At 44.5% G+C, this 72,089-nt stretch overlaps 1 protein-coding gene across 4 annotated transcripts; it reads right to left on the bottom strand.

The window, feature by feature from the left end:
- Positions 1-13,649: 13,649 nt before the first annotated feature.
- On the bottom strand, positions 13,650-52,168 carry LOC147902236 (pentatricopeptide repeat-containing protein At5g27110-like). 4 transcript variants are annotated; one of them, XM_087374917.1, is made up of 4 exons: positions 49,397-52,168; positions 20,804-20,908; positions 20,576-20,650; positions 13,650-13,753 (listed from the first exon to the last, which is right to left on the bottom strand). In XM_087374917.1, the coding sequence occupies exon 1, from the start codon at positions 51,918-51,920 to the stop codon at positions 49,503-49,505; it is 2,418 nt and encodes an 805-aa protein (XP_087231043.1). In that variant the 5' UTR covers positions 51,921-52,168; the 3' UTR covers positions 13,650-13,753; positions 20,576-20,650; positions 20,804-20,908; positions 49,397-49,502. The 4 variants fall into 4 exon arrangements, with proteins under 4 accessions (XP_087231043.1, XP_087231042.1, XP_087231044.1 ...); XM_087374916.1 differs by lacking the exon at positions 13,650-13,753 and adding an exon at positions 19,732-20,250; XM_087374918.1 differs by lacking the exons at positions 13,650-13,753; positions 20,804-20,908 and adding an exon at positions 19,732-20,250.
- Between the last annotated feature and the right edge of the window lie 19,921 nt (positions 52,169-72,089).

Here is a 72,089-nt window from a genome sequence, read left to right as displayed (position 1 = left end):
TGATTGGGCATATGGTTGACATAATTATTATATTCCCATAGTCACACATTCAATATCTCTAAAGAATCAAATTCAATATTAGTGATGAATGAAAGATTTGGAATTAAGTTATTAGGGATATGGTTCACATAATTAGTATATTCCCATCATCACAAATTCAATATATCTAAAGAATCACATTCATTAAAATAAGACTCCATTTCATGCTTGGCTTGGGAGAATGAGATGGCGAGATGGGGCGAGGAAGATTGGATGGGGTGTGGAATTCTTTCAAAGCAGACAGAGGCAAGACATTGGAAGCAACTGTTATGATGAGGCTATTATTCTTTTTGCAATCATTTCAATCCATTCAATGCAATATAATATATGCACATTATTCTAGTATGTTTAGATGGTTATGAAACTCTTTGAAAGGAAAGTCAACCTACAAGCTATGTGCTTCTCATGCAACAGTGCCACATGCTATAGCTTTGTTTTCATAAAGAGGTTTGCAAGCAATACTACAATATTTGGGTGGAGTGCAAGGACAAGTGTTTAAGGATGCTGAACTTTTAAGTAATTCTTCTGGCATGTCAAACCCAATTACTTTAGAACTACAATACTTGCATAATTTTTGGTGCTTCGTGTGCATACATCTTTGAAAGGAAACTCGAACTTCTATTGGATGCTTGGTTTTTTCTTCGCTAAAAAAATCTCACTCGGCTCACTATAAACTATAATCATAAGTTAGTATAATTTATATATAAATTATCATAAATCAACTATAAACTCTAGTATCCATATATTAGTAAAATCACAAACTAAAAAATTTAATATACATAAACTATAATCATAAAAAATAATTGATTAGAATATTCCTTCTTATTTCAACCAAAATGTTTAATTATTAATAACTTATATCCTCAAATCGAAACACCTATACCCTATACCCTCTAGCTAAAAACCTTCTTATGTAGACCAAACTGCTTAGTCATATACCATACATCCTCAAACTAAAACTTAAGCTCCCCTAAAACCCTATACCCTATATTTTAAACCCTAAACCCTATACCACAAACCTTATGTCCTAAACCTTATATTACTCTAATATTTCCTATACCTTAAACCCTAAATCATATTATACATTATAAAGGGCACAAGCACAATAAAGGGCACTAGTAACTATAAAGTTATTGGACCAAGACTTAGTACATCATCTAGTTGTTGCTGTAGGAATGTGCAATTATAGCACGTAGCATTGAATCTTCATATAATTGTTCAATTCCTTATTATAATCTCTGGCCTTGCCTTGTCTTGAGTTTCATCTCTGAAGCTCTGCAACACATCCTTGTCTTGGCTGAGAGAGAGAGAGAGAGAGAGAGAGAGAGAGAGCTAAGAGGGGTCAATCCAAAGAAAAGATTAGCTATTTCAAAACATGACAGTATTATTATGTACATTGGTTCAATCATTCATACAAATGATTACAGTATGCTCCTAAAAAATGTTTAAGGGATCATTGAAGTTTATGAAGGTGTAATGCTATGTGCTTTAATGCTCAGCCTAGATGGTGTACTAAGTCATAGTCCAATGACTTATAATATCTTTTATGATGCTTGTCCCCAAGGTGTGGACTATATTGCATCATGTTTATGCATCAAGGTAGACTACAACAAAGAAATAGTTTGCAATAGAGTGACACATTGAAGCAATTATAGTACAACTTGAATGTAGATGATAAATCTACTTGTATTATTAGGGATTAGGGCAAACTTTGAAATGTTTAGCTAATATATACATCTTAGTTTACGATCACTATTGTGTTATAATTACCAATGAAACAATAATAAATTTACTACTATGCTCTTGTATAGTTACACCTAATTACTGATTCAAGCTTTCAGCATTAGGTTCGTAAGTGTAAAGGTATTTTGAATCAAGTGTATGAGAATATAATCCTCTCTTAATTTCCAATCAAACTACAACTACTCCACTTGCAGACTACAATGTCATCACAAAACCTGATTTTGAAAATCATGATCAAAGATGATAATGTCATGGCATTTTAGATTGATGAACAAAGATCGACAAAAAATGTAATATAATTGTTTAAGCATGAGCCTAGTACAGATGATTATAGACATGCACACAGTCACAATTGCCAAACTTTAATAGAGCCATTCTAATTTTGATACCTCTAACCAATCTGAGTAGTCGTGGGATTGAAGAAGACTGTCCTTATATCTATGCAAGCATTATAGCATGAGAGCTGAAACTTGAAGCTAGCTAAGTGCAATTACAACATAATTATGTGTGATAAGGAATAATACATGGTTGCACAACATTATGTGTTAATAGAATCGATCAACAAAACATTGAACATTTGTTGTCTGATATTTGATTGACACATTACTATAGAATGTTCAATGTATGATCGAATACAGGAACTATTGTTGATGCTTGATTTAGTAGAACACACAAGAGAAGATAGAAAGCAAGAGAAAAGTGCTAAAATAAGGAAGTTTTACATGTGATCTGGCAAAATTCCATCGAGTCTAATGAAGGCCTTACCATCCATGTTACATACGAACATCGAAAAGCCCAATAGAAAATAGGACCATGGCAGTGGAGCTCAAAATTTAGAATTGGACCTGATGTAAATATTGATCAGTCAAACCTTCAAGTCATGACTTGTGAGTGATGGCTTGACTCTAATATATAAGCATTGCCAATGAAGGTATGCTAGTTATGCCATAGTACTAAACGTAGTGTAGATTTGTAAGAAAAATGGTGTCACCTTTAATACAATTCTAGTGCAAGGCACTGAGTTAATATGTAAGTCTCTTATTAAACTGATCATGGAAAGGAAGAATCGTGCATTCAAAAGCTAGGGACATGCAAAAGACTAGTTTCAACAGACAAAACTATAGACATCTGAGGCAGTATGTGCAAGAATTGTGATATTCGAAGTACTTGTAACACAACAGCTTCAAATGGATTAAATAACTTTAACTCAATTGCCAAGTTCCATCAAAAGTGTCTCTGAATCTAGGTTTCAAGCTCTTGGACTCTGCACTTATCATCATTTTTAGTAACTCGAGCATGGCTTTTGGTTATCCTTTGCATCAAACGTCGCAAGCTTTGCTATTCTCCTACCATCTTTTTGGTTCTTAATTGTCATGGGTAATCTTCCTCCCCATACGATTGTATCTATCTCAACACGCTATAGAAACCTTATCCTTCTCCTACTTTTAATTGTTTTCTGCAAACAGTTGTATTCTCCTCACCAATGTAGTCGAAATAGAGAAATTTGAGACATTTGAAAGAATGTTAGGGCCTTTCACCTACTCAACTGACAAGCCTTAAACAAAAGAAGTGATGGAGGTGCAAGAGTATGAACACGTGTGAAGTGCATACATGATAAGGAGAAGAGAGGGAGCGATCAAGGAGAGTGACAGGCTGAGGAAAAGAAGACAAGTATATATTGATAAACACTACTAGTATATATTGATAATCAACCCACACATCAGAAAAATTCTAAACTCCCAACTATCCTAGAGAACTCTATATAGCAGGCGAATACCAGATCGAATGGCCAATCTATTGCACTGTCGCATATCGTATTACACACTCTGCTCACCAACTACTTACACTCTTCTACCACCTTATGCTCCCACAACAACTCCTCCTTGCACTCCTCACTTTCCTCATCCTTCCCTTCTACCTCAATACACCTTCTAGCATCTGCCATCTCTGGAATAAAAACTTATTTCATAAGCATAAATTAAATACTAGCTACATGATTCATGAAGCCGAGAAAAGGGACAGGAATATAAACCCTTTTTGCGCTATTTATATCAAACAACCAGCAGCGTAACATGTCCTCGTAGGATTTTTCCTCCCTCTTCCTGGGTTCAAGTTCTTGACTGAGCTCATCCATGAGGCATTGTATGTACATAGCAATAAAGTTCCCTGAAGGTTCGTGGATAGTAGGCCATCTAGACTAGGAAGGAGAGTTTGCAACAAAAGAGAATAGTGAGGAAAGGTTCTACGCATTGGGGAGGTAGCAATTTAAAGAGGATTATAGCGAGGAAGGTTTGCCAAGTAGAGAGGTAGTAAAAGAGGATAGCAAAGCAAGAGAGTATCTAAATTGTACAGTTTCTAATTTGACTCCTCTTTTTAAATTAAAAAAGAGTTCAAGGAATCCAACCTTTAGAGTGTGTGCATTCATGCATGCATGCATGGATGTATATAATAGCTATAATATATATATATAACTAATGTCCAAGAAAAAATATCCAACTTTTCTCCCTCAAGAAAGGTTTGACATGTAATATTATGAAGAAGAACCTTTGGAATGGCTTTCTCCCAATTCCAAAGCATTCTTTGTGCTTGTATGTCGATAATTTGACATTGTAATAAATCAACAACTTGTGTTTCAAAGTCTCATTGTGAATACTTTAAATATACTTCAAGACAATTCACCTTGGTGATTGTTACCACATACTTCTCTCACCACAACATTAAAAGTGGCATATTAAGCTTGACATGGGTTCAAGGCAACAAAGAGCAAGTGTGCATGAATGAATCTCAAATTCCTTGCTTGTCTTGTGTAGTTGTGAGTATATTCAATATGAAGAGATGTATGAAGTAGAGGATTGGGTTGTTGCTAAGATAGATAGAATAATATGCATGTCTTCCGTTATTATTTCCCTGAATTTTAAAGGCTCAATCATTGAGTCTAGACAGAGAGAGAGAGAGAGAGAGAGAGGTCCATATATTCATGTAAATTTTATCTAATCCGTTTCAATGCTCTTTCATATTATTATTATCAAAATATACACATCATGATTATCTTCTATGTTAACCTTGACACACCTACAAAAGGTAAAATAAATTAATAGAATGCTCAATGTATGATCAACTTATACAGGAAATGTTGTTGTTGATGCCTAGATAATTGTATAATTTTTAGGAACTTGTAACATTCAATCCCTTAATATTCCCTTGAATTTTAAAGGCTAAATCATTGAGAGAGAGAGAGAGAGAGAGAGAGAGAGATCCATCTGTGTGTATGTGCACAATTGAGAGAGAAAGAGAGAGATCCATGTGTGTATATGTGCACAATTGAGAGAGTGAATGTGTTTGTGTGTGTGTGTGTGTGTGTGTGTGTGTGTGTGTGAGAGAGAGAGAGAGAGATGTGTGTCTATGTGCGTTCATAACATCACAATTTTGTAAGAAATCCATGTGTGTGTGTGTGTACATTCATCGTGCATGCATGCATCCACGGATGTATGTAATATGCTATATACTTATTTATTTACTTGATCCATTTTTCTCTTTTATATATGAAAATAATGCCATGGTCTCTTCTATGTCAACGTCACACATATGAAAGGTAAAATCAATCTTGGTCATCATTGGCTTGAAAATCCTAATCCATACATGTGTAAATATTATGATCATGATCTCTAACTTGTGTGTGTGTGTGTGTGTGTGTGTGTGTGTGTGTGTGTGTGTGAAACGTTAATGCCCAAGACGAAATATCCAACTTTTTCTCCCTCAAGAAAGCTTTTTTTGGAACCAAGCCGTGGTTGGTCATGAGGGGGGATGGTTAGTTTGCCACGTGGAGTTCTTCATGCATGGACACCTGCATGCAGAGATTAGGGCAGCTTCAAGAGGTTGGTGGCGATGTTTTCTCATGGCAGTTCTCACCAAGATTCATGATCAATCTATACGGTTTTAGTGTTACGTCCTAGCTCTCTACTTCATATGGCTCGTGTGCTTGAGCACTCTCACTCTCTCGAGATGTAGCTTTCTTTCATTCACAGAGTTCATGAATAAAGCTTGTTTTGGTGCTGTGTATTGTTTTAGTAGGTTTTAGTTACGATTAAATAAGTGTTTAACTGTTGGTATCAGATCATCCGTTTGGGATCTATGGAGAGAAAGTCGACTGCATGCATGCGTGTGTTTTCTACCTGGATCTAATTATTTGCTCGATATCCATGCAGAGGTCATGAAATGGAATCAAAAGGAGAAGCTATAAAGTTAATACCTTCACTAGAGCCAACGAGCTCACAGTATGCCTCTACCTCATGGAGAAGGGGCTTTAGCCTATTGTCTTTGGAGCAGAAAAAGATGATGACAGTAGTAGCTCATTACTGTAGGAGAGCCAAAATTTGTATGCTCTTGGAATCATAGGAAGGGTGCTAGGTGCTCGATATCACCACCATCTCAATTTGACAACCAGTGCAACTATGAATTGGATCACCATCGAAACCTTGTTTGGTGCGCGTCTCAGAAATTCAAAAGTATTATTAAAGCAAGAATTCTTTGTTCTCAAGATGGAGGAGAATATAACTCTTTGAGAGCACATGAGCCAAATGCCTTCCATCTTAAGGCAGTTACTAGATCTCTATGTTAAAGTAGAAGACGATAATATCAACTATTACACGTGCTTTTTGTTGAGCCGAAACCCTTTTTAGTCCTTGCCCTTTTATCTGGAAGAGACGTATGTGGTATCTCAACTCATTTTTATGCTTCTGACTAGTTTTGGTTCATGATCCTTTTGTTTTGAATCCTCCGAGAATTTGTTTTTGTGCATTGCCAATTGGTAATTTGCTCAACCTCAGCTTCAGGGCGAGAGAGAGAGAGAGAGAGAGAGAGAGATCCGTGTGACATGTGTATGTGCATTCATGACAACACACTTTAAGATTCCTCACACATGCAAAATATAAAATCAATCTTGGTCATCAAGATCTTTAATAAAATCTTGATCCCTAAAATGTCATGATGCTTAAGTGTCTAGATACTATGATATATAATTGTGTGTGTGTGTATATATATATATAATATAATGCATATATATACATACATATATATATATATATATATATATATATATATATATATTAATGTCCAAGACAAAATATCCAACTTTTCTTCCTCAAGAAAGGTTTGACATGTACTATTATGAAGAAGAGCCTTTGGAATGATTTTGTCCCAATCCTAAAGGATTCTTTATGCTTGTACTATGTCAATAATTTGACATGATTGTAATAAATCAACAACTTGTGTTTCAAAGTCTCCTTGTGAATACTTTAAATCTACTTCAAGGCAATTCACCTTGGTGATTATTACCTCAAACCTTCTCTCACCACAACATTGAAAGTGGCATATTAAGCTTGACATGGGATCAAGGCAAGAAAGAGCAAGTTTGTAGGAATGAATCTTGAATTCCTTGCTTGTCTTGTGTAGTTGTGAGTATATTACATATGAAGAGATGCATGAAGCAGAGGATTGGGTTGCTGTTGAGATAGACAGAACTAATATGCATGTCTTCCCTTATTATCCCCTTGAATTAAAGGCTGAATCATTGAGTCTAGAGAGAGAGAGAGAGACACAGAGAGAGACATATATTAATGTAAATTTTATTTAATCCATTTCCATGCTCTTTCATATTGTTATTATTATCAAAATATACAATTCATAAGTCTCTTCTATGTTAACCTCACACATGCGAAAGGTTTCAAAAATTAACAGAATGTTCAATGTATGATCAAATTGTACAAGAAAATGGTATTGTAGATGCCTAGATAATTGTATAATTTTTAGAGACTTGTATAATTCAATCCTTTAATGTTACCTTGAATTTTAAAGGCTAAATAAGAGAGAGAGAGAGAGAGAGAGAGAGAGAGAGAGAGATTCGTGTGTGTGTGTGTGCGCGCGTGCGCGTGTGTGTGCGTGTGCGTGTGTTCATAATGTCTGTGTGTGTGTGCATTCGTCGTGCATGCATGGATGTATGTAATATGCTATATATATAGATAGATAGATAGATTTATTTGATCCATTTTTCTCTCTGATATATGAAAATCATGTCATGGTTTCTTCTGTGTCAACGTCACACATATGAAAGGTAAAATCAATCTTGGTCATCATTGGCTTTAAAATCATGATCCATATATGTGTAGATATTACAATCAAAATCTCTAATTTGTGTATAAATATATATTATATGTACATATATAAATATATCAATCAATCTTTTAGTACTTAGATATCATGATTCTCAGAGTCCTCACACATATGAAAGATAAAATCAATCTTGGTCATCTAGTGTAGCTTTAATAAAATCCTGATCCCTATAATGTCATGATGCCTAAGTGTCTAGATAATATGATATATTATTTTGTGTGTGTGTGTGTGTGTGTGTGTGCATGTAATATTAAAGTCCAAGACTAAATATCCAACTTTTCTCCCTCAAGAAAGGTTTTGTAGGAACCAAGCCATGTCTGGTCTCGAGGGGGGCTGGTGAGTTTGCCATGTGGACTTCTTCATGCATGGCCACCTACATGCAGAGGTTAGGGTGGCTTCTAGCAATTATTGGTGGTGATGTTTTCTCCTGGGCAATTGTCACCGAGATTCATGATCAATATATGACAATTTTACTACTGTGTCCCAACTCTCTACTTCATATGGCTCATGTGTTTGAGCACTCTTGCTCTCTCAAGATATAGCTTTCTTTCATTGAATTTCACAGAGTTCATGAATAAAGCTTATTTTGATGCTGTGTATTGTTTCAGTAGGTTGTAGTTAGTATTGAACAAGTGTTTAACAAATTTGACATGTAATGTTATGAAGAAGCGCCTTTGGAATGATTTTGTCCCAATCCCAAAGGATTCTTTGTGCTTGTATGTCAATAATTTGACATTGTAATAAATCAACTTGTGATTCAAAGTCTCCTTGTGAATACTTTAAATCTACTTCAAGGTAATTCACCTTGGTGATTATTACCACACACCATCTCTCACCACAACATTCAAAGTGGTATATTGACCTTGACATGGAATCAAGGCAACAAAGAGATTTGCAAAAATGAATCTCGAATTCCTTGCTTGTCTTGTGTAGTTGTAAGTATATTACATACGAAGAGATGCATGAAGCAAAGGATTGGGTTGCTGCTGCTGAGATAGACGAAACTAATATGCATGTCTTCCCTTATCATTCCCGTTACTTTTAAAGGCTCAATCATTGAGGTGTGAGAGAGAGAGAGAGAGAGAGAGAGAGAGAGAGTGTGTGTGTGTGTGTGTGAAGGGAGGCCATATATTAATGTAAAATTTATTTAATCCATTTCAACGCTCTTTCATATTATATCAAAATATACATGTCATGAGTCTCTTCTATGTTAACCTCACACAATGTGTGAAAGATAAAATAAATTAATAGAATGTTCAAATTTGTATGATCGAATTATACAAGAAATGTTGTTGTTGATGCATGCTAGATAACTATATAATTTTTAGGAACTTGTATAATTCAACAACTTGTGTTTTAAAGTCTCCTTGTGAATACTTTAAATCTACTAAGGAAAATCATCTTGATGATTATCACCACACACCTTCCCTGAGCACAACATTGAAAGTGGCATATTAAGCTTAACATGGGATTAAGACAACAAAGAGCCTTACAGGAATGAATCTCAAATTTCTTGCTTGTCTTGTGTATTTTTTAGTATATTACATATGAAGAGATGCATGAAGCAAAGGATTGGGTTGCTGCTGAGATAGATAGAACTAATATGCATGTCTTCCTTAATTATTCCCTTGAATTTTAAAGGCTCAATCATTGACTAGAGAGAGAGAGAGAGAGGGACATATTAATAAAAATTTAATTTAATCCATTTCAATGCTCTTTCATATTATATCAAAATATACATATCATGAGTATCATGAGTCTATTCTATGTTAACCTCACACCATGTGTGAAAGGTAAAATAAATTAATAGAATGTTCAAATTTGTATGAGTTGTTAACACATGCTAGATAATTGTAGAATTTTTAGGGACTTGTATAATTCAATCCCTTAATGTTCCCTTGAATTTTAAAGGCTAAATCAGAGAGAGAGAGAGAGAGAGAGAGAGAGAGAGAGAGAGAGCCATGTGCATGTATGTGTGTTCATAACAACACAATTTCAAATTCCTGAAACATGCAAAAAGTAAAATTAGTCTTGGTCATCAAGAGCTTTAATAAAATTCTAATCCCTACAATATCATGATGCCTAATTGTCTAGATACTATGAGATATATATATATATATATATACATATATAATGTTCAATACAAAATATCCAACTTTTCTCCTTGTGACAAATCACCTTGGTGATTATTACCACAACCCTTCTCTCACCACAACATTAAAAGTGGCATATTAAGCTTTAAGGTAACAAAGACCTTTGCAAGAATGAATCTCAAATTCCTTGCTTGTCATGTGTAGCTGTGAGTATATTACATATGAAGAGATGCATGAAGCGGAGGATTGTCATGCCACCGAGACGGATAGAACTACTATGCATTTCTTCTCTTATTCTTCCCTAAATTTTAAAGTCTCAATCATTGAGTAGAGAGAGAGAGAGAGAGAAAGGGTCATATATTAATGTAAATTTTATTTAATCCATTTCAATGCTCTTTGATATTTTATTAAAAATATACGTGTCATGAGTCTTGGTCATTTCAGATAACAAGATTCTAAAAACATAACATAAGAAAACCTTTAAAAAATGTTGACTTTAATTTAAAAGCCTCAAGAAAACATTTTTTCGAGCATCAAAAGTGCTCACAAAAACATAATCATATTATAAAATTCATGATTGAAATATAAAAATCCTGACTGTTGTTGATAACTTTAAGGAATAGATTTTACATATTTTAGTTATAAATCGAAATAACTATTCTCTTGGAGCTGCTAGTGCCACATTCATTAACACTCTTCTTCTTCACATTCATTGTGTCATATTTGCACCTAGTTTTTGCTCTACATCAACTTAAGCACCATCCACCCATTAGTTGAACTTTAAGCCATTTTGATTTTTTGCAATATTTGCATCTAGTTTTTGATCTACATCAACTTAAATACCATCTACCCATTAAGCCATTAAACTTAAACCTTAAGCCATTTTAACTTTATGCTAAGTGCTCCCTAAATCTTATGATTGAGAACTATTGCTCAAGTTAGAGAGTTTGAATTTGACGTCGCATTTTCTTTTCTTGCACCACTCATGTCCTTAATATCTCTTCTTCATCTCTTGTGGGAGTTTGTCATCCTCATCTTAATGAAGATCTATTTTCTCACTTGATGATTTAGTTGTTTACACTTTATCATTTATTGAGGTTTCCACATTTGTGTAGACTCTATTTCGTGTGAGTGCGCTTTTGTGTGCGTGCGTGTGTGTGTGTGTGCACGCGCACATGCATATGCGCACAGAGGAGCATCAAATTAAATACCATGTTATCCTTAGCTTCCATCCTTTCTTTGGAGGACATGCATTGACTATGGGACTAGCTAATCCACATAAAAAGAATGGCTGGGTAAGTTTTGAAGTTGACAATTTCACAACGTATTGCATATTATTGCAATGTTTTTGGCTACTTTTGATTTGTTTTCATTTAAGCTAGAGATTTATTTTTGAATTCCCATGGATTTGAGTAAATTATCATTTTTCTTCTTAATACTCTTCACATGCTTGATCAAACTTAAATTCTTAATTGAGATCTAAAAGTTATGCTTCTTCCATATACGGATTTATTATTAATGGCATTGTCATTTCATATGTACTTTTCCTTTGAATTAGGATCCATCTATCCACATTTACAAATTGTTTGATTTGATATTGTTTCTTGTTCAAGGCATATAATATTGATGAAGGCTTATACTCTGGATGAGGGTTACCCATTCTTTTAATGGGTGTGCTCGCTTCCAATTGTCTTCATTTAGGCTAGAGTTTTACCCTTGAATTCCCGTGACTTAAGTACATTATCATTTTTCTTCTAAATAATCTTCACATATGTTATCAAACTTAGATTCTTGATTGAAATCTAAACGTTATGCTTCTTGAGTATATAGATTTGTTATTATTAGCAATGTCATTTCAAATATACTTGATCTATGAATTGGAATATCATCTATCACATTTTCAAATTGTTGATTGTAATATCTTTGCAAGAGACTTACATGACTTGATGTTGTTTCTTGAACGCTTATCTTGTTAATGAGGCTTATACTATCCGTGAGGTTTCCACATTCTTTTAACAGTTGTGCTTCTAATGGGAGGCTTATACAACCTAATAAAAGCATTTCTTTCCATCCAAAGTCTTATTTTACTCTTTATCCATGTAAGTATAGGTATTTGCCTTGAGTGAGGCTTGCCCTTTGCAAGAAAAAGGACTCAAAATATTCTCTAAGTGAGGCTTACCCTTTGCAAGAAAAATGACTTTTGAGTGACGGTTTCTATTCTAGAAGGATTACTTTCACATATGATGCTTACATTTTTCCGTTAAACAAATTTAAAGAATTCAATTGGTATTAGTGTATGGTTCACATATGCCAAATATCTTTTTCTAGATCTCTTTTAGTTGTATAAGCTTGTGCCAATGCCATGTGTCCTTCAATTGATGATTGTTATCTATTGATGAATGAATGATATCTGTTGATGAAATAAATGAATAATCTCTAACAATAATGAATGTTACCTGTTGGTGAAGTGATCCTACTCCTCCACGTCCGGTCCCATGTAAGTAAACCATCCTAGTACACAAGTCCATAGCAAATGGCACCGCCATCTTTAGTCACGTTCCCGCCAGTGACCCTGAGTGAACCTGATACATGCATCTTCCCGTTGTCCCCCTCACAACAATTGAATAGCTTGGAGTCTTCTAGACACCATGCTTCCAAGGTTTGTTTCAACCCGTCTTTCAACCAAATAACCAGCCTAAGGTTCAAATCAATAATGAAATAATGCACATACCAGAAAGTCATCTTGCTTGTTTGTGTACTCTGAAAGCAAACCATGCACCCCATGTAGGCACACTCGATTTCCATGCAAAGTCTTGTAATGCCCCCTTCAGTATCACAGCTCCTATCTGACCCTGAATCCTTGGGTCCTTCCAAGGAATCCTCCATCGTACCAGTAATACCAGCCAAGCACGTAGAGGATTCCAAGCACTCATTGTTGTCCTTCACATTCACAAAGGATTCTAACTCCTCTCCAGACCAACACTCAATGTCAGACATCCTTACTGTAACACCTACGTGCGCATATCTTACCTCGGTAATACCTGGAGATGTCACCAAGGAAAGCTTTCCCCCGACTACCACATTCGTTGAATCCTTTGACTCCACTCCTTTGATTCTAAATTGGACTCTTTCTTCTTCTGATTCTTTTTCTTTTTCCTGCAGTCATTCACAAAGTGACCTAGAGGATCGTAGTAGAGACACTTCGAATGTTTTCTCTTCTTCTTAGTCTCACCAGCTAAAGTGGCCCCATCATCCTAAGATTTGTCCCTCTTGGGCTTGCCATTAACATGCTTTCCCTTCCCCTTGCATTTGCTCTTGTTTCAAAAATGGTAAAGGCCTTGTCCTCACTAGATTCACCTTCCTTCTTTTCTCGAGCCTCTTCTTGCAGAAGCAAAGGCACAAGTTCATCAAAAGTAATTGGTGCCGGCCGTTGCCCTGCAATCGTTTTAGTAACAAAGCTTTTTAAGCTCCCGAGAAGCATGCCAAGTAAAAGCTTAGCCATTCTGGTAGAATCCATAGCTTGACCTACTGCTGAGAGTTTGTTCCTGACCTTCATCTTCATGATGAGGTCCGCAAGTACAGGGCAGGCCAGGCTCCCAAAATCAAAGCTTTTTTCAATACGTAGTACATTCAGGATCTGCAGGACTTGATGCATTCATCTTCAATGGCTGCCCTCATACATATGGAAGAACCCATGTATGAGCAAAAACCTAGAGGGAGAACAGCCAATAAGAAGAGGTCAGCCTTGCTTCGAACAGAAAAGAAACTGGTTCATTTTCAAAAGCCAAGTTGGTGATCAGATGCAGGCACCATAAGGGAAAATCTAAGTTGACTAATGAGCAGATTGCGACCTAGGCAAGTGCTTCAGGTGTGGTATGCGGGACAAATGGCTGCCCCAGTGTCCTGAGAGACCTTTGGGCTTGAAAGCATAGAAGAAGACACAGGAACCGCCCAAGGCAGTGGCGACAGGAGTCCCAGATGTTTTGGATCCAGAGGCCAAAGAGTTATGCCTCTCATGGGAAAAAGTTCATGATCAGCAAGCTCTTATTCTTTTTTATAGGTGCCACTGCTAATTTCATATCCAAAGACTTGGCTCTCTGACTAGGGATTCAGACAAAGGATCTGGGCAGAGCACTTGATGCCGATCAAATGTCCATGGAAATCTAGTGCCTAAAACACCTTTGATTGGGAAACTATGCATCCATGTGCAGGACTATGTTGACCAGGAGGACTTTTATATCTCACCATTGAAGCACCATGATGTAGTCCTGGGTATATCCCTAGTTTCACCGACTGGGAGTACACTTATCTATGCCACAAAGATATCTAGATTTCACTCATAGGGGTAAAGAACAAAGGGGAGACTATCCCTATTGTATCTAATGTTTCTGTTGGAAATAAATCAGCAACAATTGCATATGCCTCAGAAAACCAGAAATTACAGTTTCTTCGAAGTCTTAAAGATTATTTTTCAGATGCATTGCACGAGGAGTTACCCTCCTGAGAGACCTGAAGATCACAAGATAGAATTGATTCCGACAGCTCTTCCCCTTTTTGCTCATCTATGCTTTTGGTTCAGAAGAAAGATGGTTCTTTCCGGATGTGCATGGACTTACCACACTCTGAATAAGATGACCATCAAGAATAGGATTCCCATTCCACGCATTGATAATGTGTTGGACAAGCTTACCACGGTGTTTAGCAGGACAGATCTTAAAAGTAGATATCATCAGATTCACATACAACCACAAGATAACCATAAAATGGCTTTCGGAACCACCTTTGGCTTGTATCTGGTTATGCCTTTTGGCCTTACAAATGCCCCTGCCACTTTCAATAGGATGATGGATCGAATCTTCAGGCCTCATAGGCATTTGACAGGCAGCTTCTTTGATGACATACTTGTTTCCTCAGGGTCTGAAGCCACACCAAAAACATCTAACCATTGTCTTCTAGGAGCTGCATAATCATCAGCTCTATATCAATGTTAAAAAGAGTGACTTCTTCCTGGAAAAGATTCATCATTTGGGGCACGGAATCTCTCAACATGGGGTGTAGATGGATCCTGCTAAGATTCAGGCCATTTGTTGAGTGGCCAGAGCTGCGTTCTGTTCACAAATTACAGAGCTTTCTTGGTTTATGCTCGTACTACGTCGTTTCATCAGATACTTTGCAGAATTGGCTGCCCCTCTTCATGAATTAACCAAAAAGAATGCTATTTTTCGATGGGGAAATGCCAACGGACAGCCTTCAATCCCCTCAACGAGAAGCTTACTATAGGACTGGTGCTCATAGTTCCCGATCTATATAAATCCTTTATGGTAAAATGTGATGCCTGGAGGGACAGCATTGGAGCTGTTTTGCAGCAGGAAGGACATGTAATGGCTTATCAAAGCCAAAGACTTGAGGGATGTAGAAAGACATTCGCAGGTTTATGAGAAGGAGCTATTGGCTTTAATTCATGCATTGACAACTTGGAAACATTAATAGTTGCGAGCTGATTTTACTGTTAAGACTGATCATCAAAGTCTTAGATGCTTTTTGACACAAACAAAGCTCTCAAAAAAGCACATGCAATGGACAAATTTCCTGTCCATGTTCCATTTTCAGATTGTCCATATGCCAAGAGCACAGAATACAATTGCAGATGCCTTCTCTCGTAGGCCACAGGTGCATATAATGTCACTATTGCCTATCATTAGGGCCTTCAAGATATGAAGGATCAGTATGCAGGAGATCTAGACTTTGGGGAGATTATGGAGACTCTGGAGGAGGGATTGCCTAATAATCATTGGTCTTTGAAGGATGGCTATATCATGAAGAATGATTGTTTATGCATCACTAGATCCATGAGACAGAAGATTATGGAGGAGTGTCATGCACCTCCCTAGAGGTATCGCCTCAACCACCCAAGCTTTGGAGAGAGATTTTTACTGACCAGCTATACGTAAGGATATATATCAGTTTGTCACAGGAAGCCTTGTATGCCATAAGGTTAAGTATGATAGACAGAAAACACCTGGCCTATTGATGCCTCTTCCGGTACCATAGGCACCATGGTAGAGCATAGCTATGGACTTTATTTTTGACCTGCCAAGATCAAACTTCAAAGACAAGTAATGATGGGATTTGGACTCTCCCAATGTACCACAGGCACTGTGGGAGAGCATAGCAATGGATTTATTTTTGACCTGCCAAGATCCAAGACAGATAATAATAGGATCTAGACTATTATTGACAGGTTCAGCAAGCTGGCCCGCTTTATTCATGTATGGAAGACAATCAAGGCAGATCACATGGCCAAAATTTTTCTCACCCAGATCTTTAAGCACCATGGGATGCCCAAGTCCATAGTCATTGATCGAGATCCTAGGATGACCAGCCTATTCTACAGAGCATTATTTGACAATATGGGGACTAAACTGAATTTTTCTTCTTCTCTTCATCCCCAAACAGGTGAAGTAGCCAATTCAACTGTTCTTGATCTTTTGAAATGCTATGTGGCTGAAGAAATCAAAAGGGGAAAAGTATCTCCCATTGGTAGAGTTTGCGTACCATAACACTATCCACAAAGCTCTACGGGAAAACCCCATTTGAGGTTTATTTATGGAAAGGTAATCTTACCACGGATCTTTAAGACAAAAAATGAGATCTTTGCAGCAGATGTGTATGTCAAAGATCTCAAAACAGCATTGAGCAAGTTCGAACAGCAATTGAAAGATACCACGAAAAGCATAAATGGGCTGCCGAAAATGATAGATGAAAGCTAGACGTCAAAGCAGGTGAATGGGTGTTTTTAAAGTTTGACAAATCTAGGCTCCACAAGCTAAAAGGCAAAGAAAAAGTTTACCCTAAGTTGTCTACCAGGTATTATGGTTTGACTAGAGTCATTGACAAAATTAATCAGGTAGCTTGTAGGTTGGAATCGCCAGAGCACTCGAAGATTCACAATGCTTTCCATGTGAGTCTTCTAAAAAGATATCAAGGGCCGGGGCCTACAGAGCCTATCTTGGAAGACCCACTAGAGGTGGAAGAGCTGGAGGAGATCCTCCAACCTGCGCAGATTGTGTATCATACTGCCAGGCAGGGACCTAGGGGCAAGGTTACCTACCGATATCATGTCAAATTCAAGAATTATTCAGCATTGAATGCCAAATGGATGGATGAGGATCTTCTTTCCGACTATCTATAGGTTCTCAACCTCTAAAAAGAGGCTTTTCAGTTGAGGTCAACTGATTGGAAGCCGAGGAAAATTGCAATTTCCCATGTTATAAATCAGTATTTCTTTTTATGTTTGACTGTGGTCAAAGAGTCAAATATTTTTATTGGACTTTGGTCAAAGCATTGACTAACAATCAAAGAGACTTGGCCATTGCCAAGAGACTTGACTTCAGTCAAGGAGGGTTGACTACAGTCAACCAAAGAACCATAGAGCTGACCTTGGTTAGAAAGACCTGACTACAATCAAGAGGACTTGGCTATGGTCAAGAGGTTTAACCTCGGTTAACCAGAGTATTTTTGGTTGCGTACTGGTTTGCATGGTGAGGACAACAGCATAGACTAGAGTTAGTCTAGGTATTTAATTTGCATGCGAAAGGCTAACAACTAATGGGTGCCCTGGTTGTGTGCTTTCAATTACTTGTTGCAGGTTTCGAGAGTTGTTTATTATCCTGGAATTAAGTGTTAGAAATTACCCAACAAAGGGTACATACAGCAGAAGACTGATAGTATTGCCCACGAGCTCACATTGTGTGGTGTGGGGTGTGGAATCACAGACTTCTTAACTTAATGTGCAAAGATGTGCAAGCCAGTAAACAGACAATGCTCAGAAACAATATAGAAGCAACTCTTTATATTTCCGTCCGTCCACAAAGTAGGACAGGATACAATACCAAAAGGTTCTCCTACTAAATGTCAAGCACTTCTAGATCTCTGAGCCCGCGTGCTCCACCTTGAGCAAATGTAGACTCTCTGTCTAGAGTGATCCTCTCCGCCTTGCTGTCCAGAACCTCAACCTAGGTGGGCAGCCCTTCTCAACTTAGTCTGCAGCTTCTCTGTACCTCCTTCACCTCTTGGATATAGGCCTAAGGTAGGTCTAGTGCTGCTCCTATCTGTTGGCTGAAGTGCTGCTCCATAAGATATGATCACAACATCTTGCTGCCCTAGAAGACAGCCAAGGTCCAGCCTCTAGGGAACTCAGTCTGCAGCACACCTTCCACTCTCCTTCACCCCTAGTGTGAGGCCCAAGGGATTGGCTTCTGGCTGCTCTTGTCTGCTACTTTCCTGCTGAACTGTTGGATATGAAATGAGGCCTGAGGCCTCTCCTTTTATAGGCCACAAGGCCCCCTTGAACCAACTGATCAGCCAGCCCTAAATGGGCCGACTGGCTGGTCTGCTAGGTTGGCTGGCCAACCGACCTGGTTGGCTCAGCCCAACCAGTCCTACAAGGGACCTCTTGCTGGCCCATCTGTACCCACCTGGCCACGTGGCACTGCGCCACTGGCCCAGGCCATATGCACCCTATTGCGGGCCCTCCTGCAGGCTCCAGTCTGCCCTGTTTGCAGCGCCATGGTTGTGCCTCTTTGCTGCAGCATCCTTGCCTCCTGTCAGGCATATACCAGCCCCGTACAGCCATGTATGCATCCCGTACCTTCTCTGTACTGAAGCGCCGTCTGTCCTTGCTGGAAATCCCTGCACAATCAGGCTGCTGCAGGTTCTTGATGTCCACGTGTCTGCCCCGTACATCAGGAGCTCCACGACTTGCCATGTACCCTTCTTGCTAGCCCATTGGCCATGTATGGATAGCTGCCCACATGGCAGCCTGTGTGTTGGGGGCTTACAGATGGGGAGGTGACCATTCCAACATTAAGGAGCTGTGCCATCTTCCAAGAGAGAGCACCCCAGCAGGTGACCACAAGCCTGGAAGGCCCCAGAAGTTGCCCCTTATGGCATGTAACTTAATTCTAGTTGGAATGAGTGCTAGGATTAGTAGCTCCTGATTGGCACACGGCTTCCCTCTCGCTTGTACATTGTACGTGGCTTTCATGATGGAAGGCGAAGCGGACAGATTTCTCCTTTGTAATCAGATTTCTCAAGCAATAGAATTACCTTCGGCAGGAGGGTCCAGCTGTGTTGTTCTAGATCCTAGTACTGTGACCTTTGTGATTGCCTGAATTCATTTTCTTGCTCTCTCAGCAAAACGAATTTGCTCGCACCTTGATAATTTGCACGAGGGCTTGGGCCATAAACATTCAATGCAATATGTATGGTACAAGTGTGTTTGGCTAAGGAATATGCCAAACCGATCTGGTAACACTGTTAACGGATGAACCTGAACTATGCAAACCGGGTCAAGGAAGAGATTGATAAATCATCGCACGTAAGATTGCAAGATTGCAGCCACCCATGGATCAGAGTTTGAAACTTACCAAATATCAATAAAAGCATACAGTCAATGACAAGTACTATCGACATCTCATCGGATCTCTTATATATCTGACTATCATAAGGCTAGATATTTGTTATGTAGTTAGCTCACTTGCATAGTTTATGGAAAATCCAAAGCAGTCTCACTGGAAAGCAGCCAGGGAAATCTTGAGATACATCAAAGGATACATGATGCTAGTGGTCGCAAATTTAATCCATTATGCACATAATAAGTTTTAAGCTTGAAGCCTTGAAGGGGGTTTTGGGTGGGGTTACTTTTGGGCCTATATGGAACAGGCCAGGGGCACATTCAAACGTTTAGAGGTGTCAAAATTTTGTTTTTGATGTAACTCCACTCTATCTACTAATAAAGGACCTTGACCTCCAATCATCGAGTATAAGTAGAACCTGGAAACAAAATTGTTGGTGAAGGCCTATTCCATTTGCAACATGGCTGTTCATGCCATATGTTCATTCTTTACGACACTGGGCTGCTTGCAAATGGTCTCTATTTTGTGAAGGTTACCGGTATGTGTCACCCTTCCGTTATAAATGACCCAGTGTTATGATTGTGTGTTATGTGAAATTGTTACAATGACCCTCAACCTTGGTTAGGCCCTGACATCAACTCCATCAAATAACAGATGGAGATCACAAACTATGGAGCACCTTCTGGAAAAATCACCACCCAACCAGAGAGCTCTACAGAACTCATTGGAGCATTTGGGTTAAGGTCCATGGCCTGACCCTAGCAGTTTATCCACCATGTATATATCCTTTGCTGCCCACCATTAAATTAGCTTAAGTTACTTGCAGCTCAGCTGAAGTAGAGTTCAATCTCTATAGAAATCGTTCCACTTATAGAGTAGGTATAAAGAGTATATTTCTGGCCTTCTCTTCCAAACATAAACAATGGTGGTTTAACAGACACTTTGTAAGCACTACTGCATCTAATCCAACTTTGGATTTTTCTTGAAAAAAAAATCCATCTTTGGATGCACATTCATGCAACACACACCCTTTTAATAAGCCAGATGCCCATATTCACTCAACATCCTCAGTGCATATTCACCTCAAGAACCTCTTACATAGTATGTGAAGAATACCTGCATATTGCTCATCCATCTTGGCATCCCGCCTTCTGAAGGAGCAGCCATGGGTGAGAGAGGAGCAAATAGCATCTGCTTCAAAACAAGAACATTAGGAAAATCGCATCAAGACCCCACACAAGTAGTTACCAAAGTAGAAGAGGAGCCCCTCCACTAATTAAATAGCCCCCGTTATAAAACAATAACATTAGGGAAATTGCATCAAGACACAACACAAGTAGTTACCAAAGTCATGAACCCTTGATCAGCCCTCCCTCGTGCCTTCCCCATCACCTCCATCACTCAAGACATTTTCATGCCTACCTGGCTCCTCCATTCTCACTGCCATCGCTGGAATCCACAAACAAAAGAACCACATTCAGAGACCGCACAAATAGCAGCAAAAGAGCCACAGCCCCATCCAATAACCAGTATCATCACTGCACCCTAGAAGCCACCTTTACACCTCATCACTGTCCCTCTATCTGCCACATATGTAATGCATAAACAAAGAGCTTTCAGGAGGAGATTTAGGGAGAACTATGCACACACACTAGCTATACACAAATGATTACTAAACTAGATCCAATCCTCCCAATTCATCCAGGAAGCAGAGATTTCTCCGGTGATTGTCCCCCATCACAGAATATGATGTTCTGCTTTCAAAATGTGGTGGAACTGTTGTCGCCAACTGAATACATGGAAAACAAACAAACTCACATGTCAATGAATCTTGGGCATGCCCAAACTAATATGTAGATGTATTTCCTTATCTTATCTATTGCACTACTCTACGTTTTAGGTTCTGCTCCCTTGCATCCTGCTTGCTTATTTCTCACAAGCTCCCCTCTCAGCCCACCCTCCCTCCCAGCCCCCCACCACCCTCTAGCTCACGCTCTAGCCTAGCCTCTGCCTCACGGGATGAGCATCGCCACCAGCACTAGGATCAGCACTAGCTCCACAAATCGCGACAGAAAGTTGCAATTTCTGTCCCCCTCCTTGGAACCCCTAACAGGCCTGTTCTAGATTCACTTCTTCTGTATACCGGGGCTCTCCTGCCCAACGCCCGCCCAGAAGCAATGCTGCTTGTCCAAGGCCAAGAACTACATCAAGAAACGACGCTATCATCAAGGAAAAGGCGAGTAGCTGCTCCAACTTGCCCTCAGACCTGCTGCAACTGTAGATGAAGGGCCAACCCTCCTCTCCATGACCACAAGCATCTGTTCAGGGACCCCAGGTCAAATGGAGGTGCCACAAGCTCCCCATTAGCTGCCCAGGACAGACATCTGCGTAAGAACGAACCTCCACGGCTCGGAAACCTGCCAAGAACCCATCAAGATCCAAGGCTAAACCGTCAAAGAAACTGTCTGCACACTAATGAATGCTCACGAGGCCCTTGCAAGAGGTGTAAACATCAAAAAAAGTAGAGTACAGCAGAGTTTTGAGCATGCAGTAAAGAAAAGACTGTCAATTGTATACATTGGATACAATATGCCAACACGAGGGTCTATAGAAAGACACGGGGGAATCAAGATTTGGAAAATGCAATGGCAACTTTCATGACAGGGACACCTGATAAGGCCACATCCTGTTGGAAAGGTCACCTCCCCATCTGTAAGCCCCCAAATGAGGAGAGCATGGGGGAGGGAGACCTAGGGCAAGGTATGACTAGAGAAAGGCGACAGCCACTGTACGGATCAGTATGGGCTGCTGCAGGGCAGCATACAGAAGGTGTGCAGGGTGCGCCAGGGTCCAGACAAGGGCTGAGCAGAGGCGGATCAGTAGCAGCATGGAGTTGCACTGTTGCAGCAGGTATTGGGCAGGTCTATGGCCTGCAAACAGGGCTGGCAGGTGGCAGGGTAAGCAGTCCAAAGGGGCTGGGCCCTGCATGGAACAAAGGGCTGGAAAAGGGCCATAAATAGGGCTGGATAGGCAGCCAACCAGCCAAGTTGCCAACCATCTGGTCGGTTGGTTAGGGCAGCTACAGACCAGCCAGTCGGCCCAATTAGGGCTGGCTGGTCGGTTGGTTCTGGAGGGCCTTGTGCCCTATATAAGGAGGGCCTTTGTGTCCTCATATCTCATTCTCTGGAGCAGCAGATTTACAGCAGACAGGAGCAGCAGACAAGGCTTCCTTGGGCCTTTTCCCAAGAGGTGAAGGAGACCTAAAGAGGGCTGCAGACTGAGCTAGTACGTGCTGCCTACCTAGGCTGATTTACAGGCAGTAAGGTAGAGAGAACCATTCTAGACGGAAAGTCTACAGACGCTCGAGGTGGAGCACGTGGGCTCGAGTCTAGAGATAACTGGTAGATAGGAGAAGGACCTTGTGGTAAGATTAGAGGACCACACCATTGGTGGGACTTTGGATCGATCTCTTTTGTATTGTGTCCATAGCTTTGGACGGAAATATATTATTTTGGTGGTTTCTCTATCTGGTTGGTTCATTGTCTATTGATGAGTCTGCACATCTAGTCTATGCACATAAGTTAAAGAAGTTTGTGATTCCACACCCCACACCAAACTGTGTGAGCTCCTAGGCATTACTATAAGTCTTCCTCTGAGCGTACCCTCTGTTGGGTCCTTTCTAACATGGTATCAGAGCCCAAGTAGGAGGCTCACAGGTATGGGAGCCTGAAGGCAGGGACCTTGCTAAAGGACGACCCTGATTCGGAACCTCTAGGGAATCGACTTTCACGACTGGAGTGCCCTTGTGAGAAGGAGCGTGACTCAGATTCAGTCAGGTGCATTCAGAGTTCTGGTCTACTAAAAATTGAGTTTGGTTGACTTTGCTGTGTGGTATAACAGCAGAGATGTGGACCTCTACAGCCTCTTCAGCCCTTGCTCTCCCTTGCTCCTCCCCCAGTTTTCTCTCATTCACTATCCCTAACTTCGGAGAGTCTAGGAAACTAGACGAGACCAACTACCCGATCTGGAAGGTGAAAATCCGGAGCCATTTAGTGGCTCGCAAGTTGTGGAAGCTGACAACAGGAGTGGAGGCAAAGCCGGAGGACAGTGTGGATAGGCAAGGGAAGATATTCATGGCAATAGATAGAGAGGAGCTCGAAGCCTGGGAAGATAGAGATGCCCATGCCCTAGCATTAATCATAAGGGCTACGGCGGACTCCGTTCTTCCACATATCCAGATGGCCGAGACGTCAGTAGAGGCGTGGATCACTTTGAAGGATCTATACGAGACGGACAATACCTCCCGGATTTTGCTTCTTTAGCATCAACTCTACAATCTTGATATGGAAGAAGGACATACGGTACATAGCCACTTGACGAAGGTCAAGGTCTTGAGGGATCAACTGGCAATAGTTGGTCAGAAGACAAACTCGTGCCATTTGGCCTCGATGGTACTGAGGAGACTACCTTGGAGTTTCAAGAGCTTTGTTACGACCGTGACAGCAGGACAGAGGACCAAACCTCTGACGTTTAAGGAGTTGGGTCCATTATTGCTACAAGAGGAAGCTCGGAAGAAGCTCTACAACGAGGACAAAGATGACAAGGCGATGCTGGCGAAGGATTACGATGGCAAAGGAAAGGGCAAGCCTAACAGTGGCAAGTCCAAAAAAGACAACTCTGACGACGAGGAGACTTTGAAAAGGAAGCAGAAAAAGAAGTGCTTCTACTGTGATACGCCAGGACATTTTGCAAAGGACTGCAGAAAGAAAAAGGCGGATCGAAAAAACAAAAAGGAGTCCGACTCAGTTTCAGAGGGAGAGGCCAAAGCAAATGTGGTAATCAAAGAGTTGTTCCTAGTGACATCACCAAGTGTTACCGAGGTCAAATATGTTGACCAAGAAATCATAGTGAGGATGCCTGACATAGAGATGTGGATCGACGAGGAGTCAGATGCCTTTGTAAAGGTGAAGGACAGCATTGAGCGCTTGGTATCTTCCAGGTGCATGGCTGTTGACACTAACACGAGGGTGGATTCCATGGAGGGCCCTGGGGTCTCATGGTCAAATGAATGTTGTTCTTCAAAAGGGGACAGTACAGGATTACACAGGCTCTTGGTGGGTGCCTCGATGAGGTACAGGGTTTGCTTTCAAAGCAAACACACACGCAATACAACAACCTAGTATGTACTTGATATTTGCATTTGAGCCTTTATAGCATGCTATGGAGAGACTCTGCTCTTCATTTTTCTCAGGAGATACGAGATTGGAATGAATTAGCCTTCTTCGAAGGCAGAAGGGGAAGTATTGGTGCTTCTTCAAATCTTAGACGCAGATTGCTAGAAGGTGATGGACAAAGAGTAATGAAGCCAGAAGAGTATCTGCTTGAGAACTCAGCGAGAGTTCATGGTCCAAGTTATCTGGAAATATTCATTGGTTGCAGACCTTGCCAAAGGAAGGACGGGTTGAAACAGACCCTCAAAGCATGGTGCCTGGAAGACTCCAGGTTGTTCACTCATTATAAGGGAGACAACTGGAAGATTGTGACGGCTCGATTGCTCGAGTTCAAAGGCAGGAACGTGACTGAAGGAGGTGGTGCCAGGAGGTGCTACCAAAGATGGACCTGTGTACTAGGATGGTGTGCAGAAGCAGAACCAGACCTGGTGGAGCAGGAGCCATTGGATGAAAAGGCAAGAAAAGATTTTGACACCGAAATGTCCCAGAGGACTACGACCAAGGAGTTACTGGAGCATCGTCATCGACGTGTTGGCACTGGGCATTGGGCCGAGATGTGTTGGTGAGAGGGGGCATTGGAAAGGTCACCTCCCCATCTGTAAGCCCCCAAATGAGGAGAGCATGCGCAGAGGCGGATCAGTAGCAGCATGGAGTCGCACTGTTGCAGCAGGTATTGGGCAGGTCTATGGCATGGAAACAGGGCTGGCAGGTGGCGGGGTAAGCAGTCCAAAGGGGCTGGGCCCTGCATGGAACAAAGGGCTGGAAAAGGGCCATAAATAGGGCTGGATAGGCAGCCAACCAGCCAACCATCTGGTTGGTTGGTTAGGGCGGCTACAGACCAGCCAGTTGGCCCAATTAGGGCTGGCTGGTCGGTTGGTTCTGGAGGGCCTTGTGCCCTATATAAGGAGGGCCTTTGTGTCCTCATATCTCATTCTCTGGAGCAGCAGATTTACAGCAGACAGGGCTTCCTTGGGCCTTTTCCCAGGAGGTGAAGGAGACCTAAAGAGGGCTGCAGACTGAGCTAGTAAGTGCTGCCTACCTAGGCTGATTGACAGGCAATAAGGTAGAGAGAACCATTCTAGACGGAAAGTCTATAGACGCTCCAGGTGGAGCACGCGGGCTCGAGTCTAGAGATAACTGGCAGATACAAGAAGGACATTGGGGTAAGATTAGAGGACCACACCATTGGTGGGACTTTGGATCGATCTCTTTTGTATTGTGTCTATAGCTTTGGACGGAAATATATTATTTTGGTGGTTTCTCTATCTGGTTGGTTCATTGTCTATTGATGAGTCTGCACATCTATTCTATGCACATAAGTTAAAGAAGATTGTGATTCCACACCCCACACCACACTGTGTGAGCTCCTAGGCATTACTATCAGTCTTCCGCTGTGCGTACCCTCTGTTGGGTCATTTCTAACACATCCGATGTCCCCGCCAATCTCAACAAAATAGGGGTGGCAGTCCTGTTCAGATCACATCTGAGACCGCTTATATTGGATGCCGAGGGAGCAGCACGCATGCCACATGTGGATATGAGTTCAGCCACCTGATGCACGACTTATCTTTATCGCAGTGTGCGACTTCCCACTGTGCATGAGGTCACCACAGAGGGTCACAGCCTATACAAGACGATATATGGTGATATCACAGAGTTCTCTAGGCAAGGGGAGATTCTCGTCTAGATGACTTCAACGCACGGACGGGGAGTAGACAGGTTGGCATGCTTGACTTTAGAGCTGCTCCCCCTTAAGAGTATGGAAGATTTATCCAGCAGAGCTCGAGATAGCAAGGCACTCAGAGGATGCACCACAGGTCACATGATATGGCCGACATCTACTAGAGATGGAACAATGCATGACTTGATCATATATAACCGCCTTCTCAGATGGCCATCATCCAGAGAGCTCACTTGTTTCCCACATGAAGAGGGGACAAGGATAGTGGATTACTTTATGGGCTTTGTGACACATGTACATGATCTCAGGTCCCTCCCCCCCCATTTAGCACGACCACTCCTATCTGGCATTCAGCATATCACCACCACACCAAGCACAGGACGGGACCTGCCAGCTGCCATTCGTGTTCAGATACGCTTTGACCATGCCCTGGATGCGATGTATATGACTCACTTGTCCCATGAGCTACCGAACCCCCTTGGAGATGATGCAGACCTGGCCCATGCCCCAAACACACTGGTATAAATGGTCCATGCTGCTACCACCATGTCTTCTTTTTTTGGACAAAAAAAAGAGCTTTCTATTAATGCTTGAAAACGAAACCATACAAGTCAGCTGTCCCGAAGGCGCCGACCGGAAAAACCCTCAAGCCTGGCGCAGGCCAGCCTGCATCCCGGAAACCCAACTCATTGTCTAGGGTATCTCCGGGACAGGGGCTAGCAACCAAGGGGGGACTATACAACCAGCGAATCCCTCGCAGTGTGAGAATGTTAAAAACACCTGCAAGCCATGCCTTGCAGCTGAAACCGCAACTATACCAATGAACAGCCCTCAAACCAATCGCAAATTCCTCCTCGGTTCCCGAGCACGGCTTGTAGGCGCTTACGGGCTTCAATCCACGCGCGTAGAAACCAAAATCGCAGCAAAGGGAACACTCTGGCACAGAATCACAGCAAAGGAAACACGCTCGGGCTCAAGAACCTGGCACGCAATCCAAGACAGGCTCGGTAGAAGAAATCGCAATTTGCTTCTGCACTAGAATCTGTAACCGGAACTTGAACAAAGCATGGGAACTTTGAAGAGCTTGTTGAAACGTGATTGCCGACAAGTAGAGTAGCTCGGAGATGAGGGAGAGAAGCAAGAACACAGCACTAGGGGCCAAAAAGAAGGGCTGGCCCCCCGCGAAGGTCTTTATTGCAATAGAAAATAGTCTTTGTACAATTGGCTCTTCACAAGAGCATGAACTGAGTACAAAACTGAATGATCTTGAGCTCTTTGGCTCTTCTTTTATAAACTTGGCCTAGCAAAAAGCTAAACCTGCTTTCTGAAATCTATTTCTAGCTTTAGTGCTTTTTAAAAGCTATTTTATGCTTTTGTTCTTCCTAAAAGCTACTTTTATACAAAAACCAAGCTTTCTAGCTTTTTCTGCTGCTTTTAGGGCTTTTCTTGAGAATTGTGCTGCTTTTTCTGCTTGTTTGCCTAGCTGGGGCCCTCCTCCATATAAGCGCCCACTTTCATATTCTTTGTGCCTTTGGTAGGACCTGCTTTTTGCACTTTTCCCCTAATTCTAGGGCTTCTTTGCACTTTCCTTGGTCCTACACATTGCCACAAACAACATTTAACACTTTAACCCATTTAAGGTTAGTGTAATGCATGCATTCTAGTTCTTGGACTATTTCTAGTGCCTTGTGGGCATCCCCACAATTCTCTTTTTACTTATGCAAAGCAAAAGTAAAACAATAAAACTTATTATTGGTTAATTAACTTAACCATTCTTTGACCAAAGTCAATTCTAATAAAGATTATTCTTTATTTTCTTGGGAGAAGCCCCAACTGGTGACAGCAACAATGCTCCCGCCTTTCGCTAATCGTTCTAGAGTCTGATGCCTTGCACTCCTAGATGCCGCACAGAGTATAGATGATATCCTACCAAATAGCAACCAGGGTGGCCGCCGGTGGAACACAATCACCTCCCATCACTAGACTGCAACGCGCAACCTAGATGTTCCACACCTGGTGGAAATTCTGCATCCGGGCCACAATCCGAAGGGAACCTAGCCAGATCCTCTGGGGACTCAAGCAGCTCCAAACGTAGTGCAGAATTGTCTCAAGGACACCCTCCATGCGACTATGGCAGTGCCCATCCACCCTCATCTGCTCTGATTATGACAGACCCACGTGAGCGGTCAACTAAAAGAAGTATGAGATCTTCAGGGGTTTAAAACTGAGATCGAACCTCTTGAGATACCTGCTACTCCCCCCAATGTCTCCCTCTCGAAGAAGTCCAAGGCAATGTCTCCACCTGTAGTTGCCGTCCAATCCGTGTCGTGTAGGAGAAGAAGGGTATCTCCTCCACCCTCTCCATGTGACCTACCCTAGATGACCATAACCATTCTCTTGGGTCCCACTGAATCTCCCGAAGGGGGCAGCCCTCCAAGAGCCAAAGTCGCCACTGAGGGACCTACAAATCCGGAATGCTAGGGGGATCGATAAACCATGACTTGCCTAGACAGCCCAGTATCCAGATCAACTGCCAGTGTAATGAGTCTAGGCTCCCATCCATCTCTCTGTCTCCCTCTGGCAGTGACTGGACAAGTCTCCGCATCCCTACTCTCAAGAAACTGACTCGACCACTGCTGTGCCGCATTATGACGCGCAGAGGGACACCTATCCTAGAGAATTGTCACAGCATCCGCTGCAGCCTACTACGGGAGACCACACCTCTGGGCCTCTTCCCGGAAGCAAGTAATGATGACATCTGATATCTATTGTTGAAAACAACTAGAAGAAAATCCACTGCACATCCTACCACTGCCCTCTACAACTCCTTCCGGAGTAACAAGTACTGCAGTTGGCTCCTTCAAGATCATGGAGACCGTGCACATTCAAGCTAACCATGGTCCAGCTCACGGGGAGGACAAAGTGAACAAGGCTCGTCTGTGTACGGGAGCCTACACCACAATCTTGGACTTCTATGACTTCAGGGGGAGCTTGGAAGGAGAGTAGTCCATATCTATGCGTGTTTGCGTACTAGGGGCATGACCGGTTCAATGCCGACCTTCCATGCCCAGTGCACCATAAAGGAAATGCCTACCCCAAACCTGTCGGCACATTGCTGAAGCATCCAATAGATCGGATGCGTGATCTCAACTGGGGGCAGACAAATCACGGAGACTACCAAGCCCTCTACCAGTCGCGATGCGGAAAAGCCAACCTAATAAATGATAAAGTCCCCGTGGTTGAGCCACAAGTCAATCCCTTGCGGGCCCATCCACTACTCCACCATGAGAGACATCTGCTCACTCATCATAGAGTCAAACAAACGAGGTCCATTTCTTCTCTTCGATGGAGAAGTGAAGCTCCAGAAAGGATGGGTATGGGAGTCAACCAAGCCGATAGAGCCCCCTTTGAGGGGCTATAAAATTAGCACGGTCATCTCCAAAGCCAGAGGATAACACGTCGAGAACCTCGAGATAATTCCACGGTCCCAGTCTCCAGAACTCCATGGGTAACAGCTGCCTAGGATGCAAGCTTGGACCCGGTGGCTGAAAGAAGTGGCCACCTATTCCAGACGTGGTCAAAGAGGCTGTGTCCTAGATAGATCTGGTCTATTGATGGGGGGGAGTCTCAGCCTGAGCAGGTAGGGTGGGGATAGAGGCCCTTGCTTTCCTCTGGCCTGCGGGCTAAGGGAGCACCTCCGGCTTGGATGAGGAGATGGGGACGAAGGAGGCAAAGGAGGGGGAAGGGGCTGCTGTAGCAAAGGGGGAGAGGAAGGGCAAGTGGAGGCGGAAGCTATATCAGGAGGCGAGGGCGGGCGGCATAAGGATGCGAGGGAGGGGGAGGGGTAGGAGGAGGATGAAGGACAGGTGGGGGGGCTAGCCAAAGAAGAGGCTGTCGCTGAAGCTACTGCAGTCTACAACTCTACAGCCCCTCTGTTGCACCGGCGACTATGGTCCTGGGGCCTCTTCCCCGAGAGGGGGGGGTAGATGGGGCAGCTAACACAAAACCTCGGAGGATCCCACATCCTACTATTGAACCTATGGATGTATGCCCTGAGCCCCAATCCGCTTTGGGTGATCTAGAAGGTCAAAGAAAGTCCTCTGTGTCTATGGGCGTATGTACAAAGGGGGCACTTCCTGGGTGCACAGCTTGCACCTGGGAAGCATCCTCACTCTCTGCCCGCAACTTCTTCTTTGCCTTCACCTTTCTTCTGCGGTTCCGCTCAACCTGCTTTCTTCGCTTTTTCTTTTTCTTTCCATATTCCGTCCACTTCCCTTTGAATGGCTCCACCCAAGGGGTCTGGGACTCATGTTGCTTGTGTTGCTATGCTGATGCTGCTGGCTCTAAGCAAGTTGAGGTCTCGCTACCTGTGGCGCACTCTACTACCCCTGGTGCATCTGCGGGGGGTTTTTTTTTGGGGGGGGGAGGGGGAGGGGGGGCTCATCTCTGACCTCTAGGGCAATCCCGTGCCATGTGCCCCATAAGTCGACATCAAAGGCACTAGTCCGGCAGCCCTGAGATCTCTATCCTCTGTACTCCCCCCGTCTAGTGTCATGAGGTAGATCTCCTCTAGGAGAGACTCTAGGCACTCCACTACTAGCCGAAGTCTAGGACCCCGTCATCCGCTACAACCGAAGCTGCTGTGTCCGATGGGGACTCCAACAGCATGCCAAAAGCTCAACCAATGGGCAGGAGAATGGCTTTGAACTCTCTTGGGAGCCCCAATAAGTGGAGCATCACCAGAAAGCGGGGTATAGGGTGTGTCGTGTCCATGTCCTCCACCGTAAAACCATGGTACCAAGGGAAAAGACATACCAAGTGCAGGCCGAGGAAGATCGGGCTCTGCTCCACAAGGGTCAGGGTGGTCTATGATGAGCGCAGCTAAAGGAGAAAGACTCCCCTACATAGATGGTGACGTCTTGAATATGGTCACCTTCCAATGCTAAGCTTGCATGGATCCAATCACGCACCTGTCACCTCGTAGGAGTAAGGCCTACAACCCCTGCCTACCACTGCTTTATCTTGCAGTGATTGCACTACTTGTTTCACTTGCTGCTTATCCTCCAGCGAGAGAAGGACCTTGACGGAAATGGGATTTGAGGGTGCTGCCATGAGAGCCCCTCTGGCCAAACCAGGGTCTCCGCGAAGAAACCTTACCCCAGAATAACGCAAGAAACCACTGCTGCCACATGGAAGGGTACGAAGGGAGAGGAGGCGAGGTGGCCGATTTGATGATACAAATATTGTTGTATGCAGATGACATAGTCCTTCTAACCTGTTCAACATCAAGCTTGCAAAGACACCTACGGGCCCTAGCGGTGTTTTGCAGAGAGAGACACCTCACAATCAACCTTGGCAAAACCAAGGTTATCATTTTCAACACGTCACGAGCAGTACTTCATCCACATAGCTTCACTTATCGAGGGGAGCCAATGGATATTGCACAGCCATACACCTAGCTAAGGGCACTCTTTGTGGCACCAATCTTCATGATGACCCGCATAGCTGGGGCCTGCTGACTTACATGAGGACACGGAGCTCTAGCTCAGCTATGCTTTCAGACACATTTCCAAGACCCCCCAACGAAGGGATGACTTTGATATACTAGTGAGACAGGCAGCCATGTACGCAACACCCTTCTGAGGGACGACTCAATGGCGGCAGTTCGAGAAGCTACAGGTGATTATGGCATCCAGGATGATTCAAAGCAAGCCCTCAATCCCCCACCAAATCATAGGCATAGTTTGCCATGACACCACTCCAGATTGATGCCATCTTCCACATAATCACTTATCTTCATAGGGTTTGGATCTTACCTAGAGGGAGACTAGCGAGGTTGGCACTAGAGTCATCAATACGACTAGCTTAGAAAGAAAGAAAGAAAGTTTATTAAAGTCTTCGGGAGACCGTGAAGGTCTATGAGACAAAAGATAACTGATACAATGAGCATAACGGTGGCGGTCTCAAAACGGGCCAGCCAACCGTTTCTGCAAAAAAGAGGTTATGAAGGACGGTGTGTCTAGCCCTGATACAAAAAATATGTGTCTACCTCCAGATGATACAAAAAAGAAGGAGGGGGCACCAAAAATGGGGCAGAGGGGGGAGATACAGTATATATGTGCAGGTGGTGATCGTCAGAGACTAATCATAGAGGGGCCGTCAAATGGGAGGCCGGAAAAAACCCTGCGATAGATGATTGGCCTCTGACGTCACGCAGCCTAATCGAGCTCGGTCGTCGAGGGCGGCGGGTGGCCTTGTGGATGAGGGCAACGGTAACCCCGGTGAGGCGGACAGAGAGCAGAGACGAGATGTCATGGACCCGGATGTGTGAGTCTGTCCGCTGGCGCAGCTATCGTGGCTCTGGCTCTCGCTCACGTCCGCGTCATCGGCTAGACTGAGGAGAGGTATCCTGTGACTGGAAGAAATCAGAGATAGGCCGCTGGGTGTCCTCACGTTGTGTGTGGTGCTCGTGTCGCCGTGCTCGGAGAGAGGTATCTCGGTGGCGAGTCATCTCATGTAAGAAAGCGGCTAGGCATCGCTGATCCGGGAACTGCAGCATGTGTGGGAGGGGGCCGAATCCGTCGCGGAAGAGGCAGTGGTACCGGCCTCGAATGGCATAATAGATAGGACATCTGAAAGCAAAGTGCTCCTCCGACTCGATCTCCTGCAAGTCGCAAAGTGGGCAAAGGCGGTCCTCTCGTGGGATACCCTCTGCGCGTCCACTCTCGATCCGTAATCGGTGTGACGAGACCCTAAACTGACCGAGGGAGATCCGGAGCGCATGTGGTGGATGAAGCTGTGTGTAACCCGGAGGTGTGATGAAGCCCTCCTGTGAGATCTGGAGGCAGTGTCGGCGGTAGAAGTCGAGCTTCACAGGAAGCTCGGAGTGAAGAAGCCATGTCCGCCAGGTGTAGAGGGGGGTTAGCATGGCCTGGCATAGACACATATCCAGATGGTTCGCAGCCAAAGTATTCAGATGGACTATCTCCCACCTTTCAAAACAGCTTGGATGCCCTTGATCCCTTGCAACCACGGAATGAGATCAACTGTATTATACAGTTGGACCTACTCCATCTCTATAAGTCATAGACTTGGGGAAGGGGGGCCAGGAGCTCCCCACCAAGAGCCAATTCTACCATGATCCCACCAAGAGCCAGTTCTACCATGATCACTTCTTGAGAGTATCAGAGGATGGAGTGATTATCAGACCCCAATATCTAGTGGACACGTTATGTGATGAAAAATGTAAATACGGTGTATGGATAAAACTGTAAATACATTTTTCACTTGTTGCATGCTGATGGGTAGGTGCATAGCTATGTACATAGCTAGTTGGTGGTGGCTTTGAGATATGGACACTCTCATAAAGACTCTACACTGATGTAGATATTTTCTTGAGATTGTAGATACTTTTGCAAGGACTCTCAGGATATGATGATAGAGCAGTGTGGGTGCATCATGCACTCTAGAGCATTTGGTGTGGGATGGCATGTCTTTCATTGTTGTCCTGTGTTATGTTTATCTTGCCATGAGTGGTTCCCGATTTGTAAATCCTGTGAGCATTCATATCATGAGTTGTGGGCTTCATGAATGTGTGGTCATATGTGGCAATCAAACACCCAAGGTTTTGCTTGAAGGTTGTGAATAAGGATGTGCTTAAGCCTAAGGTTTAAGAAAACCTTTGAGAGTGGTAAAAGTATGAGCTGATGTGGCTTTTTTTTGAAGAAGATAAGCCGTGCATGAAAACTGGCTACGTGATGACCTAGATTGAAAAAGCACGTACAGAGGAAGGCGGCGGGAAGATGGTCCTGGAAGGAGGAGGGCGTCTCTACTTCACGTGGACGGGGAGCTTTTGATGGGGGGGCGTGGCTATTCTTTGAAGAGCGAGAACTGGGAGCTGCAGGGGGATGTGTGAGGAGGGATGAGCTCTGTGAGCAACAGATAGACCGTGGGAGCACCTTGCTAGCATCCCGTAGCAAGAGTTCCTTGTTGAGAGCTGAAGGAGTCTGGAAGAGGAGCCGTGGCCTCATGGGAGACTGGGGATCTGGTGTTTGCTGTGCTGAAGGAGAGGACGACTATGGAGTATGGGAGGACCACAAATAAGGAGAGCTCTGGAGGGTGACCGATCACGTGAAGAGGAGGGATGAGCTCTGTGAGCAACCGAGAGACCGTGGGAGCATCTTGCTAGCATCCCGCAACAAGAGATCCTTGTTGAGAGCTGAAGGAGTCTGGAAGAGAAGCCGTGGCCTCACGGGAGTCTGGGGATCTGGTGTTTGCTATGCTGAAGGAGAGGACGACTATGGAGTATGGGAGGACCACAGACGAGGAGAGCTCTGGAGGGTGACCGATCACGTGAAGAGGAGGGGAGAGTTTTCTGAAGGAAGGAGGACGCACGTAACTACGGGGAGGGGATCTCAGAAGAGGCGATGGGATCTTAGTTGGAGAGGCACAACCGTGAGCTACTTGGAAGGGGACGCAAGCTGATAGAGGGAGAGACTCTTGAACGAAAACATTGAGCTTGATTACAAGGGGGGAGCGAGCATGTAGAAGGTGGCGTGAGTTTTGACTGTGGCTCTCTACTCTGAACTTCTTGATTGGGGGTCCACTGTTGCCTCTACTAGAAGTTGCTGGGTTTGTAAAACCTGTGATCTCTACTGTGCGGGCCTGGAGTACCTTGGACGACAAAGGGCGTGTGCTCCTTGAGTAGGAGAGAAGCTGCGAGGTAGTCTTCATCAAGTGAAGAGAGACAGAGCTCTTGGAGAGACTGAGGAAGCAAAAGGAGAACCACGATGGAATGAAGCATGCCATAACACTGCTGGAGAGTCGGGGAAAGGATGCTGGGTATCATCACGTGAAGGCATAGTCGGACGACGGAGGTGGTGAAGCAAGAGTACGTGCTGGCTAGTTTCATGTAAAGGATGGGGAGGAGCTGCGTAACGGCAGCTATCTTTGCATATAGTAGAAGGTGATGGGTACAGCTGTAGGCACCTCGATAGTTGAAGATCTCCACTTATGACGAGCTGTGTTTCGGTTGGAAGGACGTTCATTGCATGGCTGGGAGCTTTATGGATTGAAGGAGCTTGACGACTATGCAGGTCTAGAGGTTCATGGAGGATAGCAAAGGTCATGTATGAGCAGGAGGGCTTTGTGAGCAAGAGGACGACTGTGGGCTAAGAGGTGCTGGACAAAGGTGGTTAGATAAACAACTGTGTGTGGGCTATGAAGCCTTGGACGAAGGAATACATGTGCACCAAGTCCTTAGGAGAAATATCGATGCTGTGATACGGGAGCGCAACTCACCTTAGATTTCCATGAATCCATGAGGAGCTTGAGGGTGGTTGGTTATAGCAAACCCGGTGTCCATTGTTGATTATAGAAGAAGCCTTGCTTGTGATGACGAGCCTATGGGCAGCAAGGTAGTAGTTTGAGCATATGCTATTTGAAGTCAAAGAAATCCGGGTCTGTTCTTGACAGATTTTGTCAAGGGAGATATGAGCATGGTTGTTTATACCTTGAGCTGTTACGAAGTGCTCATGGCAGTTACGCAGTTATGCAGTTCTAAAGTTGTCATTTTCTTGGGATTTATGTTTCATGGGTCTTCTATGTATTTTCTGAGTTTGATCTCAGTCAGTAGGAGAGCTCAAAGTTAGGGATGGTGAAAGAAGGAACTCGACTAGAGGAGGAGGAAGGAAGAGCAGTGGCTGAAGAGGCTTCGACATCTCTGCTACTATAGCACACAGCAAAATCGAAAAGCAAACACCACTGTCTGTAGACAAGAACCTGGTACACACTTGACTGAACCTAAATCGCCGCCCTCCTCGCAAGAGCACAATCCTCCAGCCGTGGAAGTCAATTCCCTAGAGCCTCCAATCAGGGTCGTCCTTCAGCAAGGTCCCTGCCTTCAAGCTCCCACACTTGTAAGCCTTCTATCTGGACTCTGATACCATAATAGAAATCAAACAACAGAGGGTACGCACAGTGGAATAGCCCAAGAGCTCACACAATGTGATGGTGTGGGTGGAATCACAAACTTCTTTAATTAATGTGCTTCACATAGATGTGTCGTGCAGACTAGCAAATAGACAATGATCAAAGCCAGATATAGAATCCACCAAAAGAATATATTTTCGTCCAAAGCTATGGACACAATCAAAAAGATAGATCCAGAGTCCCACCAGGATGTGGTCCTCTGATCTTACCAAAAGGATTTTCTATTATCTGCCGGGCGGATACTTCTAGATCTATGAGCGCACGTGCTCCACCTCCAGCATATGTAAACTCTCCGTCCACAGATCTCAGCGCCTTGCTGCCCTGGTAGACAGCCTAGGCTTCAGCCCCAAGTGAGCCCAGTCTGCAGCAACTCTGGCTCTCTCACCCCTCGCTCCCCGCTCCCTCACCCCCCGCTCCCTCGCTCCCCTCAGCCACCCCTCGCTCCTTGCTCCCCGCTCAGCCACCCCTCGCTCCCCGCTCCCCCGCTCAGCTCCCTCGCTCCCCCGCTCCCTCGCTCCTTGCTCCCCGCTCAGCCACCCCTCGCTGCCCGCTCCCCCGCTCAGCCAACCCTCGCTCCCCGCTCCCCGCTCAGCTCCCTCACTCCCTGCTCCCCATTCAGCCCCTCACTCCCCTCAGCCACCCCTCGCTCCCCGCTAGCCCCACTCAGCCACCTCCCTCCCTCCTTTTCTGCTCATCCACCCCCCCCCCCATTCTCTACTCCCCCCGCCACTTGTTTTTTTTGAACTTCCAAAAAAAATAACCCAAAAAAAATAAAAATCCTCGCCATCTTAGCCTCTCCTTCTCCACCTCCTGGTTGCCTCTCCACCTCAGGCTTCCGCCCTGCCTCTCCACCACCTCGCACTGGACGTGCCTCCCATTATGGGGGGGGAACCGGTGCTCCCGGCCGGACACTAAGACCTGCCGAAGACACTAAGAGAAATGGGGGACAAAGCCAAGAAAGACGACAATAACAACAACAACAAAAAAGCAAACGACACAACTGAAATTGGAGGATGTGAACACACGTTACAACCGAAGTGGACTCGGGGTAGACAGCAAGGCAAAGGTAGGACCCACCTCAGCTTCTTCAGCCTCTATCTCTACCTCAACCTCAACTCCCGCTACAGTGTCAGTTTCGTTTTCAGCTCCAGCCTCAGCTCCCTCTATCTCTACCTCTACTTCGACTTCAGCCCCCGCTTCAGGCCCAGCTCTAGTTCCAGTCTCAGCTCCCTCTACATCTACGATCAGTGACATACTCATGCCCATGGCGCCGGTTGTTGTTCCCTTCCCCTCTTCTCCTGTTACAGCTCTCGCACAGCTTATGACCCCTCCTTCGGAGGTGTCATACACTGTGCCGCATTACGCTTCACTCTCCCCTCTGTTGGAAAGGTCACCTCCCCATCTGTAAGCCCCCAAATGAGGAGAGCATGGGGGAGGGAGACCTAGGGCAGAAGATGCCCAAAGAAGAGAGAAAGAGGGGGCTGCCACATGGGCAGCACCTCACAAGAGAAGAAGGCTGCAAAGGACGGAACCTGTGGAAGGAGCAGAAGGCGAGGACAGCAAGCCCTAGATCTGACCTGGCAGGGCACGATGACATCAGCAACAGTACAGTTCAGTACAGCGCTGCACACGTGACTGGAGAAGAGCCTGGCAGAGGGCAGAACCAGCAGCACCAGGGTGAACAGGCGCTGACATGGCTGGGGCCTGGTGGAGCAGCAAATGGGGCTGCCAGTGGGCAGAGGCATGCCTTAAATCGACTGGGCCCTTGCCTAGATTGGAGGGTCAAAAGCCCTAGAAGTGTGGGCCAAAGGGCCCTAGTTTTGGAGCCCTTAAAGGGCTGGTTTTGGGGGAGACTGGTCGGCCCAAACAGACCAGCCAGTCGGCCCATTTAGGGCTGGCTGGTCGGTTACTTCAAGGGGCCCTTGGGGCCTATAAAAGCAGAGGCCACAGGCCTCATTTCATTATCCAGGAGGCAGAAAGGAGCAGCAGGAATCCACTCTCTAGGCCTATATCCAGGAGGTGAGAGGGTGCTTGAAGGGCTGCAGACTTAGCCAGGAAGGGCTGGACCTTGCCTGTCTTCTAGGGCAGCAAGGTGCTGAGATCATCATCACTTGGAGCAGCAGTTCAGGGAGCAGAGGGAGCAGCAGATAGCCACTTGTGGGTCTCTATCCAGAAGGAGACAAGAGAGCTGTAGAGCTGCAGACCTAGCTCAGAGTGCTGCCCACCTAGGCTGGTGCAAAGACAGCAAGGTGGAAGGGATCTGGACGGAAGGTCTACAGAAGCTCGAGGTGGAGCACGCGGGCTCAAGTCTAGAGATAACCAGCTGATAGGAGAAGGACCTTGTGGTAAGATCAGAGGACCACATCATTGGTGGGACTCTGGATCTGTCTCTTTTGTATTGTGTCCATAGTTGTGGACGGAAATATATATTTTGGTGGTTTCTCTATCTAGTTGGTTCATTGTCTATTGATGAGTCTGCACACCTATTGTATGCACATAAGTAAAGAAGTTTGTGATTCCACACCCACACCACACTGTGTGAGCTCCTGGGCATTACTATAAGTCTTCCGCTGTGTGTACCCTCTGTTGGGTATTTTCTAACACCCTCTCCCTCTCAGTCAGCCACACCCCGTTGGGACTGCCTCATCCATTCCACTGTCATCTCCGTTCCTCACTCAGTCACCGTCCAATTTCCAGACTCAATCCCACTCTTTCATGCCACAGTCACCACAGTTTCAGCATGGACATGGGTGGGCTGATACACCAGAGGCCCATGAGACCTTGCTCACGGAGATACATAGTTTCCGTGAGCGTGAGATGGAGCTGACTCGCTTCGCACGAGAGCAGGTCTGCTTCAACCAGGAGCAAAGCCGCATCATACAGGAACAGGCTAGGGCCTTTCGGGAGCAGGCGGGTCGTATCCAGGGACTCAGACAGGATATCATGCAGCTCCGATAGGAAGTCACAGCCATACACACTGTCCCAAGAGTACCCCGGTGGTCGAGGCACAGATTGCGAGCATGCAATCTGGCTATTGAGGAGACTTCCATATGGGTTGACGTGGCCAAACGGGAACCCGCAAGGGTAACCGTTTTGGCTACCCTCATGGAGCAACAGCAAAGAGCCAGTGAGGCTCTCAACATCAGAGTACGCAGGATCCCACGCACTGAGGCTACACCGATGGTAGATGCGACTACGTTCGTGGCCGCTACCTTGGGTGTGGCTGAGCACAGGATAGAGAGGGCATGGCGAGTGGGGAGAGATCCCAACCGAGAGCAAGCCCTGATCATACAGTTCCATGACACTCAGGCACGACTTTCAGCTCTTCGACGCAGGTCAATCCTTCGAGATCAGCCAGCGATCTCTATGAATGAGGACCTCAAACCTCTACAGGTTGAGGAGAGGCGCTCTTTGCTACAGCAGCGGGATCAGGCCCAGAAGGAGGGGAAGTCGGCAGTGGTACGAGAGGGACGACTTCTTACAGGCCCCCGTAGGGCACTTGCCCCCTCCCCTACATAGGGGTCTATGAGACTCAGATATCCAAGACCCTGTCCTGCACCATTTGGAACTGTAATGGTACCTTATGGTCAGAACCAGGGAACTTCTCAAAATCCTATACAAGCCACGACATAGTCTTCTATACAGAGACACATCAGAGTCCAAAGCGCCCTCTTCCAATAGTCAGCGGATATACATGGGAGTCTGCCTATAGAGATGAGACGAGGGGTACAGGAGGAGTTCGAGGTTCAGGTGGAGTTGCAGTCCTTTTCAGATCCACACTTCGGGGGATCATTTCAGTAGAGCAGAGAGATACACATTCCAAATTTCTTTGGATCCGAATACGACACATGGACAGCCGGGATCTGTTTGTTGTAGTTTGCTACTTCCCCCCGGAGACCTCCCACTTTGCCAGAGATATTCGAGGTGATGATGAGACATCCCCATTTGCTGCCCTTTATCAGTCCATCGTTGACTTTTCTAGCTGCGGAGAAGTCCTTCTAGTGGGGGACTTCAACGCGAGGACAAGGGCCCGTCAGGTGCCACTTCTTGACTTCAAAGATGATTCCACTCTATTACCAGATGTTGACCTTGAGGAGGTAGGTATGCTACGGGTTTCGGCTGACAAGCGAGGTCCATTCTCATCTTATGGGCAGGCCCTATTAGACCTCGGTAGGATACATGATCTCATTATCTATAATGGTCTTGATAGATGGCCCGCTTGGTAGTTTCACATGCTTCCCACATGGGGGGGGGCTCCAGTGTTGTTGATTACATCATGGGATCTCCTATCTTCACATCTCGCATTACTGACTTCACTGTAGCACCTCTCCCCCCAGGGGCTGATCATACATACCTTTTCTTTCGCATCTCCACCTCCCTTCGCACAGCACCTTCCACCCCACTCAGTGCTTACTCCACCTACCATGATATACGCTTTGATCCACCTTCTTACTCTGGCTGTCTGTACATACTTCTCGCTATTATTGACTTCATACCCCTTTTAGAGGATCGTGCTGCCCTTGTCACCCGCTCACTACACGAGGCTACCATTCACACTTTTCCCCACACCACCCGCTCCACCCACCCACCACCCCCTGGAACCGTACCCTGTAATAGTTGGTACGATGATGAGTGTAAGGCCTTACGCCGTCAACTCCGATTCGAAACCAAAAACACTCTTCCAAGCGCACCAAATACGCTACGTGAATACTGTAGACTGGTACGGAGGAAGAAACTAGACTTCGTTCGTCGGAACGAGGAACTACTGAACATTTTGTTTAGTAACAACTCTAAGGACTTCTGGCGGAGATTTCTAGAAGGACGGTCCCCTCCGCCACTCACTGACACCCAAATCTGGTTTGATTATGCACGCACACTTTATGACATCCCAAATCAGCCAATCCCTAACCTCTCACACATGCCTCGTCCCACATCTTGCACCCTCTTCACTAGAGGAGGGGTAAAGGATGCCGTAATGAAACTTCATAATGGCCAAGCGAAGGATCATGAGGGGCTATGCACTGAGTTCATTGCATATGGGATTCACCTCCTAGCCCCCGATCTTAGCAAAGCTTTTTAATGAAGCGGTTTGTTTGGGATTTCCACACACTTGCACCATTAACACTATCTCACCCATCCACAAGGCAGGGGATCCCATGAGCCCGGAGAACTACAGGACCATTATGATTGGACATGTCATGTCCAAGATTTATGCATCAGTACTTGACTCCGAGGTTAGCAGACTTGCAGAGTGTCGAGGACTTAGAGCAACAGGACATGCCGGATTCCCGCGTGATCATGGAACCATGGACCATATTCTCACGCTCAGATGTATCATCGAGGAGGCGAGGTCACGGAAGCAGAGGGTTTATTGTTGCTTTGTGGATTTCGGCAAGGCATTTGACACGGTCCCGAGAGCCCGCTTCATACGACGCCTACAGGACTTGGGTTATGACCAGGAGATCGTTTGGGCTGTCATGGCACTTTACGAGAGTTTCTGGCAAAGTTCGGGTAGGATCCGGGTGGACAGACAAGATCATGAGTACCATCGGGGTCAAACAAGAGTGTCCTTTGTCGCCTACCTTGTTAGGCCTCTACATTGACAAGCTTGAGACAGTGATGCAGACACAGGGGGGTGTAGGTTGCTCTCTTGCGGGCACGCTGATCCAGATTTTGCTCTATGCAGATGACGTGACTCTCTTGTCTTCCTCAGCAGAGGGGCTTCAGAGACACCTAGACGCACTACAGTCCTTTTGTGAGTCTCATGATTTGAAGGTCAACCTGGGTAAAACCAAGGTCATGATCTTCAATACATCTCGAGCCATCATGCGTCAGGAGCAGTTCACATTTGCGAGGTCATCTGTTGAGATAGTTTCATCATACATTTATCTTGGGGTTATCTTCTCTGGACCGAGCTTCACTATGAGACTCGCGATGCAGGCCCGCTTGAGTAGAGGGTATGCCTCATTGGCCAGACTAGAGAGGCAGTGCTTCCGCTCGCACTTTCAAGATCCACGCACCAAGGGGTTGCTTTTTGACTCCTTGGCTCGCCCAGCAGGGATGTACGGCAACCCTTGTTGGGGGCCAGACTTGTTAGATACAGAGTGGGCCCGTGTGGAGCGGCTATAGGTTCTCATGTTATCACGGATGATTCGTGGTAAGTCATCCGTTCCTACCAAATCATTCAGGCTGAGTTTGGGTCACCCCCTTTACAGCTAGATGCTGCATTTCAGATCATCACATATCTGTACCGAGTTAGGGAATATGGGGATTATACCTCGGGGCGTAGCAGGCTACCATGGATAGCTCTATCCTCTTCTATGGCACTTGCAGCACGAGGAGATCAGAGGTGCTGGTATGCACATGCAGAGAGATGGTTTGAGCGACTGGGGCTCCACATGGATAGACTACCTCCCTTCCAGTATAGCATGGATGCTCCGTTTTCTCCTCTTATCACACGAGGTCAACCAGGTTATCCGTGAGGATCTACTACGGCTACACACTTTTCGGACCTGGTTGGGATCAAATGAACTCCCAGTGAAGCTTAGCTTCTACAGAGATCACTTCTTACATATCACAGCGGAGGGTTTCATTGACCCACCAAGATACACACAGATTCACCTACCCCACTCGCTGAGGATCTCTCTTGGGCAGAGTTCCGGGTCTCTTCACACAGACTTCGCATCAAGAGCGGCAGAGCAGAGCGACTACCCAGGGAGCGGCGCATATGCACACCGTGTGACATACAGGAGGTTGAGACAAAGGAGCATTTCATCTTTAGGTGTCCTGTGTATTATGAGATCCGAGGACATTTCCACTCCCTCTTCAGGGATAGTTATGGGATTTTAGCCCGTTTCCTCTCCTACCTAGACCAACGGTGTTTGGCAGGTTTCATTCATGAGGCACTTAGACACCGCGAGAGGATACTCCGAGCATGGAGACAGTAGCAGACTTCTTCCTCGGTTGTCAGAGCTCTATCATGGAGTTCTTTCAGCTAGACCACATGGACCCCAACGAGACGAGGCCTCGACATGACCGTGACCCGGAGCCCGTGACCTGACAGCTCAGACAGAGGGTCGACACACAGATCACACTTGGAGACATCCCCTCCTTGTTTAGAGTCAGAGCTCGACAGACGGGGGTCACAGTAGCCCTGGTTAGACGCAGAGCTACGACCAGGAGATGTGCCAAGACCGCACCTCTAAGTGGCTGACAGCACTCTATTGCCCTCCACTGTCTCATCCATCCTGATATCTTGCTGTTACCGAGGATGATGATGATATTGATGATGATGCTGAGATTGATATATAGTCGACCATCGACATGACTATGTTGTTAGTACTGCCATTCTGCATTTTTGCATTTTGCATTGGTATGGATGCTCGTTTAGTAGCTCCACTACCACAGCTTGTTGTATCAGGATTTTCACAGTCTCATAGACCCATCGGTCTTCCGAAGACTTTAATAAGCTTACTTTCTTTCTTTCTTTCTCCTTTGCCTCCTGATGTAGGCCCAAAGATGAGGCTCCTACTGCTCCTTCTGCTCCTGATCTTGCTGATCTGCTGGATGTCTGAAGTGAGGCCAAGGGCGGCAAGCCTTCCTTTTATAGGGAAATCCTTCCCCAAATGAACCAACCCAGCAGGGGGCTGAACCGACCCCCTTGCTGGCCGACTTGTCTGCTGCATATAAGTGGGGGCCCAAACCCCTTGTTGTGTGTTCGAGGTGACCAGCCACTCCCCCTACACCACACCCTTTTCTAGGGCTTGTGCCAGGCCCAAAAACCGATCCGATGAGGGTCTGCTTGCTGACCTGTTCTCTGCCTCCCCACCGACCTGTGGGGTTCCATAAAACCAGGTCTCTGGCCTTCATTCGCCCAGCCCCTTTGTCTGCCCTCTTGATGGCCTGGTTTGCTGGCTCCAACCAGCCCTACCAGCTCCATCTGGATTCTGGTGGCCGACTCAGTTCCTGCTGCCCCACCATGTCTGTGCCATGTTTGCCAGCTCTGTACAGTTGCTGTGAGGTGCTGCCCATGTGGCAGCTCCCTCTGTCTTCTCTGGGCATATCTAGCCCTAGGTCTCGCTCCCCGATGCTCTCCTCATTTGGGGGCTTACAGATGGGGAGGTGACCTTTCCAACAAATGCATTACAGCTCTACTTGGAGGGGAACACCCGAGTAGAGGCTCTTGACATGGCCCACCAAAACACATAGATCGTGGAGACTACACCCCCACCACAGAGAGAGACGACCCGGCAAACACAGATACGAGATTTTTCGCAGCGCACAAGAGAGCCATGGCACCTGGTGATGTATTTTGACTCTGAGATTGAGTACTAGTTTTGAGTTTTGAGTTTTGAGCTTCATTTAGTATAGCACTCAGCAAAGGGCCCTAGCGACCCCTCTGCTTCTACCCACAATGGCATGTTTGAGTTACTCTGTGATTGTATTTTGTCTCATAGGCCCGCGAGGCTTCTCGAAGACAATAATACATCTTTCTTTCTTTCTCTTGGATTTTGAGAAGGCCTACGAGAGGGTGGAGTAGTCTTTTCTGGAGGGCACCATGCAGCGCTTTTCAGACCTTGGTCATACGGGCGAGGCTTTCTCTCTTTTCCCGCTCAGTTCAACAGGGCTGCCCACTCAACCCCTTTCTGTTTCTTTTTGTAGCAGAGGCGCTAGGCTATTTTATGTGCTCAAGCCGGGGGCCTTACAACGATGAGGCTCCCAATCAGGGAGGAGGAGGAGTTGCTGGACTCAAAGGTTGCAGGACGACACGGCACTCTACGTGGAGGGCTCTGGGGCAAGCCTTAAGGTGGTCAGGGAGGCTCGAGCCACTTATTGCACAGCATCTGAGGCCAAGATAGACTGGACCAAATCAGTTGGTTTTCTTACAATAACTGAGGTTGTCTAGGAGGTCCGAGATTGGGGGGCAGCCCTAGGTTTTAGGTGGATTCTGCGAGGGCAGACAGTGAGGTACCTTGGATGTCAAGTGGGTATGGACATTTCAGTAGAGCAGCAAATTGCCCCGGCCCTAGACAGTGCGCAGCGCAAGCTTCTATATTGGAGCTCAGCCAACTCTCTTTAGCACGCAAGACCTTGGTGGCCAACTAGGTCCTTCTTGCCACAGCTTGGTACATAGCCTCATGCTAGTGCTTTCACAAGGGTGGCATGGAACAGCTCTAGCATTTGTTGCACAACTTCTTATGGGCAGGATCAGATGACACCCGCAACACTAGAGCCAGGGTGGTATGGCAAATAGTGCTACAAGCCCAGGGAGGCCTTGGCATCATTGCCCAGAGATGGAGAGCAAAGCCCTCCTAGGCAAGCTGGCAGTATGAGGTCTCCATTCAGGCTCTGAACCCTGGAAGCTCTTGCTTCGGAGAAGGCTGCTCAGGAACAACCCCTGCACAGGTTGACAATGGCAGCAGTCCCATAGATGGATATCCTCGAAGGCCCCCTCACAGGAAAGGGCTCCCCCATGATGAGGAGCTTTCTCAAAGTCTGGAAGCACTTGTCTAGAGGACTTATTCAGGCTACACCCACTTGCCACGAGGAGATCAATTGTCAGCCGATCGTCTAGCATCCTGAGGTCCAGGATCCGGAGAGATGCATGCTTGGGCAGCGGACACATATAGGTTGAGCACAATGGGACAGTGGTCCAGTGAGGTCTTCCGGGACCTCCCCCTAGACGAGGAGGACAGATAGCAAGCAGTTTCATATCTAAGGGGGGCACGCACTCGGCTGGCAAAGATAGACACAACGATTCCCAACTCTTGGTTTGAGGGACAAGCACCACTTGGACACTGCATCATTTGTCTGGTCGATTTTTTAGGACTGAAGTGCCTCTTAGGGTGCAGTTCCTCTAGCAGTCATGAGGGTTTCTATCGTCATAGATACTACAGGGTTGGGACGAGGGGCCTCCTTCTGGCAAAGACAGAGAGAGACCACTAGGATGACCAAGTTTTGGACGGGCTTGTATGGCAGAGGATCAGGAGAGTGGGACGCTTGGGCAATGCTTGGACTATTGCCCCGAACATGGTCCTTTTAGATCAAGAGGGAGCACGATGGCGACTCTAGTTATGGGAGGGTCATCCTTTCCGAGACATTCAGTGGGATCCGGGGAAGTGGTTCTAGCCTGCTCAAGTAGGGCACACAGATAGAGTGGAGGAGGTGCCCTTTTTCTCTTACACGACATGCATTGGCCACCCCCTATAGCTGGAGGCGACAACATGGACCCCCTCCAGGAGCGTCACTGGATTGAGCAAGAGGTCCCCCATGAGGTTCTTTCTCACTTTTGGTCACGTCTCTGGACCAGTCTAAGACCACAAAAGATTTCATATTTCTTTTGGATAGTGGCTAATAGGGGCCTGCCTAAGAGCAGGTGCGGGTGGATGGCAGCTGCCACAGCTATATGGATAAAGTGATAGAGACAATGCCCCACTGTCTTTGGGGATGCCAAGCAGCGCAGAGGATCTGGTCAGCAGCCCTGAGGATTGTAGCTAGCACCCAACAGATGCGGCGAGACTTCACTTGGGGGGCTCACAGAGGGGGGGCATGCTTCTTGATTGATACTACCTCCCCAACCTATCGGATGCAGGGCTAGCATGTGGCTAGGATTGAGGCATAAAATGTGGTGCCTCCCAACCGTGTTTGCCCTATACCTTCGTCCAAGGATAGCATTTGAGAGACACCGTCCAGCATTATTTCTTGGAACTTTTGGGTTGCCCGTTGCAACTTGGTGATGGGAGGCCAGCAAGTTCTTCCGACAACCACTCTTGTCTATCTCATATACACCTTAGGCACCATTTGGGAGCGTGGGACTCCGGGTTCTAGAGTGACCACCAAAGGCGGGAGCGTTTCTACAAGGCATGGCCTACATGCATTTCCTACAATGTGAGGCATTTGTATGATATTCGACATAGCATACTCACGTCGTCGTCATTTATTATAGATATCAACTTCTAAACCTAAAGAAGATTGAGGATCAAGAAACTACAATAGCTTCCACTAGCTACACCATTAAGTTCTCAAAACTATCGAGGATAAATCCCTCTGCCAAAAGAGTTTTGGATCTTTGTACATAAAATCTTTTGAGTTTGGAATGTCTAGGACTAATAAGCAATCTATGAATCTCCTAGCCTTCCTAGGTATGAAGAACGATTGGACAAGTCTCACAAGAGATCAATTGTTGCATAAACTCAAATTCATACATGAAAATGTAGAAGTTTGCTAATAAATAGCACAATTAGTGCCCATCCGAATACCAATGCTTTGTTGAAATAAGAGTCTCCTAGAGTTATGAATAAATTATCTAGAAGAAAGTTTAATCAATAAGGGACATCTTCAGTGTCTACAACTTTTGTGCAAATATACCTTTGTAAGACTAGAATATATCCAATCGTATAGATTCAAAATTCAAAATCTTGCTTTTTGGATTTTACCCAATAAAATCCAAAATGCAAGGCTGATTTTTAACTCCTAATCTAACTTTTTAGTTTCTAATTGAAAACTTGTGAAACAAGCTGACTTCAAATCTTCCAAATCTATCTTAGTATAGGGTGTAGTGAAATCGTATGTTTCACAAGACTGGAGTGGACTTCTCTTCTACGCTCCGAGGAGTTAGAAACTTAACTCCCACCGGATTATTCTAAATCTCAACTTACATCTACTGGAAGATCAAACCTCTCTCAATAAGTTTCTCCAAAGTTCATGGACAATTGGTAACATGGCCTTGAAACAATAACTTAACCACTTTGAGACATCAGTTGGAGAAGTCTTACAAGCCGTTGCAATGAATCTAGGTTTCTTAGGATTTTAATGGAACTTCCAAGCTGCATAGAGATAAGGAAGACTTGGGTTGCAAATGAACCCATAAGACTGACAAAAGATTTGATGTTTCAAAATCAAATCCTTTTGAGGTATAGAAGAACTTGCATACATCTTTGCTACACTTTGCTACAGCATTATATATCCATATGAATCCAGGAACATGCCCAAACTCATCCTCTAAAAACACAACACATAGTGCAATTGCAATCTCATGATAGTCACTCAAAAGGTTGAAAATCATAAACTCCATCATGTATAGTAGGGACTAGCTACTATGAACTCCATCACGCATAGCAAGGACTATGCATGTCTTTCTTGCAGGATTAACCTCTCCTAGTAGAGATTGCAAAATAAAACTTTTTACAGGTGAAGACAAAATTATTTGAGCATGTCTACGTAAGAAATCACAAACTCCATCACGCATAGCAAGGACTATGCATGTCTTTCTTGCAGGATTAACCTCTCCTAGTAGAGATTGCAAAATAAAACTTTTTACAGGTGAAGACAAAATTATTTGAGCATGTCTACGTAAGAAATCACAAACTTTCGCTGGAATTTACTCAAGGATATCTCATCCTCTAAAGAGAGAGAGCTGCCACTATCAAAGGTGCGAACCAAAGAAACTTCTCTTAGTTTTGAAGCAACTAGATTCAAAACTGTCGACTTCCACTGTAATAAGAGACCTTGGACCCCTAAAGGTTCTTCTATTTGGATAGCGAAATTTGAGACTCCTTTCTCTATGGCTTTTAGTAGGCATGAATCCTCAGAAGAAAGTCGAAATTTTGTGCCTTTTCAAAAAAGCTCCCTTAGAAAGGCAGTAGAAGGACAGATGTATCAGCAATAACAACAAGACTTAAAGAACTATCAACAAAAGGAGCAAACTTTTTACTAGTACAACAACAAGGGCTACTAAGAATGGCTAGCTTTCCATGCATTGTAAGGTTTCTACCAATGTCTGCATAATTGACGGCCTTTTGTCCTAATGTTTTCACACTATTTCCAAGCAATCACAGGATGCTTCCAAACTCCTCTAACCCAATAAGGAAGAGCATCCATAACTTGAGGTGACTTTAATATTAGAACTTAACCTACCTTATCAAGACTAGGAGTAGTAAACATAGTGATCATAATCTCTTTTCTTAAACTGGGAGCACTTTTAAGACATCATTGAGATGAGCATCAGGGTCTTTGTAAGTTTTTGGGATGCCACACCTGAGAATTGTTGCTGCAAGAAGCCCCAGGTAAGTCCAGAACCCATGGTCAGCTTTTCGTTGTGGTGCAGGACATCATGCACATGAATTGGTATCACTACCATGTGTCAGAGGCAATCCTCTCTATTAAAAAAAGCATGAACCTCATCATTAACATAACCAAATTCAGGGCTCGCAGCTTCTTCAAACTCTCTGTCCTCCCATTTTCTCATTGCGCCCTGACAGCTGTTAGCTGCAGCATAAACGTTTAATAAAAGCACATATGGTGTTGCATTTGTAGGTTCCAAGTCAAAAAGTTGTTTGGCAGCATCTTTCCCTCGGTGCATATCCACATGCACTCTGCATGCACCTAACAACGTGATCCAGGAGACTCCCGTAGGCTGCAAGGGCATGTTTTTTAGGAAGCCTTCCACCTTCTCTAGCTGTCCTGCCCGCCCTAGAAGGTCAATCATGCAGTTATAATGTTCTACCGATGGTACAATACCATAATCTTTAGTCATGGATATAAAACAGTGATGCCCCTCATCCACCAAACCCGCATGACTACATGCACATAGTATGCTGAAAAAGGTGACCTCATCAGGTATCAAGCCTTCATGCTGCATCTTATCAAAGAGCTCAAGGGCTTCTTTACCGTGCCCATGCTGGGCATATGCTGCAATTATTGAATTCCATGAAAATATAGTCCGCTTAAGGATTTTGTCGAAGACCTTTTGAGCATCATCAAGAGTGCCACACTTCCTATACATATTTACAAGAGCTGTCCCCAGAAGCAGATCCAATTCAAATCCACTGCTTACAATGCAAGCATGCATCTGTTTGCCCTGCGCCAGGGCTGCCTGGCTGGTGCATGCAGACAACATGCTGGCAAAGGTGACCTGATCTGGGATCATGCCTGCCCGCAACATTTGCTCGAAAAGCTCAAGAGCTTCCTTGCCTTGTCCATGTTGTATATATACAGCTATCATTGCACTCCAAGAGACCACATTTCTTGTGGACATTCTACTTAAAATCCCCAATGCATCATCCAGATTGCCACATTTACCATACATATTGATAAGGGCATTACCAACTACCATATCTTTGTCCACTCCATGTTTCACAACGTGCTGGTGGATCCACTGGCCTTGAGTTAAATCAGCCTGATTAGCACATGCAGACAAAACTGCAGCCAAAGTGACCTTGTCTGGAATCAGACTTTCCAGATGCATCTTTTGAAAGAGTTCAATTGCCTCAGTCGTTTGCCTATTCTGAGCATATGCCACAGTCATGGCATTCCAAACAACAACATTCCGACTAACCATTTTATCAAACATTATTCGAGCATCCTTGACACTGCCACATTTGCCATACATACTGATGACAGCAGTCCTCACGATAACATCTGATTCATGTGGGCTGATGCGGGCATGCACCCGTTTGCCTTCATTGTGGGCTGCCTGGTTGGCAAAGGCAGAAAGAATGCTGGAAAAAGTGATCTGGTCAGGCATCATACCTTCCAGCTGCATTTGTGTGAAGAGTTCGAGTGCTTCCTTAGTCTGCCCAAGCTGAGCACATGCTGCAATCATGGAGTTCCATGAAACCAAATTTCTTGTAGGCCTTTCGCAGAATATTCTCCCTGCATCCTCTTTATTGCCGCATTTGCCATACAGGTTTATCAGGGCATTCCCCAAAACATCATCCGACTCAAATGGACTGCCCACAATAGAAACATGCAGCCGCTTTCCTTCAACCAGGTCGCCATGGCATGCACAAGCAGAAATAACGCTGATTAAAGTGACTCTGTCGGGAAAAACAATTTCGACTTGCATTTGATGCAACAGCTGCAAAACTTCCTTCACCTGCTCGTGCTGGCCATATGCTGCAAGCATGGCGTTCCAAGAAAATATGTTCCGGTCACGCATTTTGTCAAACATCATCCGTGCGTGCTCAAGACTGCCACACTTGCCGTACATGTTGACGAGAGCAGTCCCCACTACAACATCAGAATCAAATCCACGATGGATAATATGCTCGTGCATCCATTCGCCTTCAGCCAGTGCTGTCTGGTTGGCACAAGCAGAGAGAACCGTAACGAATGTGACCTTATCTGGAGTCACGCCTTGCAACTGCATTTGTCGGAAGAGTTCAAAACATTGTTTGCCCCTTCCATTGTCGACATAAGCTCCAATCATGAGATTCCACGAGAACACATTTCGATGCTGCATTTGATCAAACAAGGCACGTGCATCGTCCAAGGCTGCGCAGGCGCCATACATCTGAACTAGGAGATTTTCTAGAAGCACGTCTGATCGATGTCCGCTTTTGATTATGTCTCCATGAACGCGCTTGCCGGCTCCCAAGGCCTTAGCTTTCCCGTAACGCCTCAACAGAGTAGCATAGGTGTGGGAATTCACCTTGGAGCCCAGTGACTTGGGCTCCTTGCAAATCGTAACGATTGCCTCTCGCTTGGCAGCATTCTTGGCGTGGACTTCCTCTCCAGTGCCTGAAAGACTCTTTCGCGCTAGCTTGCATTTCCAGCTCATAGTCTAAGAATGCTTGCGCATGGCGATGCAGCCCAGAGGTGGTGGTGTCGCGCTCAGCAGGCATCTCTCACGATCTTGTGGGTCTATCTAGCGTATTGCTAAGGATCGCCATTTCCTTCCCCGCCATAGCCAGTCATCTGGTTGAGTTATTAACAGGGAGGGTGGATCAATGCTGGCTCTCGAGCACTTCCATAAGAGGCCGTCCCCATAGCATCGCTAGCTGCGAGGCTCTTGAACGGGCCTCTAAAACCTTGACTACGTTCCCATACAAGCCTCTCTAACCTTTGCAATCTCCTGCTTAATCAGTATTTTCTCCAACACCCTTGAACGGAAGTAAATGATTGAGGAGTGAGGGATGGACACGTCCGTCTGGGACTTCTGGAACAGGCTTTGAACACCTAAGTTGCTGCATCAGGGTCAAAAATTCAAACCTGTGAATTAAATGACTGTGTGACCATCCCAGGAAGATGGTGCTTCATATTGAGAGCATGAGTCCATGGCTCTATGGGGACGACTCCCATTATGTTGGGACCAGCTTGACAAGCTGGTCTTTGGGGTCTATGGGGACGGCCTCTAAGGTGCCGGGAAAGTTCTTGTCTTGAGGGTTTTAGCGTCGCATAGAAAAACTCCACTCAAACTTGTGAGCACCGCCTTAAGTTCTGCCGATGCAAACGATTGTCAAAATGAATGGACGATGCAACTGCAAATGCAAAGAGATTTGCAAAGTCTATCTGTGTGTGTTCAACCTATATTGCAACTACTCTTCTAATCATTCCTATAGAATTATCCTTTTTTACAATTTAGAATCCCTTATCTATTCATCTCTAAATGCCCTTAAATAATTTCATGCAAAGTTATTTCATCAGTTTTTATCCACCCATTATATATAATTACTCTTATAATTCTTGTCATTCCTTTCTGAGTTTCATCTTCCATTTTCCATAGTCATCCCAACAATGATCATTCTAGATGTATCTATCCCACTCATGGCAATCATATCACTGTGAAATTCAAAAAATCAGTAGAATAAGTATCGATATATCAGTTTATATTGGAATATATGCTGTCCCAATCTTGCAAGTTCTATCTCTCATAATCAAAATTTCCAAGTCACTAGTTCTTGGATTAGATAATTTGGTCAAAGGATAAACCTGTCTTCTAACCATTCTGCTTAAAATCAGCTGCATATACATCAACATTGAAATGAGTATGGAATATCCTCACATAATATTGTTTGATAATCAAACTTTCAATGCAATATCCAACAGTTATGTTAGAAAAAGGAAAACCACTAAGTTTCTAGTAGAGTCTAAAGATGGTCCTCTAATCTTCCAGTGGGAAATAGTGTGCCAGTGTGTTAATCAAAATCATTCGGCTGCAAATCTGGTTGAGAAGCGTATTAGCTCACCTGCGTCCATCCACAAAAAGGGCAAGTTAGGACTAGGACCTTTTTACATGGGACTGCAAGCCTCAATGTTGACACACAATTGTTATCCATGTCACCCAACTTGACTTGCATTAATTATCATCAAGGCACATAAACTCCAAGAAGAGTTTTCCACAATTCCTAACTGGTAGTGAAAATGTATTGTAAATGACAGTAACAATTTTTTGCAAATAGCAATATATATTCCTAGTAAAAGGTCATACTGCTCTCTGTCTATTTTTATAATGATAATCAATAACTGGTATCCGTCATCCTAATCAAGTGTTAAGAAATCTCTTTATTTACCAAACCAGAAGTGCATGTGGTTACTGTGTGGTATCATGCACCAAATCCAACAATCAATGGTCAGTTTTTGAACTAATGTAAATCAAGCCTCTTTTAAAACTGTCTATTCGAATGGAGGACATCTCTATTTCAGGTGCTCACAATCCTTATACATGGTCGATCCACTTCTTCATGGTAGTACAAAATCAACTACTTATGTTTCGTCTTCTTACTGTACATACGAACTAGAGGAAAATCTTCATGAAGCGCTTGATTGTATTACGATAGGTCCACTCGGCAGTTCCTTGTTGTAACACTGTTTCTCCTTATTGTATGGTTTCCCATATCTCGTCTCAAGTCAATCATCATGAGCTTAAAAGGATACGGGTTGTCAGTGTACTTTCCAGTGACCTCTTTTTGTTCATGCGAGTAGAACAGATGACTAAATCACTATAGTCTACGTGAAATGCAGGGGGCATGGGGTCTGCATCGGCTAGTTTATTCTAGTCTTCAGTCGAAGACGCTTTCACTTCTAATTGGCATCTTCACTAACGTTCTCTAATAACCATGAATACTTGGCTCCAGGTAATCTTTTCAAACTCTAGGTCATCCTCAGGCTAGTGTCACCCTCAACCATCAGTGAGTCTTCCACAGGTGAGCCAACTGTAGTGTACTTTTGGTCACGTCTAACATATACTTAAGGAACGTGGGATACATACTTTTCCGTCTCTCCTTGTTCTGTCGATTACATTATAATCGGTAGCTCTCTCGTATCTCTCTGTTATCAGTGAGAGTATCACGTCTTAGCATTATCGATCATTACTACCAACTGATCTGTCTACCTGGATAGAATCTCGTCTCAGAGTTCTCGTGAGCAGTTGCTTCAATGGTGATGTTCTAAACTCGTAATATACCAACGTGCCATCGAGTGCTATTACTACGATACTAACATGAAAGTATAATATGGTCAGGCTTATCGTGTTCATCGACGAATATTGATCTACCATCGAGAACTCTCAGCGTCGACAGAAAATAACGTTGCTCTATTCGTAGGAGCTAAGTTCATCACTATTATCGTAAATAGTATATGCAATAGAGTGCCCTTATCGATATCATATTATCGTTTGGGTCCTCTCTATATGCATGATCAAGGGGCATCTTGCAAGCCTTCGGGATATCAGAGGGATAATGTGACTATATGGCTTGTCCGCTCGCTTTTTGAGTCCTCCACAAATATAGTATTCCACCAATCGCTCACAACTCCCTAGTACTAACCAGAGCGTGCTTCTAAAAACCGAGAGTGCAGAGCTACATCAAGGTGGTCATCATTGGTCATAACTTGCTCCTCAAGGCCCTTCTGAAGAAGGCTTTTCGGTTCCTCTGTGAGCTATATATAACCAAGTATTGCTCATATGCTAGAAAAACCATGGTGTACTACTTATCTTCCTCTCGCTTATTTTCACATATTCACTGACCTGTGGGAGGTCCATGGCCTGTTCACCGTCTAGAGTGCTTCGCTGTATTGTGCCTCGTTGTGTGAGTTCAACTGTGTCAGCTCTATTCACTAGGTCTGCGCAGGAGCTGTTGTGTGCTTTTTCACGCTTCCTCTTTTCCTTCAAGGTCTCCGGCAAAGTGTCGATGTTTTTGGGTTCTCACCATAGTGGGACTCCTTTGAATACCCTAGTCATGGGTCTCGAGGAGGTCTAGTACCTCCCAAACACGTGCCATTCATTACCATCCAATTAAAGAGAGCCGTTGCTCCACTACCATGATTAGTACATCTGCGGGCTACATGTGTTACCCTTAGTGGGTTCTTCCTTACCACTTAATACATCACCTCTATTCCTTACTATATCTTCCGGTCAGAATAGTGGAGCTTTTGGTTCTTACTCTGCCTTCTCTTTTTGTTCCAAGGGACCTCCAAATAACCGCGGATATACTTCTACGCTTATGGTTATCCGATGGATAGTGTAGGGGCTTATTACATTTGATTTGTTTAAGTATGTAACAACATTCCCATCTTAATGCACTATCTCTCATCCAATACTATCATCATCCTTAGCATTTAGAACTCTCCGGAGATTGAATTATGGGGAATATATCCTATCTATGATCCCTCTCTTAAAATATTAAGAATCTAAATGTTCACAATGTTCGCTTCCTTATCTAAACAGATATGGAGATGCTGTATTCTTTTTCATGTGGACTCACATGATATGTTTTACTTATATAAGATACCACAATATTGCTTTTAATTGATTTTGTGATTCATACATTGTAGACTTCCATAAAATAATACAATATCATTTATGGATCAAGAATTAGACTTTTTCTTCTCGTCTATTATTCCTCTTACCAGAGGGTAGGAATGTGTGTGTGTGTGTGTGTGTGTGAGAGAGAGAGAGAGAGAGGTGTGTGTGTGTGAGTGAGAGAGAGAGAGAACAAAAATAGAAGGGGGCCACTTGGCAACAAAGTGTGTGGGACACTTTTTAACAAAATTGTAAGTAGAGCGCTGCCTGGAAGGCAATGCTAACAAAAATTCTCATGCAGCCATCTACAACAATTGAGGCCTCATTCACACCAAGTGGCACTGAAGGGGTTTCCACGGAGGACTCACCGCACTATGATGTTCACACCTACGCAGCTCCTCACATGCCTAATTATTGGCTTTCAAGGAATCTTGCAACCTTCATCGGCCTCCAATTGGTGCTGCTGGCGGTGAGTGCTCACATCAAGCGATCGAGGGGTGCGCATCTGCCAAACACTTTTCTTTTTTGATGTCGAACTATTCAATGAATGGGTTCATCCCACGTCATTGGACACACCCTATTTGTAATTTGGCATCCAAGCCGTGTGAACTCAATCTCAGCTATGACACCATACGACTTGCAACCTACAATACTCTCTCTTGCCCTCAACATGGTATTTACATGCTAAATAACTATTAGTTTAATTTTGAGTCAGGTGATATGCCCAAAGCATTATACTACTTCCTTGCATCGGTTAGGTGAGAAGGCTCATCAAACTAAGGGGGAGGAGGGGCAGGGTAGGAGGCTGAGGTTGGGTTCATACCATCCCCCATACCATCTTCCAAAAGTTATTTGGTTGCCGTATTGACACCAACATAGTCACCACCCGATCATAAACGCAAAAGCGGGATCGTTATTGGATAATTCCCACAACTCCATGCTCGCGAGGAATTCTAATTCTTGGATGGCGTCACTTGGGTGGATTGGCTAATCCTTGGGCCGAAGGGAGGTTCCGGATGATCCTCCCTACCACCGAATAACTTTTCCCACAAATCAAAGTGTGACAAGGCATTTGAGCATCCTTGGCGAGGGGGGTGCTCTAAGCCCACCATGAGCTATCATGGCATCAATGCCCTGTAAGCTTGCAATCTACACATGAATTCTCAAAATCTTCTCTATTTATATGCTAAGCAATTATCTATTTAATTCTAAGTATGTCTGATATACTAAACACAATACAAATTTATCATCAAACTAAGGGGAGGAGGAATAATGAGAGTTGATTAGCACAAAGGGGGAGAGAGGTGAGAAGGAGTATGGAAAACACCAAGAGGACGCTTTTGCAACTCGTGAAATGGTGAGCAGTTGGATAGTGTACCCATTGGAGCCAGTAGTTTCCCTTAAATTGGAGGCTTGGGGAGGTGCCGGAACCTCTTATAAATTACTACAAATTCGATGCTTACAACCTTCGCATGCGAAAACAAACAAGCAATATCACTTGCATAGCATCAGATGCCAGCCAAATATTACAAGTATAAGAGATCACACAAGATTGCATCTCATCCAACCCAAGCATTTAATGCAAGTGGAGGGGGAGCCATTGACATAAGGAGGAAGGGGAGGCAATAATAAAGGGGTGTTTATCATCTTTTTTCTAATCTATACAAAATTATATCAGTTTTTCTAATCTATACAAAGTTATATCAATTTTTATGCTCAATAATTATAACAAGGGAGGTTATCAAATCAAATCTTCCATTGAGGGAAGGTTTAAATCATATTTGAGAGGAATAACATGTACCCTCTCCCCACAAGAACAAAATATTTTGCCCAAGAGAAACATGAGGGTAGATTATTGTGAATTCCAAAATGGAAAATAAATGGCTCCTAGGTTTAAAATATTAACCTATGGTGTGAAAAGACAAAAGCATAGGTCGATTGGCCATTATGGTTCAAAACAAAGGACTAAAGGTCAGCTATTTTGTCCCCCTACTCAACACTATATATTGAATATATTGAAGAGATTGACCTATGGCTATGAAAAGACAAAAGCATAGGTTAATTAGCCTGTGGCTATGAAAATACCTATTGAGAATATTGAAGTGATTGACCTATGGCTATGAAAAGACAAAACCATAGGTTAATTGGCCATTATGAGTCAAAAAAGGACTAAAGATCAGCTAGTGCGATGAATTCAAGTCTGAGCCTGTGAGAGATAGATTCAAGTGAGGTGGAATGGAGAGAACTTGAGTGAGCGAAAGAAGTGGTGCCTGCGTGACACACGGCTACTTCATACTAGGAAAAGTATGGGAGTTTGCCCCTCAATGGATGAACTCATCCAGTTCATAGCTTATGAGTGCAACCTGCCCGCAAAAAGTTTCTCTGGTCGTTTCTGGGGAAGGGCTTCTTCTCCTAGGCTATGTGTCAGAGGTAGTTTGTGATGAGCTAGTGGGCAAGTCCTTCATCTTCTAGAGTGCTTTAGTGCTCGTCATCTTGTGGAGTCCCACGTTTAGCGTGGACAAGTTTCTGTTTCAAGACTGTGCAGAAGAAGATATGCCTGACGTGAACAATAAGAAAATAACTCAAGCAGACAAGAGCTCTAACTCAAGGACGAAAACTGTCGAATCATAGTATCATGAAACACATCAAAGAAGCAAAAAGGCATGCAAGTGGGGGTAGAAAGAATATGTTGGATTTTTTCAAAGATGCATATGAAGTCATGTCACATTAAGTCGGGTCGGAAGCCTAGAGAGGCTTTAGCAAGGTCAAGAATTATGTTGCTTTCAAGGAATGTGCTTGGGTGTTCTAGCCTAGTCTAATAGAGAAAGGGTGCATTGCGATTGTCAAGTGGGTGAGACCTTCAATGCCCCTATTTCAGGAGTTCAAGTGTGATAGTGAGGATAGTTTTTGTCACCAATTAAGTTTTGAGGTGTATGTTAATTGTCCAATTAGTGGTAAGGGGGGAATTCTAGTCCTTGTTTCGAGTCCGTTGAAGTCCAAGGAATGCTTTTGAGATGATGAGGGAACTTTTATAACTATCTTTTTAGTCATAGAAGGGTTCATGTTTGGTGTAGCTAGTGTACACGCCTCGCATCAGACGCAAGATAGGACCACTTATTGAGATCGACTCAATGCAGCCCTAATAGATGGTCGCACTGGGTTAAGGATCGATCCCAATGCGATCCCAATGCGACCCTAATAGATGGTTGATCCCAATGCGACCCTAATAGATGGTCATTGGGTTATGGAGGAGATCGGAACTTCACCAAAGAAGAGGCGGATCGTTCTCACCATGTGGCCCCAACAAATGCTCAATGGGTTCTAGGAGGAGATTGGAACTTCACCGAAGGAGAGGTAGATTGTTCTCATCCTCATAAGGCGGACTTAAGCACAAAGAAAGACGCTTGGGAGAACCTCTACCTAAATCATTGCCTTACTGAGTGTGCTGATTTGGAGATAGCTAGTTTGGATGAATTCACTTGGTGTAACTGCAAGTTGGGATTGGAGTTCAGGGTGAGAAGAATGGATCATTTTTACATCTTCAATGCGGGTGGTGGATCAAGGGGCCTCTTTAGGGCAGTTGCCTATCTTTCATTAGAGACTTTTCGACCATGTCTCCATTATGTGGTCCTTATGTGTTCCTCAAATGGGTGGTAAATCCTATATGAGGGAAGTAATGCTCCCTTCAGAGGCATGGTGCCAACCTCTTGTACATATGATGAATAAAGATGGTATTTGACATGACAGATCATGTTGGAGATAGCATGGATCTGAGGTGGATGCGAGCTATCTCGGGACTTGGCTAAGGGTCACTGGACTGACACCTTGTGGGGGGGAACCGTGGTCCCAATCATTGGGTCCAACACACAGACTAAAAAACGTTTTTGGAAACTGAACTGTTTGTAAACTCCACCAGAGTGCGAATGATGAGCAACATAGAAGTTTAAGGACCTCCTGAGTCCACTGGAACTGACAGATCTACAAATGGTTGCTCCAAACTTGAGTTCCAAGACTCGGGTAGAAAAATGTAGAAACTGACACAATGAGTCAAAAATCCAATTGAATGATCCCAAATTTAAGAATGAAGGCGTTTTCAAGCTCCTGAAGAGAAATGGACACCAAAAGCAAGCAATAGCTGCCTCTTCAAGTCAATACGGAGTCTCTATCATCGAATGGAACAGGGAAAAGCTTAAAAAATGACTTTTTCTTTGAAAATACTTAACAAGCTCTCAAAACCACTTCGCAAAACCAAAGTGACTTTTCCAAAGGTTCCTTCAAGGTCTCTGCACACTTAGATGCAAGTCAAATCACCCACAAAGCTTCCCACAGAGCTTCTCCTTCCTTCCATAGAGCTGCTGAGCTTCTAGGCATTCACGCACGCTCAGCTAGATCACCCGGGCTCTGATACTAGTCGAGAGTGCTTTCAACGGAAGCAAGAACAGAAGAGGGAGAGAGAGAAACAGAGCGCCACACAAGTTTTGGTGGGTGCAAAACACCCTAATCTTCTTTTTCATTCATTTATATATGTGTTTGAGTATTGTACATAACTAGGGTAAAGGCACAGTGACCTTTACCGTTTGTCCCATTGCGTTTTGGATGCCTAAAAGCCCCTACTTGTCAGTTCTTGCACGATTCGGTTGAGTATTTTCAAAGTTATAGATCTTTATGTATTGGATTTTGTCTCTCTGTTATGCATTTTTCATTCTAAGGTTTTGAAACCTTAGATTTATGCCACATGGCAGTGGATAAGTGTTGACTCCCATTTCTCACTCATCGGTTGGGATTTTGGAGTTCCAGCACAAGAGAGATATTTGCAGATTTTCTTGCTGAGTCCGATTATGCAATGGTGCCCATGTTTTGAGGCATCTCAGGTTCTATTTTCAGTAGCGGTCATTGCCGTGGGACTATAAATTCTTGAGCATACCTTATGCAGATCACTCTGGTTGCAGTTTGAGCCATGTACGCTCATTTGTGGTGTGCATTGGGTTGTAGTGGATGATTTATAGGCCATTTAGAAGCATTGCAATCCTTATTGGATGCGCTAATAGGCCCAGATTGCCTTGTGGGATGCTATTTTTATGGACGCTTTGCACATGGATGCTATTTTATGCTAAGGGACAACTTTGACACATTGCAGGTGATGCACTGATAGTGTTATGCTCTCTTGGATGAGATATTGGTAATGCATATACCCATGGACGGTGTTTATGCTTGAGCCATTTGGCACTTATTAGCATTTTGGATTGCCATTACAGTTGGCATTTTCTTTTGGGCCAGATTTGCTCATATGGATACATAGTACATGCACTTGAGTCAGCTGCATCTTTTGATGCTTTGAGCTTTGAGTTTTGGTGATATTTCACTCTATTGTGGCATACACATTTGGGTGTACCTAGTATTTGGTGTGATTTCTCTTTTGTAGGTACTAGCATTTGGGATTTTGCTTCATTTGCATCATGGAATCCTCTTCCATGTTTGAAAAGGAGCTTTTTAGCATTAAAAAGTTTGATGGGACAAAATTTTCTTTGTGGAAAGAATAGATAAGAGATGTGCTTATTCAAAAGAAGTAGATTAAACCCTTGGCAGGTATTGAAGCTAAGCCTGCAGATATGTATGAGGATGATTGGAATGAGTTGGATGCATTAGCAAAGTCTACTATTAGACTTCATCTTGTAGAGTCAGTTTATTTCACAGTAGTAAATGAGTAAATTACGGAAGATTTGTGGAAGAAACTGTGTGCCAGTTATGAGAAGGAAACTGCCTCTAATAAAGTTTACCTCATGAAGAGGTTGTTTGAGCTGCAGATGAAGGAAGGGGTCTCCATTGCTTCTCACTTGAATGAATTCAATATTATTTTCATCCAGCTTCAGGCTTAGAAGATGAATTTTGATGCTGAGACTAAGGCAATATTTCTCTTATGTTCATTGCCATCCTCATGGGATACCTTCCGTACAACTGTCAGTAACTCTACACCTGGTGGAGCACTGAAGATTGATGACGTTGTGGGTAGTTTGTTGGCCGAGGAGATTAGATGGAAGTCTATGGATGGCAACAAGTAGGATGTAGCCTTAAATGTGCAAAGAGGCAGATCACAGTTCAGGGGGAAGTCCCAAGAAAGAGGGAAGTCTCGTAGCAAATCCAGGGCACGGAACATTGAGTGTTACCATTATGGCAAGAAGGGCCATATGAAAAAGGATTGCTACAAGCTAAAAAGAGAGCAAAAGGATAAGAAAAGGAATCAAATTGGGGTGCAAATAAGAAGGAAGAGAGTCCAAGGGAGGACAAAGGAAAAGTGAAGATTGAGGAGATCAATGCAGTCATACATGATAGTGACAATGAAATTCTCTTCATGTCTAGTTTATCTGCAGAGTTGCTTACCACTTCAGATGATGCATATTTCCAAGATTGGAATTTGGATTCTGGTGCTTCATTCCATGTTACTCCCCATAGGGAATGGTTCTCCACTTATGATAGTGGAAAGACAAGTTGTGTGCATCTTGGAAATGACTATGCATGTGACATAGTGGGAGCAGGTGACATAAAGTTTTCTTTCGTAAATGGGTCTGCATTTGTTTTGAAACATGTGAGACATGTGCCTAAGTTGACCAAGAGTCTTATTTCAGTGGGTCAGTTAGATGATGCTAGTTTTCACACCACTTTTGGCTTTTAGAGTTGGAAAATTCAGAAGGGCTCTATGCTTTTGGCTAGGGGTGCCAAGTGTGGGACTTTGTATCCCTTACATGTATCAGGGGTGTTTGATCATGTTGTTGCAATAACCGAGCAGCCAAGCACTTCTTTATGGCATTGCCGGTTGGGCCATATGAGCCAAACTGGGATGAAACTCTTATGCTGTTTGGGTTATGTACCGCATTTGAGTTTCTCTTATTTTGAATTTTGTGATCACTGTCTCTATGGGAAGCAGAGTAAATCAGCCCATAAAAGAAGGGGAAAGAAAGATTTTGAAAAGCTTGATTTGGTGCATTCAGACGTATGTGGTCCCATGCCTACACGATCATTAGGCAAGGCTGAATACTATGTGACATTCATTGATAATGCATCTAGGAAAGTGTGGGCTTATGCTATAGCTCGAAAGAGTGATGTGTTCCATGTATTTAAGAAATGGTTGGCCTTGGTTGAGAATCAGTTAGGTAGAATGCTTAAATGCCTATGGACTGAGAATGGTGGAGAGTCTCTCTCTCAAGGCTTTTAGCATTTCTGTGATACACGTGGGATTAAGAGGGAGCTCACATCCCCTCGTACTCCGAAGCAAAATCCAGTTGCAGAAAAGATGAACCATACCATTCAAGAAAGGTTGCAATTCATGCTTTCCAATGCAAGTCTTTCTGGTGGTTTTTGGGCTGAGGCAATGAAGACTGCAGTGCATGTGATCAATAGATCACCTAGTCAGAGTTTGGATGGTGGTATTCCTGAAGAGGCATGGAGTGGCAAGAAGCCCTCTTACTCTCATTTGCATATATTTGGGTGTGAGGCATATACACATGTGCCAAAAGCGCTTCGAAAGAAGCTAGATCCTAAGTCTAGGAAATGCATCTTTTTGGGTTATGGTGAAAGGGGAGAGATGGGCTATCGTCTCTGGGATCCAGAAGCAAAGAAGATCATATGCAGCCATGATTTAGTCTTCAATGAGAAGAAGATGCATAAGGCACCCATGACGGATGTGGAAATGAGGAGAATCACTTTCCAGGATGTGAATTCACTTGCATATGTTGATAGACAACAAGCTGTCCATGCACCAAATGTGCAAGAAATGGTACCACCAAGTACTCCCACAAGTATACAATCAAGGGTAGATGGTGGATCATCTATTGGTGGAAATGATGAGCCAAATGTGGCTGATATGCTGGTGGGGTAGCAAGCTGAAATGCCCTTGAGAAGATCATCTAGAGTGTCTAGACTGCCTGATAGGTTTGTTCCAGAGGTAGACTATGTGATGCTTACTGATTGTGGGGAGCCTTCTTGATACAAAGAGGCTATGATGCACGAGGATCAATGCAAGTGGGACTATGCTATGCAATCAGAGATGAGTTCACTTATAAAGAATAAGACTTGGGACTTGGTTTCTTTGCCACATGGAAAGAAAGCATTGCCATGTAAATGGGTCTTCAAGATGAAGGTCACAGGTGATGATGTGCCTAGGTACGAGGCCTGTTTGGTCGCTAAAGGGTTCAAGCAAGAGAAGGGTGTGGACTTTGATGAGATATTCTCTCCAGTTGTGAAGATGACCACACTTAGATGCATGCTTGGACTAGTGGCAGCAAAAGATATGGAACTTATGCAGATGGATGTCAAGACAGCTTTCTTGCATGGGGATCTGCTTGAGGAAATTTACATGGTGCAACCGGAAGGCTTTGAAGAAAAGGGCAAAGAGCATTTAGTTTGCAAGTTGAAGAAGAGTCTCTATGGTCTTAAGCAAGTGCCTAGAGAATGGTATCAGAAGTTTGATGCTTTCATTTGGTCCCAGGGTTTTAGAAGGAGTGAAATTGATCACTGCCTCTACACTAAAAGGGCTAAGGATAATAGCCTGATAATCTTGGCACCAGATGTGGATGATATGCTATTGGCTAGCAAGAATACTTATGAGCTAGATGCATTAAAGGCCAAGTTGCATGAGGCCTTTGATATGAAGGATTTGGGACTTGCAGATTATATTCTTTGATCGGAGTAGGAAACTCCTTTGGCTTTCACAGGAGGAGTATGTTACAATAGTATTGCAGAGTTTCAATATTGATGAGGGGGGGAAGGCAGTGAGTATTCCATTGCCTCCATATGTGAAACTGAGTCATACAGATAGTCCCAAATGAGATGAGGAGAGGGCCATGATGGCCAAGGTTCCTTATGCATCATCGGTTGGGAGTCTTATGTATGCTATGATAGCTACTAGACCAGACATTGCATTTGCAGTGGGAGTTGTTAGCCGATATATGGCTTATCCAGGAAAGAGGCATTGGGAGGCAGTTAAGTGCATCATGAGGTACATGAAGGGTACCAAGGAGATATGCATCTGCTTTAGTAGAGGAGACATGCGTGTACTTGGGTACACAGATTCAGACTATGCAGGCATGTGGATAGTAGGAGATCCACTTCTGGTTATGTGTTGTTATGGATAAAATTGTCTAAGGAAAAAGGCATTAATTTGTGTGTGTGTTTGTATATGTGGCAATAGTATAATAAAATATGGTGTGCATAGGGCCCAAGGTTGAGGTGGCAGGGCATGACCATGTGCCACCCTTCCATGTAAGAGGACCCATAAGGTGTGTTGTACATAATCCATGATAGTAATATTATAAAATGCAAGGTGGCATGGCTCCTCCATGTGCCACCCCTCCACGTAGGCTGCATTTAGTGAGATATGGCTCAAAGTCCATGGGAGAAGCAATATAAAATAGGTGGAAATGGCTATTATATTGAGTTATTCCCTCCATATGGGATAGGCCCATGTGGGGGAGGTATAGAAGGACTAAGAGAGCTAGTTAAATAATGGGGAAAGTAGGATGAGGTGGCAAGATTCCTTGTGCCAACCCTCCACTTGTCCTCCTAGAGGTTTGAACATATTATAAAATTGTAAAGAGACCAAGGGAGTATCATAGACTTGAGATATGGGGCTTGATTTATGTGAAAAATTGTGGCAAAGGGTTATCGCACACAATTGAGAGTGCGTAACCACCTAGCCCACATGGGAGACTTTTCCACACACACCATGCATATGGGAGGATACATTAATGTGGAGAGACCCCCTCTTTTGGCTATAAAAGGAAGGAGCTATTCCTTGATGAGACACGCTCATTCTTGTAAAGCCACCTAGCTAGTATTTTGATATTTCCCTCTCATCCCTTCTTTCCAATAAGGTATGGTTCACTTCCCTTGATGTCTACATCTCAACATTCCTCCTCCTATCATGTATATGCTTCTCTTCCCCCTCCCTTTCCCCTTGTGTCATAGTCTCCCTTTTCCTTCCCTCCACTTCTAATTCCTTTTTCACCCCTATGACATCCCTTCGCCCTCATGATCTCCTCTTCTCTATGGCCTTTGAGCGTCGCCGTACTTAGCCTCTAGCCTCTGGTCTCGATTACTTTTTCGACTAAAAGTTTTGGTGTGGCTGTTGGGATACGAATCTCCACGGCTAGTGGCGAATCTTCTACTCACAGTTTTCTGCGCTCACCTGTGCGAAAGTCCAGAACTCACCTGTGCGACAGTTCTCTAGACTGCTGCGATTTCTGGTTGCAGACAGTCTTATGCATTCACCCGCATGACAGTTCTCTGGACTGCTGTGACTTCTGGTTGCGGACAGTTTTCTGTGCTCACCTGCACGACAGTTCCGACAGTTCTCTGGACTATTGCGGCCTCTGGTCGCGAACTGTTTTCTGAGCCCTTGCAAAAGAGTAACAACAGATCCCGCGCCCCCCTATCTCTCCTTCTCTTTCTCTTTCTCCTCTCCTTCTCCTCTCCTCTCCTCTCTTTTTATTAAAGAGTAGGATTGGAACCCAAGACCTCCCCCTTCACAAAAGAAAGTCTTATCATTGGGCCAACAAGTTGGAAGTGGTAAAAATGTAATGATTTTTGTTTATATATTGAAATCGTGGGAACTGTAACTCTCTAATCGTAGGGAGTTTGCTCTTGCTGTAAAAAGCAAAAATACTTCATTTTATGTGCTCTATCCACATCTCTTGCTAGATCGCCGATTCAGAACATCTCCAAGCTCACTTCAGGAACGCACGCCTCACGAGAAGGGTGGACATTTATGTCACTTCTCGACGCGTTTAAGGAATTGGTGCCTGTTCCTTTGCACCTTCGGCTACCAATGCACGAGATGTCTTCCTTGATCTTCATGTCGACCTTCAACGGCTGATTGTCCAGTGCATTATTGAAGGAGATGACGGGTGGAATGATACACCGTGGATGATTCATGGTGAGAACTACTGATACGCTGGGAGGATTTTGACTTTACTTCTACTCATTGTGCGGTGATCGAACTACTCGCTGCTTCAGAGGTAATTAAAACGGTGTCCTTCATCGAAGGGTGGGATGCTCCCCAAGCTTGGGGGGAGATTTGGCGCATCTGCCTGTTGATTCCTGTGGAAAAGCTTGTCCTGAATGGTTTATTCACAATCTCATTACAAAGGTTTCTAGGCCTTGGCTATGGTTGGTAATGTTTCGACCAAGGAATCCATTTGTACGTAATCAGCCTTTTGTGCCTCATTTCGAGCTTCAAATTGTAATTCTTTTTGGGCTTAAGATAAACTATCAACAAAGGATTGCAAGTTTATTTGGTGCTGAACGTTTGGCTCAAGTGTTGAATTCTCCCCACCCTCTCCTCCTACCTATCTTGGACTACCGAGAAACTTGGGATGTCTGAATTTTAGTCTTGGTGTGATGACATCTTGGATTCTTCAATTTGATGGAGCTTACAAACCTTCGACCAAGGCTTCTGGCATGGGTGTGAAGCTCACTTCACCGGGTGGTGAGGAGTATTGTTACAGCAAGTCTTCACCTGCAAGTACTTGCAATCAAGCTGAGTACTCGGCGCTCATTTTTGGGCTACAAAAGGCACAAGAACATCATGCCAAGAAATTGGAGGTGCAAGGAGATTCTCAACTAGTGTGTGAACAAGTTAGTGGAAGGTGGAAGGTGCGGAGCAAAGGCTTGGTTCCATGACATCAACAAGCCTTGGAACTTTGCAACCAATTTGAAGAGGTAAAAATTCAGCATATCCCTCGAGCTCGAAATCTTGTTGCTGATTTCTTGGCACGTGAAGCTTGTACTTCAATCACGCATGACGCGAGTGGAAGCGCCACCCCAACAAAGCCGCAAGCCACGAAGGAGGGTAATCATTTGTAAGGAATGCAAAGGTTGTGGTCATCATGAAACTAAGTGTTGGGCATACTTGATACGAGTTCACCGACTTCGGAAGATCATGAGGAGGGTTCTCAAGGGCATTGCTCAAAAGAAGGATGCCAGACCGCACACCTCTTGAAGAAATAGCATGGCGACTACAAGAACTGGAAGAAGCTGAAGGTGATGTGCAAGCTCTCCAACTGTTGACATTTGTCATGGCATTCTTGTTTGCCTTGATGAACAACCTCATGCAACGCCACGCCTCTAACCCTCGCTTGTAATGATCGATGTGATATCATGAGGGTTGGTCCTTTTAAGATTATCTATGTGCTATTCTATGCTAAAGATTCTTCTCGTGTAATATTTCACACTACTCCAGTCACACCCTACCCTGCCTATGTGTGCTTTTTGGATGTATCTTCACCCGATTTTCAGTTCAAGCTTCCTCTTACTATTGCTCGTCCATAGATAAGCCCCTCTTTTCCATCTTCCAAGCATGGCTGACATTCTTGTGTTTTGTGGATGGGTAGAAGAAAATCCAAATGAGTATCTTGTGGCTTTCAAGCGCCGTTGTGTTTCTCTCAACTTTCTTACTGAAGACAGATGGCTATTGGTTCTTCCCACATTTCTAGAGGGTTTGGCTCAAGTGTGGTATGAGAAGCAAGCTGAAGACGTTCGCCAAAGCTGGCCAAGGTTGACAGCAGTGATGATTGAGTATTTCGGCAAAGAAGAGGAGCCGGAGAATGTGTACCTGCAGGTGGCAAACTTGAAGCAGTCAGAAGGTGAGACGGCACGTCGATATGTGGATCGAGCGGCCGTGCTCTTGGACCATTTGATTGCCACACAGGAGGACAATGCCGGGTTTCGAGCTAGAATGACTCAGCATGTGCTGGGCTACCTTGTAGCAGGAGCGAGTGATGAATTCCGCCTCAAGCTTAAATGGGAGAATCCTGAAACTATGGTGCTAGCGCATGAGATTGCTCAAAAGTTTGATAAAGTTCAGTTTGACCCCGCTTCAAAGAAGACGATTGTCCCTCCGCATCCCCCTCAATTCCTGCAACAACAACCTGGGGGGTCAAACTCAGGGGTATACCCCCACCCCTCATTAGGGATGTATCCACCGCCTCCACCTCAAATGTATGGTCCTCCCTTAGATGCTTACCCTTAACAAGGTGAATATCCTCATCCTCCGCCTCAAAGATTTCCCCAGCCTCGCCCACGAGCCCCCCTCCTCTCTACTCCCGTGGCCCCTCCAACTAAAGAGGCCCCCCCTGCAATAGAACCTGGAGTCAATGACCTAGCCAAGGCCCTAAATGACCTTCGGCTTGAAATGGTGGGCATCAGAAATCAAGCCAACCACCCTCCAAGAGATCATGCTAATGTTGTATGCTACGAGTGCCACCAGAAGGGTCATTATCGCACAGAATGTCCCAATATTCCAAGGGTGAATCTTCTAAGTGAGTCAGGCACTGAGGATTCTGATGTAGAGATCCTTGACCTCGGGAAAAGAAGTCGTGCCACCTCGGACCCCTCTCCAAACCGTGGATCGGGCCGCCCCAGGAAGAAGGTGTCCTTCTCAGAGCCCTCAGATGCTGAGATGGCAGACCCACCAACAGAGAAGACTAAAAGATCTCGCAGGAGTAAGTGGTCACCCTCGAATTTTCCCATCGGCTCAGGGCAAGAGGACTATTCGGTCGTTCAGAACCTTGCTCATCGGACTTTGAGCATCACACTCCCTCAACTAATAGCATTAAGCCCTAAGGTGAGACGTGAGCTGCAGCAAGGTCTCTCAACAAGGAAGAGCAAGAAAAAGGGAAAGGTACGAGAGGTATCTTCTATCTCTGAAGAAATTGATCGGCATCTGCACACAGTAGATGTCATCATAGATAATTGCCGTGTCAAAAATGTGTGTGTTGATGGGGGAGTTGCATGTAATATCATGGTGCCCCGAATCATGAAGAAATTGAATTTGAAATGTACAAGGCGTTCCTCCACTCGAATCAAGGTAGCAGATGGTCGACGACTCTCCACCATGGGAGTCATTGAGGATTTGCCCATCACTGTCAATGGGTTGACCACCACTGTCAATTTCTATATAGTGGACATTGAAGATACAGGCAGAAGTTACCCAGCCATACTCAGGAGACCATGGTTGAGAAAGAGTGATGCAGTCAGCTATTGGAAGACAGGACACATGTCTTTTGGTGCTTCCAAGGAGAAGATCCCGGTGCAACCTGGTGCCATGGAACCGAAAGAAGAAGAGGAGCATGACAGTGATATACTCTCATCCTCAGTGTCTGAGTCCATGGAAGAATCAAATGGGGGGGAGGAATTCTCAGAGGAGGAAGTTTACATGATGGGGGTGTCTCCAACCCTGCCACCTGCCGAAAAGATAACAGCTAGTCCTCAACAGCTCGAATCAATGCTTTCTCCAGACCTCACTCCAAGTGAGAAAGATGAGTTTCTTGAAATGTTCAAAGATTTCCCTGACCTCTTTGCAACTAGCTACCACCACCTTCGCCATGTGATTGCCATAGAGCACAAGATAGAGCTGAAGCCTGATGCAAAGCTTGTGGCTCAGAAGTATCAGAGATTAGGGCCCCTGCAGACCGATGCTTTGCGCTCCGAGTTGCAAAAGCTTGTAGAGGCTGGGTTTATTGTTCCGGTTCACAATACTGAATGGGTTTCACCAGTGGTAGTCATCCCAAAGAAAAACAACAAGTGGTGGGTCTACATCGACTATAAGAAACTCAATGCTGCCACCAAGAGGGATCATCATCCTCTGCCCTTTCAAGACCTCATTCTTGAGAAGGTAAGTGGTCATGAGATGTATACTTTTTGTGATGGTTACTCTAGATTTTATCAAATCAGAATTGCCGAGGAAGATGTGCTTAAAACCACATTTGCCACGCCCTGGGGGACATTTGCATTCAAAGTAATGCCATTTGGCCTCACCAATGCTCCTGCTACCTTTCAAAGATTTATGCAGATGGTGTTTGCTCCTTATTTGGGGGATTTCTTGGAAGTGTTTTTAGATGATTTTTGTATATTCTCATCACGTAAGGAGCACATCATGAAGGTTAGATTGGCCTTCCAAAGGGTCAATGATGCAAATGGCAGTCTCAACCTTGAGAAATGCACCATTGGAGCCACTCAAGGGAGGTTATTGGGACATGTTGTCTCATCCGAGGGTATCAAGCCTGACCCCGAGAAGGTAGAAGCCATCCTCAAGCTCTCCCCACCTACAACCAAACGTCAGGTATGCTCATTTGTCAATCTAGCAGGATACTATCGCCGCTTCATTGATCAATATGCTGCTTTGACACGGCCCATGACTATGCTATTAAAAGATGGGGTTGATTTCTCTTGGGATGAGGATTGTGATCATGGGTTTGCACAAATCAAGAATGCTCTGGCTTCAGAACCCATTCTTCGCAATCCAGACTAGTCAAAGACCTTCTATATCAATCCTGGGTTTGGTGAGCACACTCTGGCAGGTATTCTTCTCCAGCAAGGGGAGGATCGGTTCATGTACCCCGTTCGATTTGCTTCTCGACAATTGCTCGACACTGAGCGACGCTATTTAGAGGCTGACAAGCATGCATTGTCTTTGGTGTTTTGCATTGAGAAATTTAAGCATTATGTGGCTGGAAAGTCCTTCTTTATACTCACTGGCACTGGTCTTGCAAAGCAGGTTCTTCAATCACCAAATCCCATTGGCCGGTTGGCCAAATGGTTGGCAGTTCTACAAGAATATGATTTTTCTTTCAAAATTGTAAAAGGGAGTTGTTCCAACTTGAAGAATGCTTTGATTGATTTAGAGGAGTGCCTTGATGTAACCCTGGTAGCAGCCATAGAAGTTGGGGATCCTTGGTATGGTGGTATCTACAAGTTTTTGACCGCTTTCTCCTTTCCTTCAGAAAGTACAAGCTATGAGAGAAAGAAGATCCGCAGAGATAGTAGGCGCTACACCCTCCTTGATGGGGTGTTGTACCGTCAAGGCATGGATGGGGTACTCAAATGGGCCATTGATGCAGATGAAGTGCCTAAGGTATTGAAGCATTATCATGATGGATTTTGTGGAGGCCACTATGCCAGTGACTATACAGCTAAGAAGATTTTACATGCTGGATACTATTGGCCGACCTTGTTCAAGGATGTCACTTTGTATTGCAAAACCTGTGAACCATGTCAATTCTTCGGTAGGAAGGATTTGTGTCCTGGGCAACATCACCCAGTGATGTCCATCCATCTGTTTCAGAAGTGGGGAATCGATTTTGTCGGACCCTTGCCCATGACTGCCCGCAAAAAGAAGTATCTTTTGGTAGCCACTCAGTATGTCACTAAGTGGGCTGA

The sequence above is a fragment of the Dipteris shenzhenensis genome, chromosome 5, assembly GCF_047967505.1.
Source record: "Dipteris shenzhenensis isolate YYH24624 ecotype China chromosome 5, Dip_SZ_1.0, whole genome shotgun sequence".
In the NCBI taxonomy this organism is placed as follows: Eukaryota; Viridiplantae; Streptophyta; class Polypodiopsida; order Gleicheniales; family Dipteridaceae; genus Dipteris; species Dipteris shenzhenensis.
This window is presented reverse-complemented; position numbering and strand designations above follow the sequence as displayed.

Excerpts from the sequence above, each read along its gene's own strand:
- LOC147902236 (XM_087374917.1), bottom strand. The coding sequence starts at position 51,920 with ATGAGCTGGAAATGCAAGCTAGCGCGAAAGAGTCTTTCAGGCACTGGA.